The sequence below is a fragment of the Cupressus sempervirens genome, chromosome 7, assembly GCF_028749045.1.
Source record: "Cupressus sempervirens isolate cs-2001-9-10 chromosome 7, ASM2874904v1, whole genome shotgun sequence".
Lineage (NCBI taxonomy): Eukaryota > Viridiplantae > Streptophyta > Pinopsida > Cupressales > Cupressaceae > Cupressus > Cupressus sempervirens.
Window position 1 is genome coordinate 160462328 of NC_143124.1, and position 72089 is coordinate 160534416.

Here is a 72089-nt window from a genome sequence, read left to right on the forward strand (position 1 = left end):
TTATGGATTAAAGCAAGCACCTAGAGCATGGTATGAGAGACTGTACAAATATCTTGTGAAGATAGGATTTGAGAGAACGGATGACAACAACAACTTGTACATCAAAGTTGAAAAAGCTAAAGACATTTTGATATCATAAATATTTGTTGATGATATAATATTTGGAAGAAAAGATGTTCTATGCAAAGATTTTGCTGATCAAATGAAACATGAGTTTGAGATGTCAATGTTTGGAGAAATCAAATTCTCTGTTGGATTAGAAGTACATCAATTGAAGCATGGCATATTTGTGACCCAATCCAAATACATCAAAGAGATACTCAAGACATTTGGGTTAGAAGAGTCAAAACCAATTAGCACACCAATGACAACAGGACATAAGCTATCTAATAATGATGAGTTTGTTGAAGTAAATCTGACATTGTATAGATCAATGATTGGAAAGCTACAATATGTTGTACATAGTAGACCAGACATTGCATTAGTTGTTGGAATAATGGCAAGATTTTTTACAAATCTAAGAGAAAATCACTTAATGGAATTAAAGAGAATATTGAGATACCTGAAAGGGACTGCTGACTTTGGTTTGTGCTACAAGAGGAGTGAAAAATTTGAACTAAAAGCCTACATTGATGCAGATTGGGAGGTAACATTGATGATAGGAAAAGCACCAGTGGAGGAGCACTTATCTTGGGAAAAAGGTTGATTACATGGAATAGCAAAAAGCAAAGTTGTACCTCAAAATCCATTGCTGAAGCTAAATATGTTGTAACTGCTATAAATTGCACCAATATTGTATGGATCAAACATTTGCTGCAAGGTATGAAGGAAGAGGTAGATGTGCTAAAGTTCAAAATTAGTCACAAGCAAGGTGACAAAGGGAGAAATAGAATGAACTTGCATAAGATACACTTGCATATTAAGATGCTAATATGTCTTTGGCATTGTTGACAAAGAGGGAGAAGTTGTGAGAAATTGATCACATGCTGATGATCTAGTAATCAAAAGTATGAGGGAGATACTAATAAAATGAAGATAGAGGGAGAAGTTGAAAAAAATAATCAAAGGTTGATCAAAACAATAGAAGATGAGCAATACAGAGGGAGAAAAAAATAACAAGGTTACAACAACAAAAAGGGAGAAGCATAAATGAAGCAATCAAAATAATAAAGGGAGATGTGAAGTCACATTTTACTTTTTGGCATTTGACTTATTGTTCTAGCCTAGTTAGTCTATGGCTGAATAGTTTAGTCTGATGGTTGATTAGTTTGGTTTTCCATCAATGTCAAAGAGGGAGATTAATGGAAATCTGATTGAAAAGCTCATTGTTGAAGATCAAAAAGAGGAGATCATTGCAAAGAAGGAAGATTGTTGTTAAAAGAATGTTTTCAATCATTGTTTTGTCATTGATGTCAAACTTTCTATTTGTAGGAATGACATTTTCTTATAAGATCCAAGTACTATCACTTATTTGATTGATGAAGAGGATTTGATCAATAAGATGTAACAAGAGCACCTAAGGGAAAGGTTGAGTTATGATGTTGTAATAAAGTGCAAGGATCAGTTAAGACAATGGTTAAATGATGTATTGATAACATACTTAAAGATACAGAGGTTGGTCGTACTTAGAAACATTGGATGAAGAAGTTGTAACAAGGTTGATTGCAAAGCTTAAACTAAGATCATTAGTGGGTGTCGAGCAAGTTAGTTGAAGCCAAGAAAATTCTCAGTTGGAGCTGAGTAACATGAAATTCTAGTGTGTGCCGAGTGATCTTTAGGTGCCGAGTGAAGTTCAAATGTCGAGCATAAGAAAATCTTAGTTGGTGCCAAGTAATCTTCAGGTGCAAAGCATCAGGAAAAACACAGTTGATGCCAAGTAACATAGTATGTGCCGAGCACCAGTATTTCAATAGTGTCGAGCTGTTGCATTATTTCAAATGATGAAGATTCACCAAATTTGAGCTGACAAAATGGTTACCTTGAATTTTGTGAATGAGTTGGAAGATAAGGATGATGAATTGGTGGCACAGAATTCTATGTAAACCATTTTTAGGTGAATTCAAGAGGATTATTCAAGAAGTTTCTAGAGGAAACAAAATATAGGTTAGATGCAATGAATCCTACATAATCCATACAAATTGAAATTAAAAGAAAGCAAGAATCAAGCAGGAAAAGAACTCCAAAACTTCTATTTAAGGAGTCATAGACTAAGAAGAAAATGTTGCTGTTGATGTTGCTGCTGCAAAGAGCCAAATTGGGAAGTGGTTAAGGGTGTCAAGGAGAAGACATCTAGAAGAAGAAAGAGCATAGAGGCTCTACTTCTACAAGTGGTCATGAAGAGATGATTGCACTAGTACAGTGAGCATGGAGACTCAGGGAGATTAAGCTTGAAAGGAGGGCAAGCTGCCAGAGTTATAGAGATTGAAGGCCATGAAATGGTATGAGTTGAGAAGTGATATGAGATTTGCAAGTTAAGTTGTATTCTCCAATCAGGTCAAAATCCCTAATTGTTACTCTCTAGCAATTGTATTATTTAGGATAGAAGGAAAATCCTATGGACTTAGGTTAGTGTAACAACCATTTGTAAATCCTTTAATAGGGTGGCATTCCAAGTGAATTTTCTAAAGTCCTCTAACTAGGTCCACTTCTAATAGGGTGGTTAAATCCTCTAACAAGGTCAAATTTAACAGTGTGTTGTAAGCCTTTAACATGGCAGGCCTTTCACAAGGCATCACTTTAGAAGAGTGAGAATTGAGTAGCATGTTACTGGTGGTTTTTCCCAAATTGGGTTTCCACGTAAATCACTGTGTTATGTGTTATTCTTGCATGTTGATTTACAGTAACTTGTTAGTTATAAAAGTTAAAGCTTGGATGAATGAATGAATGAATGGGTTCACTATACTCAGTGAAAAGTTTGAATAGGACATTTGGACCTTGAATAACTGATTCACCCCCCTCTAAGATATTCTAAATAATTTCTAACAGAGCATTGGATCATAAACTAAAATTTGATTTTATAACTGTAATAATATTCTAATTTGCATTGGAATCATTACATAAGTGTATCTGTTATGACTTATTAGTTATTTCAATTTTAATATTTGCGATCTATCAATTGACATTTAAAATTTATTTTGATCAATGATGAAGAATCATATTATCAAATGATTTATTTTTGTATGTAGTACATCTCATGTTTGCATTCTGTACCTTGTTATTTTGGTTTTGAGAGATAGTTGATACTCATGTTCGAGGACATTCGAGATGACATGATGGCTAGATACTTTATTTTGATTTACCAATATCATAGATGTTAGATGCTACGTTGTTTAGTTTAATCATATCTGTGTGGTGATGCTTATTGATGTCACGTGATGCTTTATGATGATATTTGTTATTTTGTATTCAGACATATACTCTATTTATAATTATATGATGGACTTATTGGATTCTGGATACTTCAATTTTTTGCTACGACCATTTACTTCATTCTTGCTTTAAGATGTTTAAAAAAAAAAAAAAAATTGTTAAATGACCAAGGCCTTGATTAATTTTATTAATTTAATAAATAAGATACAATAGTTTCACTCCGTTCAGACAGGCACTGGTAGGAAAGAACGAAGAAGAAAACCTCCAGTCTAGCTTGGGATAGACGTCCTATATTATTACATTTTTAAAGGGGCATACCCTAGTCAAATGCTGCTAAGCAATACAAATTTAAGTTTACAACATATACAGGGGCATTCCCCTAATGATCACATAAGATTTGATTACATTTTACATCGCAAATATCTTTGTCCATCTGAACAAGAATCAAAAGCCAATTTAATGCTGGCATATTCCTGCCTTGAACAATCATGCCTCCTCCTAAGCTTAGTCAAATACCAAGGTTAGAAAACATAATAAACGTGAAATTGCAAAAGGTAGCCATAAAGAAATTCCATGAAGTTTGATTTCCAGTCTTTGTTAATATAGTGCTCAACCTCATAAAATTGAAAAAAAACTACTTTCAAATTAAATAACCAAGAAAGGCCACCCTTTACTTAACCTATAAAGTAGAAAAGAAAACATATTAAAATAGTCACAGATACACTTTGAGATGTTTTATGATGTAGTGAGTAATTTAAATAAATGGTTTTTTAATTTGATTTAATGCATTTATTTCTTTAACTAAGTTATTAAATGTAATTGCACTTGATCGTGTTGTTCAATGTGAATGATTTATTTCCTTGATAGTGGCACATGGAGTTAGTGATTCAGTTGTACTTACCCTAGCCAATGTTGTCCTTATATGGTCAACATATCTTATTTGATTGATTAATTAAATCCTATGGTGATTTAATTAATTCAAACTCGTTTGCATTATGTGATTAGACCAGTAAGCGTGTTTGTGCATTTAGAGGCTCACAATTGTCACAAAAGTTATTTTGGAATATTATGATTTATAGGTTAAAGAGAATTTTGGGCTTTATCTTACTTTATTTAATTCCTAACAAATTTTTCGTAGTTGAATTCCAATTACTTGGAATAGCATATTTTTTTTTGGGTTGATTAAGGGTTTAACTAGGTGGTCTAGTTAATTACCCTAATCCTTTTATTTGCTTCAAAGAATTTGATTACTCACTTCTCACTTTTTGAAATAGAAAATTGAGAGAAAATTCCAAATCCCCTTCAAGAGTAAATATTATTATGTTCATTGTAGGAGCTACGTGCATGGGATTGTTACAAGGTGGGTCTTGTTGGATCCATCTCGAGGAGACCTTGGATTGTCGTGACTTTAGGCAGTTTTTCCAAGGTTCTTATTTTATTGCTCAAGTTCCCATATTTTCCCTTTTGGTTGTCAGGTAGGGCTCTCCTATTTTATTGTTTCAAATCCATTTTAGCCTCTATTTTTGGTAGTTGTTTGTTAGTAAGTTGAGAACTAGTGTTCCCCTCCATTTTTGGTTGATAGCTCTACCTAGTTTAGCGGGTATGAGCATTTCCCTAATTTTTGGATGGGGTTTGGGATTTTTCATCATTATGCTAGTCATTTTTACATACAGACTCCAAACCAAAATTTTATTTGATATTCATGGTTTTGTACCCAAAGACAAAATGGGATTTAATTTCAAAGTTTTTGACACTATGGATTTTTGCCTTGATTTGTGTCAACCTGATCTCAGGTTTTCTTGGCACTGTAGTTGGTCATGGATCTAGATTATCCATAGGCATATCTTTCCAACCCTTGATGTATTGTCTTATTGCATTGAGATTCGTGTCAAATTCATACTCCTAGATATAGGTAAGTTGAGTGATTAGTTACTTGTGCCTTTTGTTTGTCATCCAACCCTTGTTATTTATGATCACTGTGTAGTTGGCATACCCACACATGAGCATGTGAGTGTGCACTTATTGGGTTCTTGTGAGACTTGATCTCCTGGGTGGTTGTCAGTTGAGTTATGTTCATTGGGGTTGGGTTGGGAAATTGTATTGCCTATGGGCACTCATCATGTGATGAGGATGGGTATGTAGGGTAAGGTCGGTGGAGGGGCTTCCCTTGTATACCCTAGCTATCCCGATAATGTATACACGAGGAAGTTTCTAATAAGTGATAGCTAAATAAATTCATTGGTAATTAACTAAGATAATAAAATGCATTGCGCACATGGCTTAGCCAGGGATGCAACATGTTGGCCTCCCAATGGAGTACCAAGGGAACAATCCATAATGATGTTGAGCTTGGGAGTACCAAGAAACATACTCTCCACTAGATTCCATACACAATAGACCCATAGAGTGTCTCACTAGGACTTGTTGTGTTACATTGTCTCATGATCTTGGTTTTAGTCATATGTACTCTTTGGTGTGAGTGTTAGTTATGGATGATTGTCTTATGTGTGTTTGAGATCAGATCACTATCTCCATCAACATGATAGAAGTGGGTCTATAGGTTCCACATGGTTGGAAGGCATAGCTACCTTTACTAGTATTGGGGACTGACGTACAGAGTTGGCCTTTCTCCATGTTCAGTCTAGAGCTGGATACTCACATGGTTCTCTATTTCTTCCAGAGTATGTTTCCATGTGATTTAAGTTACTTAAGTTCCAAATATTGTTGATTTATTCTCATGTATGTTATTGTGATGTTACTTTTTCACATTGTTACTAGATGCTATAGATTAGGTGATTAGATGTTGATTTCATTCCTTCTAGCATAATTAATTGTTTTGCATTCATTCAAGTGGTCAAGCCTTGATTATTATGGATCTGATACTCCCAGTGTGGAGGTTCTAACTCTTTTCCCCTTCTAATTGTTTGTCAAGTTGTTTCTTTGCAATTTTGGGTGACAAAAGTTCAACATTGGATGATACTAGAAAAGTATCTCATGTCTTAAGGAGAAATATTGTGCAATACTAGAAAGTATTGTATGTCACTAGTGAGTTCTATCGTACGACATTGGTAAAGTATCATACGGTAGTAATAAGGTTTATCGGATGCCCCTTGAAAGTGTTTCCTGGTAGGAGTAAGTAGTATCGCATGATACTGGAAAAGTATCACTCGACAGTACTATGAAATGTTGTAGGATAATAGAAATGTATCGCATGTTTTCTTTGCAAAAACTTGCTTAGGAAAACAATAGGAAACTCAGACTTGTTGGTCAAGAGTCAAAGGGTGTTTTGGGTACCCTCTTGGGATGTGCCCCTTCATAGGTCCTGACACGTTAGAGATCATTGGTTTATAGTTTGCATAAACTTTCATAGCTAGTTTTGGTTGCATTAGTAAGTAGTGATGCTTGGAGATTCGTTGGTTGCCTGGATTACATGGTGAAGTCTTTCATTGTAATCTTTTGAATGATTACATGTTGATGTGTTTGATTCCATGCTTTAAAAATAAAAATATTGGCTTTTATTTATCTTTGTTCCAAGGATCTTTAGGTGGGGCATTACATCTGGTATTAGAGCCTATGTTGCAATACTAGGATCTTTGTGTTATGCTCCCACTAATATATTATATTTATTGCATACATTGGTATCCTATTTTAGCTTATGTTTATGACACTTATGATTGTTATGTATGAATCTTACCCTTATCTTGTTGCTCCTTTAGTGATGCCTCCTGCACGTAGACCTGGTGGTTGGGGTAACAACCAAAAGAATAACAATGAAGGTGAACACCATGAGGAATAATGTCAGGAAGCTTGGGGAGGACAAAGTGATAACAATCAGGGTGATGTCAGAGAACCATTTCCTTTTTTATATGAATTATAGCTCAGTTGGGACCTCAAGTAGAGGAAAATTGATAGAACTATGGTAAGGAAGAAGGATCTCACCATGGAGACTCTTACATGTCAAAGCATGGAGGTGAGGAAGAATGTGGGAATGAATGTGAGTGTTCTCACACACCACCTGGTGGTAGAGGTCATTGTATGAGAGGTCGTGGTTAAGACAATGGAGATTCCATCCAAATGGACATGATGAGAGGCCTTTAGATGTCTAAGTCACCATAGTTTGATGGCCTAGGAGGAGGTCTCAAGGCTGAGACATGGTTACTGGATATGAGGCATTGCTTTTCCTTTCATCTGTATGAAAGCAACGTGAAGGCTCATTGTGTCATTACTCAGTTGAGAGAACATGGGTCCATGTGGTGGGATGTGGAGAGTGATAAATTCTAGATCTCACTTGGGAGATCTTTGAGGAGAGGTTCAGGGAGAAATTTCTATCTCCATAGTATTGTGAGGCTTGTGTTGATGAGTTCTATGATCTTAAATAGGGGAATATAATAGTGGATCAATATGAGAGGTGGTTCTTTGGGCTGAGACACTACTTCAATTATCATTATGATGAGGTACTCCTCACACAACATTTTGTTAGGGATCTTAAAGACTCTATCATTGGAGATGTTTGTCTTTATCAACCTAGGACACTTGCTCTTGCCACCAAGAAGGCAAGAATTGCCAAGAGCAATGTGGCTAGTGGGTTTAGTGTTAGATCAGGCTTTCAAGGCCATAGTACATGATCCACAAGATAGATTATACCACCCCCTCAGACATAGTTCAGAAGGTAGGGTCAAGCCTAGTCAACACCCTTATAGAGTGGTTGCAGTCATTAGGAGTGATGATGGTAATGATATCTATAGAAAGGTGGACAGAGTTCAGGTACCACAGAGGGAAAGGGGTGTGACCAAAGTCAAGGTCAGCAGTCCTAGCAAAGTCATCCATCCCAAGGTAATCAACATAACTCTAGCAAAGGGAGTGCACCATATTCTAGTGCCCCCCCAAGGTGGGCACAGATCTGGTTCTAGCTTTGGAGGAACATGTTTTTCATGCGGTTATATTGACCATAGATTAGCTGAGTATCCTATTCAGGACCTAGCAAAGGTGCAGCCATGTCTAAACCTATCATGGATGACTCAGGAAGATCCCACATGGTATTTGCAATGGTTGAAAATTGTCAAGCTAAGCACCGGGTTACCGTAGTCTAGGCTACAGGTACATTCTATGGTAATTCTTTTGTTTTTTTAATAGATTATGGTGCATAAGATTATTTTATTTCAACGTCCCTTGTTCAGTGATGTGGGCTAGTGGCTTCATGACAATTTGATAGGTGGTAGGTTGAGTTAGCTATAGGTTCCAAGGTGACTACAAATTCCATATTTAGTGGTTGTGTGTTGGACTTGGGCACCTTCACCACCATGGTTGATCTTCATATACTATCCTTAGGGTGTTATGACATTTTGTTTGGTATGGATTGGTTAGCCACCCATTAGGTGAATATAGACTATCAACATAAGTTGGTATAGTGTGTGGATGACATAGCTGGGTAGGTGGAACTTCTAGGGGTCCAAAGGCCAGTCTCACTTTGGATGATCTTAGCTAAGTAGTTGAAGTGGAGTGTGTGACATGAACGTTAGATGTTTGTGGTCTCTGTTAGTGACATTGAAGAGGCTGAGAGCTATGAGGTGACGTTAGATGATCACCCACTCCTTCATGAGTACACAAACGTATTCCTTGATGAGATACCAAGAATACCATCGAAACACAACATTTATTTTCATATAGATCTCATACTAGGAGCATAGCCTATTTTACGAGCTCCTTATTGGATGACTAATCAAGAGTTGAGTGAGCTCAAATTGTAGTTGGAGGAATTTTTGGCCAAGGGCCGTATTCTTCCTAGTGTATCACCATGGGGTGCACCAGTCATCTTTGTGAAGAAGAAAGATGGATCATTGCAGTTGTGCATTGACTATCGACAATTAAATAAGGTGACGGTGAAGAACCGATATCCTTTATTGGGGATAGATGACTTGTTTGATCAGATGAAGGGAGCCAGAGTGTTCTCAAAGATTTATTTGATGTCATGATACCTTTAACTTCAGATTCATAAGGCTAACACTCATCGGACAACTTTTTGTACACACTATGGGCATTATGAGTTTACAAGTGTACCCTTTGGGTTAACCAATGCATTATTATTGTTTATGAGTTTGATGAATGGAGTATTTTGTATGTACCTTAATTGGCATGTCCTTGTTTTCTTGGACAACATATTGATTTATTCTAATACTATTGAGGAGCAAGAGGTCCATTTACACTAGGTGTTGTAGTGCTTGCAAGACCATTAGTTGTATGGTAACCTGGGTAAATGCAGATTCTTCTAGTCTAAGGTAAAGTATTTGGGGCATATTATCACAAGTGATGGTATTGCAATGGACCTGGAGAAAATCTGAGCTATTATGGATTGGTCAGTGCCCACTACTATTTTTGAGGTTCATAGCTTCATGAGATTAACATGTTACTACCGTCGATTTGTGAAGGACTTCTCATGAGTGGCTCATTCTATCACTTCTCTACACAGGACAAGGAAGATGTATGTTTGGTCAAACTAGTGTGATTTAACATTTGACGCTCTAAAGGAGTGTTTGACTAGTGCACCAATCCTTATAGTGCCTAATCCTATGGGCAATTTTATGGTTTGCACAATTGCTTCATTAGAGGGTGTGGGTGTAGTATTGATGCAGGATGGTGGTGTGATTGCATATGAGTCTAGAAAACTCAAGGACCATGAGATTAACTACCCCACTCATGATTTGGAACTTGCAACAGTTGTGCATGCACTTGTGCACTGGAGACACTTCCTTTTGGGACACGGGTTTGAGCTGCATACTGATAATCATAGCTTGTAGTATATTTTTACTTAGCCAAACCTGAATGCACGATAGCATCGCTAGATGGAGTTCTTATGTGAATATGATTTTGATGTTCACTACATCAAAGGGAAAGAAATTTTTGTCCCAGATGCCTTAAGTAGGAGGCGGCATGAGATATCAGTTTTGTCATTGTGAGTAGATTTGGGAGATCGTATCTTGGAGGCCTTGCTTAGTGACACATGGTATCAAGAGGTGGATGCAAAGATTGATTCTGGGCATACCCTTAAGGGAGGGTGTACCAATTATTTGCTAGAGTATGATGGACTTCTGTGACAATCGGGGCACATTTATGTGCTAACGTTTGGTGATCTTCGTACCTCAATTTTGTCGAAAGCACATTGTGCACCATATTTCATACATCTTGACATCAAGAAGATGCATGCAAACCTTAGATAATTGTACTTTTGAATAGGGATGAGGCTGGATGTTGTTGATTTTGTTGCTCAATGTCTTGAGTGCCAGAGATTGAAGGTAGAACATCAGCATTTGGTGGGCCTATTACAGCCACATACCATTCTAGAGTGGAAGTGAGATACTATATCTATTGATTTTATACTAGGATTTCCTATGTCATCACGATGACATGATTGTATCATGCTGACAATGGAGAAGTTGTCCAAGGTAGCACATTTTTCACCCATGAGAACATCCTACATAGCTTATTTCTATAGTGCATATTTTCTTGGAGGATATTATTCATTTGTATGGAATCCTTTGATCGATTATATCAGATAGAGATCCAGTGTTTACTTCATCACTGTAGACATCTCTTTAGCATTCTTTGGGTGCGTTGCTTAATTTTAATTCATCTTAGCACCCAGAGACCAATGATCAGACAGAGAGAGTGAACCATGTTCTAGAAGATATGCTTCACATGTATGTGATGGACATGTAGATGAAGTAGCAGGACTATTTGTACTTTGTTCAGTTTGCCTAAATAATGGGTATCATAGTTCTCTTGGCATGTCACCTTTTCAAGCCTTGTATAGTAGACCATGTTGTACCCCTTTGAGTTGGGATCATTTAGAGGACTAAGTGATTTTAGATTAAGAGATGCTTTAGGATATTGAGCAATAGGTTGTTCATATTAGAGAGCATTTGGTTACTACTCAGGACATGTAGAAGAAGTATGCAGATGCCCATAGGTTGGATTGTCACTTTTCAGTTGGTGACAAGGTATTTTTGAGAGTGCATCTGAGGAAGAGCCCCATCCATTATGGGAAAAGGCTCTAAGTCGGCACCATGTTTTGTTGGGCCATTTGAGATCCTCAAGAGGATTGGCCATGTTGCTTATCCACTAGCATTGTTACCTAGCCTATGATGTATCCATGATGTTTTCCATGTTTATGTTTTGAAGTATTATATTCCTAATGTGACCCATGTACTTGATTAGGATGCTTTATAGGTGGAGAATAGGAAAGTTTCTTTGGAGCCCATCAGTATCCGTTAGCATCAGAGGTTGACCCTAAGAGGTTGGGACATAGAGCAAGTAAGGGTCTAGTGGGACCCAAGCGATGAGACCTTTACAACTTGGGAAGATACTAAACAGTTGAGAGATTTGTACCTTTATCTTTTTGTAGGCTTCTAGGAGTAAGCCAATGCCTAGTGGGGGAGGATGTAGTGCCTCCCATGTTTGCATTTTGTACTTTGTTATTTTGGTTTTGAGAGATACTTGATACTCATATTTGAGGACATTTGAGATGCCCTGATGGTCAAAGACTTTATTTTGATTTACCAATATCATAGATGTCAGATTCTATGTTGTTCAGTTTGATCATATATGCATGATGATGCTTATTGATGTCACGTGATGCTTTATGATGATATATGGTTATTTTGTATTCAGACATATACTCTGTTTATGATTATATGATGGACTTATTGGATTCTGGATACTTTGATTTGTTGCTACAACAATTTACTTCATTCTTGCTTTGAGATGTTTTATGATGCAGTGAGTGATTTAAATAAATGGTTAATTAATGTGGTTAAATACATTTATTGCTTCCACTATATTATTATATGCAATTGCACTTGATCATGGTGTTCCTTGTGCATGATTTATATCCTTGGCAGTGGCACATGGAGTTAATGATTCAACTATATTTACCTAGCCAATGTCATCCCTGTATGGTTGATGTATCTTATTTGATTGATTAATTAAACCCTTTGGTGATTTAATAAATATGGACTCATTTGCATTATGTGATTAGACTAGTGAGTGTGTTTGTGCAATTAGAGGTTCACAATTGTCACAAAAGTTATTTTGGAATATTGTGATTTTATGGTTAAAGGGAATTTTGGACTTTATCTTATTTAATTTAATTCCTAACAACTTTGTCTTAGTTGAATTCCAATTACTTGGAATAACCTATTTTTGTTTGGGTCGATTAAGGGTTTAACTAGGTGGTTTGGGTAAATTACCCTAATCCTTTATTCACTTGAAAAGTGAATATATATCCAAAAAGGAATTTGATTACTCACTTCTCACTTTTTGAAATAGAAATTTGAGAGAAAATTCCAAATCCTCTTCAAGAGGACATATTGTTTTGTTTGTTGTAGGAGCTATGAGCATGGGATCATCATGAGTTTGGTCTCGTTGGATCCTGCTCGGGGAGACCTTGGATTGCTGTAATTTTTGGTTGTTAGGTAGAGCTCTCCTATTTTACTGTTTTAACTCTGTTTCAGCTTCTATTTTTGGTAGTTTTTTGTTAGGAGGTTGATAACTAGTGTTCCCCTCCATTTCTGGTTGCTAGCTCTACTCAGTTGGGTGATTTATGAGCATTTCCCTATTTTTTGGGGTGAGGGTTTGGGGTTTTGCACCATTATGTTGGCCATTTTTTAATACGATCTTTGAACCCATATTTTATTTGATATTTGTGGCCTTTGTACCCAAAGATAAAATGGGTTTTAACTTTGAAGTTTTTGACATTTTGGGTTTTCACCTCAATTTGTGTTTCGCCTTGATTTCTCAGGTTTTCTTAGAACTGTAGTTGGTTGTGGATCTAGATTATCTATAGGGATATCTTTCCAAAACTTGATGTATTTTCTTATTGCATTGAGATTCATGGTGAATCTGTACTCCTGGATATAGGCCGATTGAGTGATTTGTTACTTGTGTCTTTTGTTTCTCATCTAGACCTTGTTATATGTGAGTGTACACTTTTCGGGTTCTTACGAGACCCGAGCTCTTGGTTGGTTTTCGGTTGAGTTATGTTCATTGGGGTTGGGTTGGGAAAGTGCATTGCCTACTGGCACTCATTGTGTGATGAACATGGGTATGTAGGGTAAGGTTGGTGGAGGGGCTTCTGTCGTATAACCCGACTATCTTGATGAGGTATAAGTGAGGAAGTTTGTAATAAGTGATAATTTAATAAATTCATGGGTAATGAACTAAGATAAGAAAATACATTATTTGCACAACTCAGCCGGGGATGCAGCATGTTGTCTTCCTAAGGGAGTACCAAGGGGAACAGTTTGTAAGATGTTGAGCTTGGGAGTACTAAGCAACCTACTCTCGACGAGAGTCCCTACATAATAGACCTATAGAGTGTTTGACTAGGACTTGTTGTATTGCATTCTCTCATGATCTTCGTTTTAGTCCTCTATATTGTTTGACATGAGTGTTAGCCATGGATGATTGTCTTATGTGTGTTTGAGGTCAGATCACTATCTCCACCACCATGCCGGGAGTGGACCTACGGGTTCCACATGGTTGGGAGGCGTAGCTACTTTTACTACTGCTGGGGACCGATGTACAGAGTTGGCCTTTCTCCATGTTGAGTTTTGGAGCTGGATGCTCACATGGTTCTTTGTTTCTTCCAGAGTATGTTTCCATTTGATTTAAGTTATTTTAGTTTCCAGAGATAGTTGATTTATGCTTATGTATGTTATAACAATGTTACTTTTCTGCATTATTACTTGATGCTATGGATTAGGTGATTAGACATTGATTTCATCCCTTCTAGCATGATTAGTTGTGTTGCATTCATTAGAGTGTTCGAGCCTCGATTATTGTGGATTTGATACTCTTCGATGTGGAGGTTCTAACTCTTTTCCCCTTCTGATTGTTCGTTGGGATGTTTCTTTGCAATTCTGGGTGACGTAAGTTCAACATTGGGTGATACTGGAAAAGTATCGCATGCCTTAAGGAGAAATATTGTGAATACTGGAAAGTATCACACAATAGTAGTGAGTTCTATTGTATGATATTGGTAAAGTATTGCACGGTAGCAGTAAGGTCTATTGTGTGCTCCCTAAAAGTGTCACTTGGTAGTAGTATGTAGTATCACGCGATACTGGAAAAGTATTGCCTGATAGTACTATGAAATGTCATATGGTACTAAAAAAGTATCGCCTATTTTCTTTGCGAAAACCTGCTCAGGAAAATAGCAAGTATCTCCGAACTTGTTGGTCGAGAGTCAAAGGGTGTTTTGGGTACCCTCTTGGAATGCACCCCTTCCTAGGTCCCAATAGGTAAGAGATCATTGGCTTCTAGTTTGCATAAACTTTCATAGTTGGTTTTGGCTGCATTAGTAAGTAGTGACACTTGGAGATTCGTTGGTTGTCTAGATTGCGTGGTTAAGTCTTCCGTTGCGATCTTTTGATCGATTGGATGTTGATGTCTTTGATTCCATGCTTTCAAAAAAATATTGGCTTTTATATATCCTTGTTGCAAGGATCTCTGAGCGGCGCAATACATTGTATATTTCTTGCATTTCTTTGCACATGATTTATGTTTGTATATTGCTTGCATCTTAATCAATGATAGAGAATTGTATTAAAATGATTTAATTTTATATATTTCTTACATTTCTTTGCACGCATCCACACAAGTGCGCACACACACACATCAATGCATCCAAAACTCAAAAAATAAATTTGAGCGTCAACATCTTAATCACAACTTAGTTTAGGGGAAACGATCTAGTAGTCGCCCAGACTAACTTTGCGCACCTATAGTTTTTAATCCATATATCAAAATTTGTAAATTATCTCAGTGAACCTCCGTAGGTAAGTGAAGAGGTTAAAGCTAACCTTTTGACTTTCCCACATTTATGGAGGTCTCTATAGAGCTTTTAAATTGTGGAGTGGTCTAAAAGTGTCATTTTAAAATGTTCACCCGAAACCCATTATGTTCGCCCCCAATAGCCGCTCACAAAAATTACTTTTTACACAAATGGACCAATTAGCAACCAAGAAAACTACAAAATGAACAACTACTAGTGCATGTGCAATCAACTATTAGTACATGTGCTATTATTTTTTGGGGCTTCTTATGAACGATAATTGAACTTTTTGATGTGACGATAATGCAGACATGAACGACAACTAGATTATTTCCCCTGTATATTTAAACAATTGTTCTTTGTCTCATTGTTTTGTTCTAATTCTTATATAAAAATTGTTGAAACCAAACTTTCTACCAACTTAAGATTGAATCTAAATATTAAAATACAATACAAATTATGAATATAATCAATAAAACGATAAGGAAATTTTTAAAAAGATTTAATTATAGCAAGGTTTCAACTCCCTCTCTTCCAAACCTGCACAAAATTTCATGATTAAAAACGAAACCCCAGTTTTTCTATTAAATTTTCTTTAAAATCAATACTTTATTACACAAGCAAAATCACACTCTATATTTTTGTGTAAACACACCCACAAACATAAATGTAACGTGGAAGCAACGCTGAGTGTACTGAAGACAAACCATGAGTCGACACTTGGCCGCGTGTTGGAACCCACGCAGCTTCCTAAATATAAAAGAAAACAAATAGCGCGTTCAATTCCCACGTAGCTTTCTTAATAATAAAAAAAGTCCAAAGCATTCATGCACCGTGGGATTCGAACACGAGACCAAGTAAAACTCAGGAAGACCAACCCGTTTTGCAGGGCTTTCATCACTACCAAGGCATTGACCACAGCTGTAATGTCATCATGACAGCAAAATTTAAAGCCGGACAATGATCAAAGCAAAATTCATCCAAGAAATCTTTGGCCGTGACGATATAAAATTCAGTCCAAATTCTCTGGATTGAATCCGTATCTTTCAAGACAAGATAAAAAATTTCTTCACCTGTAATGACGCCATTACTTAAATCTTAAGTCAAAATCGAAGGAATGAGAATTACTGCAACGCATTAAATGGGTCCACCCCAAAAAGAGTTTTCAGATTGGACAGGTTCTGGAAATTCCTGCGTACGATCGCTTTTGGAGTTATAATAAAGGCGGTCGTTTGTGGGTCTTGATCATCACTTCTTTTATGTTTATGTTGAGATTGCAGACAAGAAACATGAATGGATTGAGCTGTTCCTCAATTGTGGTTGCAATGGAAGTTCATAATTGCGTACGTTGATTTGTTTTGTTAGTTGCAGTGGAACATCAAATACTTCCCCTTTGCAGTCGACATTAATTATTACTCTGCCCTTCAAGCCAGTTGGTTCAGAGGGATTTGTTGAACGATTTGAATTCATGGCGACAAATGGTCTTAGGTTCTGCAAAGTATAATAATTGACTTGTGCTGAAAAAAGGTTTTTTCCGTTCTGATTTCAAATTTTCTGAAAGAGTATGTCTTTCCACAATGATGGAAATTAAATAAATTTTTTATTTTTATTTTTGTTCTTTATTGCTTCTAGATTAGATTGTGTTGGAATTTTTACCATCAATGTTTCGAATCACACTATGTTATTCATCATCAGGATGAGAATAATGAATTCTTCAAAATTAATGGTATAGTATTGTATTGATAATTTGAGGATGATGTTGAAGTTCAAGGTTTTTATGTTAAATTGGATAGAAGTTTATTCAAGTGCGATACTTTGTTTAGATAGCTGAAGAATTCTAATTATTTGTAATTTTAAATATCAAATTTATGAAAATTGATATAGTTGTAGTTCAAGATTTTTATATTGATTTGGATAGCAAAAGTGTGGTACTTAGTTTAGATAGAAGAAAAATTGTAATTATTTGTATTGTGATGTGAATATCAGGGTTTAACTGTGTGATTTTGAGTCAAACTCATTGACCCATGTTTCATGAGTAGTGATTCAACATGAATCCATCTCTCATGAGAATAAATGGAACACTTAGCACTCATTGGATCTAGGTGATGCTCACAGGGGTGAAGCACCGAGACTTCCCGGGAGGTCACCCATCCCAGTGCTTCACCCCTGTGAGCATCACCTAGATCCAATGAGTGCTAAGTGTTCCATTTATTCTCATGAGAGATGGATTCATGTTGAATCACTACTCATGAAACATGGGTCAATGAGTTTGACTCAAAATCACACAGTTAAATCCTGATATTCACATCACAATTTGACTTGTTGTGGAAATTATCTCCTACTTATCAATTATTTGTATTATTAAATATCAAATCTTATCAATTATTTGTATTATTAAATATCAAATTTATGAAAATTGATGGTACAATTGAGGTTCAAAGGTTTTATATTAAATTAGATAACATGTCTATTAAAGTGCAGTTTTTAATTTAGATAAAAGAAAAATTGTAATAATTTTATAATATTAAATAATAAATTTATGAAAATTAATGGTATAGTACTGCGTTGATAATTTCAGGATGATGTTAAAGCTTAAATGTTTTATATTAAATTGGTTTCTATATATATAAAATTGTCATTTAATTTGTTAATTCAATATTTTGATTCTATGTACAATGTATTGTAAGAGTTGAAATGTTGTTATCAAAGTTGTTGGATTCTTGTTTTTGTTATCAAAAGAGACATTTGATCTTTATTTTCTTCATTCCATTTATTTTTGGAGTGATAAATTCAAATAATTTGAGAATAATAATTAATATTGTTGTCTCCACTGCACATGGGTGTTCAAGAACACTCCATCCTTTAATTAAGAAGAAATTAGATTAAATTATTGGTTACACGTTGAAAGTAAATATTTTAGATATGAGGATTTTAAGGTACATATTATGTAAACCTAACATTCATTTGTTGTGAAAAATACAATCTAAATTAGCAATTTTAATGTAATACAAGCTTAACATATTAGATGAATGACATATAGGTATCATTTGTGCACATTTAATTGAAACATATTTTGATTAAAATGTCCTTGAAGAGATGAGTTTCAACTAAAGATCATTCATGAGAAAATAACCTTCAATTGAATGTTCTTAATTAAAACACCACTTTTATTTTTTAATGTTGTTAACAAGAGATCTTTGATCAAAATATCTTCAATTGCAAAATTACTTTAAATTAAAAGACAGCAAAAATCAAAACCTAAAATAAAAGACCCTTCCTTTCAAAAATTTAATTTTTAAAAACATCTCCATCTATAAAGTAACTCTATCTAAAAATTAACCATACTGATTGAACCTTCTATAGAACTCGAATATTATTTTGATTATCAATAGAAAAGAACCAAAAATTAAACTAAAATTAAAATTTCACAAGACTAAATTAGTAGTGCTTTAGGGTAAACAGTGAGGTGGTATTGTTTGTACGTCAACGGAAATTCTGATAGCGTTGCTAAGTTTGAAATTTCCCCCTTATAAAATTGATTATTAAGTCGTACATGCTAAAATTTTACGTATAGGCCTATTAGCTCAGTTGGTTAGAGCGTCGTGCTAATAACGCGAAGGTCGCAGGTTCGAGACCTGCATAGGCCATTTTAATAAACACCAAGGTAATTGTATTTACTTGTTTCTCACATTTCAGACATTTTACGGTACTTTCTTATGCTCCCAACGCCTCAAAAAGTTGCTCTTTTGCATTCTGCTGTACCGGATATAAAGCTTGCATGGCTATTAGCAAAGCGTTGGAGCCTAAGGTTGGAAGCCAAATGTTACATATACAAAGTTTTTTAAGCAAGGAAACCACGGAACAACACAAGTAATACTATAAATATTTTTTTTTTGGTCAAAATATATATTTTAGAATGCTAAATGTGAAGTGTTGGGTATTTTGAATGATGTAAATGAGATTTAAATTTCTGTATTAGCAGCATGTTCTTGTTTGTTTTTTGTGTTGCACATGTTGGTTACATTTGATCTATAAATTTTATCAGACTTAATATTTTATTTTTAGTATTAATGTTTTGAATGTAAGAATAGAAATCGGATCACACTCTGTCCTTCATCAGGATGGGAGAATGCAAGAATAGAATTCAGAACACATCTGTGATCCACCATCAGGATGAAAGAATACAAGAATAGAAACGTTGATGTTAAAAATAACATACACAATCAAATTCAGAAACAAATCTTGCTACATTTGATCTTCTTATCATACACTAAGCACATTGTTATTCTACTTTGTTATATCTTAAAGCATAATGTCAATTCCCAAATAGAATCTAGAATACTTATACTATTATAGTACGATGCTCATCCATGCTCCTTCTTTACCTTCCATCTATTTAGAGTACACTAGTATTCTCAGAACCTTTACATCCTTTGAGGAACCATAACTACCTCCTCATCCTTCTTTATCCTTTTACTGATTGGGGTATTATGCAACTAGTAGTCATCCCGTCTTGTCCATTATTGTTGATTTTGCTTTCATACAATGTCACTTTTTATGGTTGTGCCATCAATATCAAACATGAGAAAATATACGCACCTACATTTGTCTATACCTGACCAACTTACTGTGCTCTATCCTTTCAATTTATTATATAAATATTCTGTTATTTATTTGATTAGTTCACCCATCACATTCTTCCCACCTTGTTCTAAGTTATCAATTAAATAAATAATGCAACTTTCACTTTTATACCGTACTATCAACTTATATTTATTTAATTAAGCTTACTTGCATCCACAAAATCTTCCAAAATTAATGAATTAAGTGTTATGAACCAGTCCCCTTCAATAAGTATAAGACATTTTTCTACAACACCTCAATGTTATGAATTCTATTTAATTATCTTATTTCATATCTCTTAGATCAAACTTCACGTTTAATGGATCTAATACCGAAAAGGACACTCTTAGGTACCCATATATGATCATAACTTTCATTAATTTATCTACGCTAATTGAAATCACTAGAACTAGATATTAAATGACTACTCTAAGATTCTAGGCACACAACTTTAGGGGTCAACATTTCAATGTAACTTTGTAGTTTATTAAAGACAAAATTATGTGTGGCTGGTATGAGAGACCAAGTACATAATTGCATAACCTTATCTCCCATTTATGACTAGGTGGTATAACATGCCAAGTATATGATTGCATAACCTTATCTCTTATTTAGATATATAATACCAGTGAGAAGTAAATATTCTATAAATATGTCCTTTAGTAATTTTTATTTATAATATATCTTGAAAGATTTAAGGAATTGTATAATATTCTAAAAATATTTTCTCCAAATAATATATATTTTGATATTTTGTACAAGATTCTATCTAAGTATATTGTATGAGATATATTTGAAATGGTTAAATTATATAAGTTTATCATGAATCTTGAAGAATTTTTTTCTAAAGATGCTTCTTCATGGTTAGATGTCTCTAAATGTGTAACTAGGGTGTTTAATTATTTTATTATTAATTTTGAAGCTACATTCTAGTTACTTATTGCTATTACTCTTTTATTGGTGTTGTAGACCATGAAAAAGAAGTTTGATAGTGTTTTAGGTAAGGCATTCCTAAGAGGTAATTGACATTTAAAATAGTTCAAGGTATACAATTGTATTTTTTTCCAATATATGATCCCTGACAATGGAGATACTCTCATATAAATATTAGATAAAAATGAGAACCTCATGGTTGATGGTTGGATTGAAGAGTAAGGAGGAGAAGAGTTAGTTCATCTTAAGAGTCTCACATTGTAGACATAAAAAATAATTTCTAATTGACAAAGATCTTTGATTTATTTCTTAGTAATCAAACATGCATATCACTTATTGAAAAATATTTAAAAAATTAGTCTTAATGTGTATGGATTGCTCAAACTCACATTCTATTACTCCTCTTTAGATAGATGATTCATATCTTGGATCAAATTAATGTTTTGCAAAACTTTAAATGAAAGGAGGCTCTTACTTCTATTAAATTCTCTTAGATACTTATATATCATAATGGTTGTTACTTATTTTTCTACTTTTACTTTGATATAGAATGATTTCTCTAGGATTTTGTGGCTTTGAGAGTCTACGTTTCAAACTTATAGCTCTTAAAAGTTTCTTTTTAATGCATAATAAGATCTAGTTAATTTGAGCTTTTACTTCTTTCTTCTAAATAAAGTTTTATCACTTATGGGGAAAAAAGGTTAAAATTTATTTTTTTCATTATTCTAGTTATTTTGATTTCTAGCATCAATAGAGAAATAGTAATATGAAATATTGAAATAAATACACTTATTTATCATTACTATGTGATTTTATAGATGACATTAAATAGTATATTCTATTTTTTAAGAAAACAAACAAAACATAATTAACATATTATATAACATCTCTTATTAAAAATTGTAAGAATTTGCCTAAGGCAAAGAATGTAAATGCCAACATCTAGTTTAGTTCAATTGATAGCACAAGAGAGACAAATGATATGATCCTCAAATGACTTGATTCATTACTAATCAAAATAATAATGGGTAATGGATTCTCATATTAGATAAATACATGTAGATGTGCCTGAATAAATAGGCAATGCAAGATAACTAGGAGGGATGCAAGTGATAAGCATAACAACTAAGCACCTATCCACCAAAGGTTGATTATCCTCTATTGTGCAACAATGAGATGATAAGAACACAAATGTGTATCACACAAAGTGCAAACTCCTATGTGTCTACATGACAACTAATTATATGAAAATGCATTATTCTAAGTAAACTTAAGTAAAGTGTAATTAGTAATATTTAATTACATTGACACTGCCCCATAAGTGCAACTTTAGGGAATGCACTCCAATTTACAAAAGCTAGATGAAAATGTACGATGGGTCCTAACTACTAGGACGTGTTAGGTTTGCAATATGCAAAAAAAATGCAATCTCTCATAAAGTAGAGAAAGGGGGAAAACCTCATGAGAAAAACCTTCCCCCAAAAAGAAAGATAAAAAATAAGGCAAAGTACATTCATGAATGGAGCAATTAAGACCTCCCCATTATGACATACATCATGCATATACAATATGGAATCACTATATAGGAAGGAAATAAGAAGATGTGATATCCCACCATAACGAGTAATCTCCTCCAAGGGTAGTGAGTAATCTCCTCCAAGGATAGTGAGTCTTTGAAGACAAAACATAGTCCAATGCCTGCAAACAACATTTCTCCCCTTCGGAAAAAAAAAGACCAAATACAAATGTAGGTATTTTTACCACTTTGGATAGGAAGAAGGAAGGGAAATCCAAATGAAGTATGATGCCTATGAAGTATGATGAGGTGTCACCATGTCCTTGGTTGATGAAGGTGCCTTGAACAAATTAGGATCAAGCCCAATAGAAGAAGGTGACAAACAAGAAACCAATGGTAACTTATCTACATGTAGGAATGTGGATCAAATTCCAAGGAGAAATATGTCTCCTCAAAATAAGAACTAGGAAAAGAAGCAAAGATTCCCTCCCCCCCCCCCCCTTAATGTAGAATGTACTACACCCATGATAGATGCTTTGGATCAATATAGAAGTTGCACCAAGAAAATTGAAGGATGTTCCTCCCTTTGAGATGAAACATTGTCATAAGTATATCAAGGAATCCTCCCCAGTTAGTAGGAAGAACCCTCAAAATGTATGATGTCTTAGGAAACTGGATTGGAATCTCCAACACATGAGTGTGATCAATTTGAACCAAACAATATGCCATCTCAAGTGAAGTTTGAGACTCAAGAATACTAATCTCTAAAGACTGAAATGTCTCCTTTGAAGTGAAGTAGACCTCCTCCAATTTTTGTATCAAAGGATCCATAATCATGTCAAACTCGAAAGAGTGATCAAGTGGAGAATGAAGATGAGGGTCAAAGTGTTCCTTCACAACAACTGAAGAAGGATCATCCTCAACAAAGAGAAGATGAATATCATCAATGATGTCTTCCAAATCCTTAATGTAAGACTCCACAAACAAACATGCAATGTCTATTAAGAAGTCATCCCAAGGAGTTGTAACTTGAAGACATGAAATGTCCTACTATCTAAATCACATGAATCCATGGTTGTGCGAATGCAAGCATAATTAAAAATGACAATGGATGTGATCTCAACTATAAAAGTAGAAGATGCAATTGAATGATTTGGAACATCAAGATTCTCAATATGTTCACAAATTGCCACAGTTGATAAGATATGCTCATCATATGGAATATTATCTTTATCACTAAGTAGAATGAGACAATTTACAACTGGATCTTTTGGTAATGGAGGAACATGAGGATCTCTAAAGTGTTCCCAAACAATAATCCAACGTGTGCATATGTAATCAATATCAACTTGAAGAGACATATTTTAGAAGAGTAAGGACCAATGGTGTGAGCAATTAATCCCTAGATATCCAAAGTCCTATGCTTCCAAAGAATTTTTTTATTCTTACTCTTTGGCTTAGGAGCAATTCCATAAAGATTAGGCAATATTTTTAGCCATCTACAATATGTGATGCCCTTTGCCCATGATGCATAACTTACCTAGTAAAGAATATAATTCCAGGAAGATTGGTAAATTCATTGATTTTACCCATGATGTACTTCTCTCCTAAAGAAAATTGAGATCACCAAATCATTACACCCACCAAAATGCAATAAAATAAAGACCTCCCGCACCCCTTGAATAGAATATTTTGGAACTTTATACTTAGTGCGTGTACAATTGCCACTTGTCAAAATAGGCCAATGTGGACTTTTGATTTTGATGATTACAATAGAAAATCTGAAGCTATAGTATGCTCAACAAAATAAGATACTAGATCACTCAAGGATCAATTCAATTACAAGTACGAAAATAGGCCAAAAATGACCAAATGTTAAGTACTATGTCCACTTACAATGACTCCAAACTTATACCAGATATGGAAAGTATACAAAAAATCATGCACTTTCAAAAAATATTGCACTTGAAAATGTGATTGCATGAGTTTGAATGAAGCCTATGAAGTTGTCATAATGAGGATGGGACATGTATAATACCCAAAATCTATCAATTATGCAAATTATGTCCATCAAAACTAGAAAATGGCTGCACCACTTAAATATTCTAAGAAATGTAGGGAAAAAAAAATGCATTCGATTTTGAAGCTTGAATTGTCAAGCTATGGCTTCTCAAAGTTAGACTATCAAATAAAAAATGCATATGGTGTTGTGAGGGTATGATATGCAAGAACCTATTGATATCGGCATACTTGTAAGCCTAAATTTGATATTTCAAAAATCAAGGCAAAACATTTTTTTTTTTTGGAGGTGGTGGTCTGAAATGCGTAAAATCTAACACATAGAACATATGATGCAAGCATATGACTAATTTTGACAGTCAGAAGCCCGTCGAAGGAGAAAAAGGAAACAGGCCCTGTGACACTTGTATGGGTGTCAAATTTAATTTCCAACAATAAGAAAAATACGGAATTTTTTTTTACCAAAAAATACACCAGAATCACGTGACAAATATACTGATGAGGCTTTCAGAGGAGGACGAATGCCAAAGAGGGATTGACTGGAAAGTCTGATGGTCCATTGTTATGAATTTGGCTGGGAACTGTGGCTTTTGGAATCGGATCCCAAGTCAAATGAGCAATCAAGGGGATTGGAACTGTGGAGATCCAATCAAGATGATATGTCAGATGTGCATCCGACTGGTTCCAATCACTACACTAGCTAGGCGCGTTTGACAATGCTGATGAGAAAATGTGCTTTGTATAATGAGATGAATCGTAGGAAGTGGATGATATGTGCCCCTCAAATGTCAATCAGATCGGTGAGAATGCTCGATGTCTCAGTTGAATCAGATGTCTCTGTGTAATTATTCTTAGAATATTTCTACAAGATCTATCCCATAAATCATTCTCTACTTCCATAGTAAAAATATTAGCTTGCTTTATTATGTTTAACCTTAATTTAATTGAATATCCATCTTTCTTAAACATAAAGGGGAAGATGATCTATTTTAAATCATGCAAAGATTAAAGCATAACACATCATGTTTCCTATTATGTTTTCATGATTAGTTTCACAACATTTTGAATCTCAATTACGTCATAGAAATAATCTATACTAATATATTTGTCGTTTCCTAGTGGAACATATAATTGTATTAGAGCTTATGAGCTATTTAAATAATAAAATGTCACCAAATTTCCAATGTACACCTTTTGTATTATTCATTTATAGGAAAGGACTCACAAAGTCTTAAATGGTCAAGTAACTAACTTTGAAAAAATCTATTTGGGAATAGCATAGATAGTGATTGGACTTCTAACAGTGTAATTAGCATAGCTCCATGTCAAGGACCCTGAAAGCAATGTGTTGGTAGCAATGGGTTCACCTTCAACTGTAACATTATATGTCAACTTTTGGTTTAGAGAAGAAAATGTCAATGTATCTGGTTCAACTGTCACATTAACACCAGAGGGTGCAAATACACTAGCCATGTAGTTGCTTTCTCCAATACCTACATTAGTAACTGTTCTAGGAAATATAGCTTGAATAGGCTCTCCTGGGATGGCAACAACCATTATTGAAGGGTAGTTAAGTTGTCTTCCTCCATTCTTAGATTTTTGTATGAAGTCACAACTACTAAAATCTCCTGTCACCAAACGTAATGTAGTATCATTGTAACCTTCCCTACAGAGAAAATTGACATAATCATCCATGCTTGCATCATACAAAAGCCCTGGATCAATGGCCATAATTGGATTTATTTGTCCAGCCCCATACCCAAATTCCGCATCTTCATTTCCAACCAATGTTGGATCCATTACAAATGCTACATCATAATGTTAAAATAAAAATATTACTTTTTGGTTATGATTAATAATTATAACTTCTCTATCTTTATTATAAACATTTGAGGTAATAAATAATAAAATTAATATATATTACCATTCTAAAATTGTAAAAGAAAGATTCAAAATATAATTTTCCACACTTGATTAAAAAAGTATAAAATATTCAAGAATGCATCTAATAAAAATATTTAATAAGAAGTCATGAACATGTTTTATGAGAAGTGAATGTAATGTTATACCTGTAGTCATTAGAGATGATTTTATAGCAGCAACAGACCAATCATTATGGTGTGACTTAACAAACCCTGCAGCTCCTGATACATGTGGGCACGACATAGATGTTCCAGATATTATATTAAAGTCAGGAAATCTTGTGTCTTCTTCATAACTAGTGAGTGGTGTATTTTTTGACCAAGATGCTAGAATGTTTACTCCCGGTGCAGTAATATCTGGCTGAACAAGTGTAAATACAATAACTAAATACTTAATACTAATTTAAATTTCTTAATTACTTTAAAAAAATAATAACAAATAAAAACAAAAAAATTCTAATGCAACTCTATGTATGAAAAGGTGTTATTGCATCATCATATTTTAAATAAATAACAATTCTTTCCTATTAATTACTGATAATTCTAAGTCTGCTTTAAAAAATCTTTTCTCTTATTTTTCCAAATTAATATTTAATATAATTTATGAGCTATCATATAAGGAATGTGATCATATCATTTTCTATTTTGTGGAATAACCTAATATTGAGCTACCCATCAATTTCTCATCGATATTTTTTTTATTATGTATAAGAAACTTTAATATTTGATTAGAACTAGTAAAATCTTAGTTTAGTCTAATTTTGAGAAAATAAATACCTTGAGAATGTCAAAAGTAATTGGATTGTATCCTCGAGATGAGAAGGAAGCCACAATGGGTGCTAGTACTTTGGGAGTCGTAGTTTTTTGAATTTTTGCAATAGGAGAACTAATGAAATGCGATCAATAGTAAGATATTATGGTCTATAATAATTATTAAAAAATATAAAATTACTTTAAATATCAATTTGAGAAAAATACCTAGTAGAGTTGATGTAAGACAATATGACTTCTGCTTGTTTAGTTGATATTACTGTCGTAGGAATCAAATATGGAAACGCCACGTCACTAAACGAATCTTGTATTAAAACAAGACCAGCTCCACCAGCAAGAAAAATAGAATAATCTAGTAGACCTAGAATGGGATTGCAAAGAAGTATGCTTCCTTTCACTTCGGTACAATTTAGAGAGTCACAAGCACTGAAAAAGTTCATAGAAACATTAAAATTTTGAGTTTTTAAACAAAAGCATAAATTACATAAATATTAATTCAATAGGATATAAACAACTCCAAAACTTAAATGTGTGTGTTTTAGTTTAGTATTTAAAAAAAAAAATTTCTTTGTTACCTTGAATAACTATGATTAAATCCAATTGAAGAATTGGTGAAATTTCTTCCATCTATTAAAGGATACCATGGTTGCTCCATTGTATATGTATTTATAGAAGTTCCCTATACAAGATGAAAATCACAAAATTAGTCAAGAAGAAGATTATGTTGTTTTATGAAAAATAAAAGGATATTTTTTGGTTGATGTTTGATAATTACCTCTATAGAGATGTTGTTTCCTAAAAGAAGTTTAGAATCCATCTTGCGATCAATGGTGCTTGCAGCCACCGTTAGAGACCAGGGAGAATAATTGATAACTGATGCCTTCCAAGGTCCAGCATTTCCAGCTGAATTTGATACCAAAATCCCCCTCATCATTGCATGAAATGATCCAATGGCAATGGAATCCTCAAAGTAGTTGATAAGTAAGTTTACACCAGTTGAGACAGAAATGATATCAACACCATCATAGATGGCATCATCAAATGCTGCTAGAATATCTACATCTGTGCATATTCCATCAAAGCTAGAAATCCAACAAACCTTATACATTGCAACCCTTGCACCAGGGATCCCACCTCTTCCCTCTCCTTGTGCAATTCCATAAAGACTAGTATTTGTTATAAAATTTCCAGCTACTGTAGAGGAGGTGTGCGTTCCATGACCTTCTCCATCTCTTGGGGATAAAAAATCACTTTTAAATATTGGATTTGATATAGTGCGATAAAATTTTGCACCCACTAGTTTCCTGATAATTTACCCATGCAAAAAAAACCCCTTTAAATATTGGATATGATAAATTATAATGGAAATACATCTCACAAATTTAGTGGCAATTTGTCTATATGAAAACCCATAATTACTGATTAATAAATGATTGCTCAAAAAAAGTCCCACTAGTTTCTTATGCATATTTTTAGCTACATTATTCATTTAACAATATGATGAAAAAATGCCTAAAAATGAAAATAAACAAATAAATAAGAAAATGTTAAAGCATATAAAAGGAATGCTAGAGAATAATAGAAGATACAATTACTCATATCAATAAATCATATTTAGAGTTGCTAAATGTCATGATTGGAATGGCTATCGACATTGACATTTTTCTATTATAGATAATGTAATAGATAATATCAATAGACAACAATAATATATTGAAAAGGGTACTTTAATTAAGTGCACATTATTTCAAGCATCTAAGTGGAAGTACCCATACATGCTCATACTAAAATGTATATTTCTCCTTGAGCAAATAAAATATCTTTGTAAAATAAATTACAAAAACATGTTTTTTAAATATGTATAATAGAAGTAATATAACTTTAAGTAAAATACAACAATTCTTATATAATTTAAACACATCAGTTTTCCACAATCCATCATGTATAGCAACAATTTCTAGAAGAGATTGTGTTAGAGCTTTTGTGTCAACTTTTTGGATCACACTCTGTGATCCATCATTAGGAAAAAAGAGAGCTAAAGGATGAGTAATAATATATTGTAGACCATGGTGAGGGTAATGGAGGTTAAAAAGAAGGGGAGGACCAAGGGCTTGAAGATCAAGGTCAAGGAGAGAGGAGAGGACTATTGGAGTTATTTCAATTTTCTATTATAGTATGAATTATGTGAATATCATATATAAGCTATTTGCTTTATTCTTCTTGAATTTCAAATATACAATAATTTAAGTTATATTAGAAAAATATAAACTTTTAATATAATCTTAATTTTTAATTTTTAATTTTTTTATAGGTAATCGGTTGAAGTATTGAGTATTATTTATTAAAATAATTTATTATTATGTATTAAGCTCAAGTAGACCCAAACCTAAGACCTCCTAGATGGTAGGCTCACAATTTACCATTATATTGTAGGTTCTTGCCTAATATGATATTATTTGTTATTCTATATTTATGAAAGATTATTTATAATAATAAAAAATAAATTTACAAAAATATAAATTTTGAAATTTAATATGAAAATGACTAATAAAAAGTATCCATATGAATCTAACATATATAAATAATTGGAAATCAATTTTTTTCATTTTGTAATCTTATATTTAACCTATAAAATTTATTATTAATTATTTCAATATTAATAATATTTACAAATAATCTAAATTTTAAAATAATAAGCTTTTATCATTGAAATGGCCAAAATTTTAGGATGCATTGTATTGTTCTATGATAATTTCTATAATATGGGTTTGTTATCTAATAACATTTTTAATGACTCATAAATGTAACATATGAAGTATGTTTATAAGAAAATGAATAAGAAAAAACTCTAACTTGTTGCAGGTGGGGAAATCCGATGTTGTTTGGCATCCACCTCTCCACTTAGATGGCACTGGACCAAATCCAACATCATTGAAACTCTCTGATTCTGGCCATACTCCTACAACAACACATCAATATGACAGTTACTAACTATGACATTGTAACATGATACATTTCAAGTCAAAATAGCACAACTTGTTGAAATATTATATAAAAAATTAAATTAGGGGACTAACTAATTTGATTCAGATAGTTTCACCTGTGTCTAGAACACCAATGATGATATCGCTTTGATAGTCCAAATTACTATTTTGTGCAGATAAAGGAAAGCCAATAAAATCCCATGACCTAGTTGTTAAAAGCTTCAATTCCTTGCTCTCAAACACAGAAACCACTCCATCCATATCTATACAATAAAACTACGGATATAAAATTCCATGGTCCAACATTGCAATAATGACTAAAATGAAAAAGAAAAAAGGTAAATATTTTCTATTATTGTTTTAATTATGACCATGACATCAAGGAGGAAAATTCTTAAATGGAATTCTTAGAGAGTGTAAAGTGTTTTCATCCTTCTCTTTCTTTTGTGAACAATTTGATGCAATGGTGCAAAGGATATTTATATTTCTCTTTTCTTGATGAGTAAGTGCATCAATTTGCATTAGTTAAAAAAAATTCAAAAATAGAAAAGGTTTGTAGATTATAGATCACACCCTCTTTTTCACTTTTCTAAAGTAACATAGACTTTGTTGTGCTTAAATTTGTTTGTTGTTGTTTTTACCATGTTCTACTCTTGCTCTTGCTAAACTTTTTGGGCGTGCTCAAAAAACACCTTTCTTTATTTTTGATATCATATACTTATCCTTTATCAATAAATGTGTACAAGAAAATATGCATAAAGAAAAGAAGTTTTAATTTCTGCTCTTACTTGAGAGTTGCTGGACATGGGAAGGAGAAATCATAGCCGCAAATCCACCAAAGCTCTTCCAATAACTATATTTCAATGATTCCTTTGCCATCTCTCGACTTCAGCAACACCAATAGAATTATGTGCAATCATTTTAGTATGTTAATTGTACACAAGTTTACACAAAAAAATTCTAAGATTCAACTTGTATAGATAACTCATCAATTCAATCTAACACTCGTAACCCTAAAAAAGGACAATAGATTATAGATAATAGGCAAGGTGCAATAACCTTCCATGAAGAGATTCAAGCATATCAAGGTGCAGTGTAGAAGCTGTTGTGTAAGAATGTCCACTATCTTGTGACGGCGCACTGCCCATGTAAACAACATACAGCTAATTTCACAGAACCATTGGACAATCAGAATGGTGAAAGTTTAGCTCAACATAATCCTTGGGCTAATAAATATTCTATAGTAGTGTAAGTAGGAGAATAAATCATACATACCTTTGTATCTTCTTCTGAAGACGCTGCCATGCAGAACATTTGAGATTGCAACATTATCAGAATGAAAAGCATGGAGAAAAGAACACGATTTGTGCTTGGGGCAGCCATTGCAATTGCAGTGCTTATCATTACCACCCAAAAAATAACTCCACAGAAAACTAAGATGAAAATGAGTCCATGTTTATAGAGGCATTTGATGCCTAAAACGATTTGAACTCGCGACCAAATTTCTTTGGAGAGAATGAGATAACATCGAGCATATAAATGCAATTGAGAGAAATCCATTGTATGTCGATGATCTTAAGAGAAGTTTTCATTGTATGTGTAAAAATAAAATAAATGCCAGAGATTTGAAGATTGGAGGAAACATAGTATGGCATGTCGGCATATTTCTAAAAGACAACGGAGAAAGTCGAGATCAAATCGATGACAATAAGAATAGAAGAAACAAACCTACATTTTTCTACGCCATCTCGTTTTCCTATATGAAAATTCAAACAATGGGCATTGTTTTTTCAGTCTATCTTGTATTTAGTTAATGAGGAACTTGATTCTATTCCGATTTGTGTCTTTTCTATCGTCTCTCACATTCTCTATACTATTTCATGTCTTTAGGGTTCGTTTGGTTGCTGGAATAGAAATAGAAAAGTTGGAATACGTTTTCCATTTTCTGTTTGGTTCGTCATTTAGAATAGGGAATAGGAATATGTTTTCCAATTTGCCCTCTAAAATGAGCTTATACCCATTCCAAAAAATACCTGTTATTGGAATAGCCATTCCTATTCCCAATATTACATGCCTATTCTCCATTCCTATGTCCGCGACCAAACGGACCCTTAAATCTTTCACATTATTATGATTTTAGCCACTTTTTAATGATTTCAACTTAATGATTTGTGTTGGTATTGATTGTTTGGTGGTTTTGTCTAACAAGTCTTTTGAATAAATGGTCTTTAAAGTGCTTTCTAATGTTTTTGATAAGGTACACTTTTCAAATTCCAAGCACAAGTGGTTTTTATTTTCATTTTTTTACAATGCTTGTAAATAACTAGAGCAATAGATTTACATTGTTAGGTATTATCTCCTAAAAAACATGCTTTCAAAATAGGCCAACAAATGTTAGGCTTTGCATTGGATTCGGTTTGATGGTTCACAAAACCTTACTAAAGGTCTTTTATTTTTTGTTTCAATTGGACTAAGGCTATCATCTTCAAACATGGTCCATACTACATGTCCATGCAATTGCTCTTATATCCTTGACACCAGATCTCACTATCTCAATTGAGAAGAAATTTTATGTGTAGATCATCTCAAGTTTCCCTATACATCTCTCTTATGTTAAAACTTTCTAACTGTCATTGTTGCTTCCATAGGGAAGGTCATTTACTTAGGTGTCGAAGATCATATCAATATAATGTAGTTACACATGAAGAGTCAAGGGAAAGGGCTATTTGAATGTGTGACATACAATAAAAAAGGTTGAATTAACCCAAAATCCAAATAACTTGCAATTGATCATCAAATTCTTAAAATGGGTTCATGGACTTCCCACATGCAAATTACAAATATTAATTCGTTGATAGGCAACAATGAGTTTATTAGAAGCTAATTAAATTGAAAGATATAACTATGAAAAATCTACTATATGAACTAAAGAAGTTGGATAAAAGTATATGCTTATATCTACTTCACTAAACTAACTAAATTCAAATAAATTATAAGATGTTTATATATTATTTGCAATCTATAGAAGTGATCTTTATTAGCTACAAGGTGTTTTGAACCTCGACTATTTAATGTAGGTCACAAGAAAAATATGTTTATGAAGTATTGGCTGTTGGGAAAACTTAATGTTGTTCTAGCTAAATGTGTCTCTACTCTTTTTCTACCTTGAATATTTTGTGTTGTACATCATAGGGCTCCACTAAATTTAATCAATGAACTATATCTTGACTACTCCAAATGGTGATCATTTAATAGCCATTACTCTTTTCACTTTAATCCAAAAATATAAAAAATATTGACATTATGTTTGAGCTATTGTAGAACCTTTTTTTATGACCCACAATAAGACTATTCAATAAGATTTTGTGAGGTTCTTTTGGATTCTCTTGAACATGAAACACTTAAAGTTATTTGAAAAGTGAATTATATACTTTTCTAGTTTTTAATGAAATTCAATAGCTTCAACCCCTACCCATAACATCTATTTTGTACATTAAAATGATGTTAGAATGATTAGAATAACTGAGAGGGGGAGTGAATTAGTTATCCTCAAGTCCAGATGTACCAATTCAACTTTTAACAGATTCAAACAACTTAAACAATCTCATAAAACAACTCAGTCTAGACATATTATATCATCAACAAATTAATATTCATTAACTCTATGTTTTGTGTATGTGCCGCCTAACATTAAAATAAAAAATTGTAAAATAACATCCATAACATAACATTGACACAAGTAAATAACACTTTGACACTGGGATTTAATGCAGATACACAATTTGGAAAAAACCACCAAGTAACATACTACCACTTTTCACTCTTCTAAAGTGAGCTCGGTTAAGAATCAACCTTGTTAAAGGTCACAAAATACACTATTAGGTGTGACCCTATTAAAGGATTTAATCATCCTGTTAGGAGTGACCTTCTTAGAGGACTTTAGATCATTGTATTAGTATGTCATCTTGATTAAAGGATTTACAAAATGGCAGTTAGGTCAACCTTGATTAAAGGATTTTGACCACCATAATGATTAGAATGTAATAGTAGATTTGTTTAGTAAAACAAAAATCACTTTGAAAATTTAGACCTCCATTCACTCATTTGGTTCATTGATGGGCCTCTACTATCATCTCCATCATTGATTTGCTTTGCATCCCTTCAAGAAATCGCAATTGACCAATCTCTTCTAGTTCTCCTCCACTAATCTATTCTTCATAGATTCTCCTTGTGATCATCAATAAAAAATGAACCAACCTTAGAAAATGTCTCTTATGCTCCCTTAAACAGGTAATTTTGATCTTTATCCGCTTAAACATCATCATAGATCTTATGGTTAGATCAAATTCATCAAATCCTTCAATCATTGTGTTCTCCTTCTCCCTTCTAGAAAATTCTCATCAAATCCTTGTCTTTGATTGATTAAAAAACTCTCTTCATGCATTAAATATGCCAATTCATCAATCCTTATCATACACACAATTTGACTAATCCAAAATTTCAACTATGTCAGCCTCAAATCTCAATTCTTTCACAAATTATAACTTTTGTTGACACTTGAAAATCACTAGGTTCTTCTTCTTAGTCATCATTATGTAGCTTAGCAATCACCATACTATCTTGCTTGACATTGACTATCTCGCTCGGTCATTACTGGTACTTGGTCAATACTAACATTTCCTTCATCAACTTGCTCAATCATAGCTATCACTTAGCTTATACTGTTTGTTCTACTTCTTCTTAAGTTCCTTAATCTTTTGCCTCATTTGCTTCATTGACCAACCAACACTGATACTTGGTCAAGGTTAGAGTTTTACTAAACTTCTTGTCATCTCACTCATACATCACTTCACACATCTTCTTAACTTTATGTACTGATCAAACAACACAATATCTTGTCAATGACTAAGTTACCATGTGCCTATTATAATTCCATGATACTTAACTTCTCAACAAATTGAATAGCTCACCTTGCTAACTCCTCTTTTCAAATCCTCTTCATTAATCAAATGATATAACACTCTACACTATTAGTAGATGTCTCACTAGTAGGTTTGATATCAATGACAATGTAACAATTATTCCAATTGTAGTTTCCAATAATATCCCTCTTTGGTTTTGATGGAAATACCTCTAGTTACCGTGTAATCCAAAATATTCATTATTGCTTCACTGGATTTTTACTACCAGCTCACTCAATGTTTATGTTGTCTCTTTCTTAGTTTCATCATGATTCTCATTTATGCAATCTTTGGATGCTCCCTCTGACATCAATTGTAGTAGTATTAACTAAATGTTTCAAATTCTCCAATGACATACTACTCTCTCTTTGCTAATAACATCTTCTTCTATTGACACCATCTTCCTCAACTCATGGTAACTGCATAAATTCTCCGTCTTTTACAAAAATGCCAAAGATACCATTCTCATGTTTTTGACTCTATACTCATCATCCTTATGTCACTTCTCTAATTGATATTATCAGGTCACTTCCTCTATCATTTGGGACTTGACAACTTTAGGCAGATCCTAAAGTGTGACCTCATGCATCAATTTGTAAGATATTATGATTATAACAATTGATGCAATAGTACATATATTCTTAGTTTTCTTTAGGTAGGGGAATGACCCCTAACTTACCTCTTAAATACTCAAAAGAATCCTTAGATAGCATATTTGTGAATATTTTAGCTATCTTCTCATTTGTGTTTACATATTCCAATCATAATTCTTTGTCTTGTACCATATCTCTCAAGTAATGATACTTGATATCAATATGTTTGGTCTTTGTATGCATCACAAGGTTCTTTGATAATTTTATAGCACTTGTGTTATCAAAATAATAACAACAGGTTCAATGATCTCTTCCTTCATTGATTTCAACAATAGTTTGATCTATACAATATTAGAATAATTGACTACTACAACATCATATTCAACCTCTGCCATGGATTGAGAAATATAGTTTTATTTCTTGCTTGTCCATGAAACCAATCTTCTTCCTAGAAATAAAGCACCTCCACTTGAAATCTTTTCATCATCAATGTTGCCTTCCCAGTCAACATCTATATAAAATTTCATCTAAAACTTATCATTTTTCATGTACTATAATCCATAGTCTTCTATTACTTTCAAATATCTCAATATCCTTTTCACTACCATCATGTGATTTTTCTAGGATTAGCAAAGAATCTAGAAATAATTCCAACTGCTAATACAATGCTAGGTCTACTATTTACAACATATTATAGTTTTCGAATCATTGGCTTGTATAATGTTTGATTCACCTCGGTTGAATCATCATCATTTGACAATTTATATCTAGTCACCATAGGTGTTCCACCTAGTCTTGAGTCTTCCATTCCAAAAGTTTTCATGGGTAAGTGCACCAAGTTATGGTGCCAAAAGGGGGGTATAAGTCGACACCTTTTTTCTGAAATCAGCAATTTTTGAACTTCAACAAGAATTTGAAGATAGTTACGCTCAAAATTTTAAGATATGACAAAAACAAAAGTAGTGGTCCTTTGATTCTAGTTTCTAAACTACTCATTTTTTTCAAAATGGTTTAGTTTTAGGTCCTCAAAAAAGGGGGCCATAGAAAGTGGTACTGTTTATTCCAAAAAAACATAACACAGTACAAAGTGTGGCCCCCTAAAATTTTAACTTTTTTTTTGAAATTCTTTAATCGCTCTAGTCAAAAGTTACTTAACACTATGTAGTTTATCCTAGTTTTTTAAGGTAATTTTATAATGTGTATTTTTTGTAATGAATTTGTTACTAGACACATCCCAAAAATGTGAAATATCTATGTGCTCCCCCTAGAAATGATTGAAAACAAATCTAAAATCAAAACTTCTTTTTTTCAAAGTGTGTAGAATGGAGTCTAGTTTCTAAAAAACTAAGTTGTTACAAAATTTGATGAATGAGCTAAAATCTATAGTCCAATTAGTACATGTTGGTTTTTGACAAAAAATGAACGTACATTCAAAAGAAACTATAAATGAAAGGCTTGAGATAGTTCAAATAAAAAATAAATTATATGGTTATATAGCTAACACAGAGACCTACAATGTCATGTAACCTGATCTTATCAATGCTCAAGCACGAGGAATCTTGAAGGAGAGCACACAAGAAACATCAATCATATTTTCTATGTTTGTAGCAAAACACATCTCAGACTAGTTTATAGACTCCAAACCTTTGGGTTGGATCCCCAAGGAAAAACCAAGCCTTAGGCTTGGTAGAATGCAAATGTTTGAATATCACATATGCCTTATAGCATGCACACACTATTTAAAGCTTTTTAAATTTGGGTCTTAATAGCACATGTACGCTATAGTGCACACACACTATTGAGACCTAAATAGTGCATAAAGAGGGAAGAAGAGAGGAAAATCAAGAGCAAGAGAGTGAGAGGGGGATGGGTGTGTGTTTGTGTGTGCATGAGAGAGAGAGAGAGTAGGAGATGGGAGAGAGATGAAGTGAGAGAGAGTAGGGGTGGAAGAGAGATTATAGGATAGGAGAGAGAAGAAGTGTGAGAGAGAGTAGGGGTGACAAAGAGAGAGTATGGGATGGGAGAGAGAGATTGAGAGTAGGGGATGGGAGAGAGAGGAAGTGTGAGAGAGTGAGTAGGGGTGGTAGAGAGAGTAGGGGATGGGAGAGAGAGATTGAGAGTAGCAGATGGAAGAGAGAGTAGGTAGTGGGAGAGGGAGCAAGAGAGGGAGAGAGAGAGGAGGATGGGATTGTGTGTGAGAAGGAATAGGGCATGGGAGAGAGTGTGAGAATGTGAGAGAGAGTAGGGGTGGCAGAGAGAGAAAGTAGGAAATGGGAGAGGGGGAGAGAGAGTAGGGGATGTGAGAGAGAGAGTAAGAGGGAGAGAGTGAGAGAGAGAGACAGTAGGCAGTGGGAGAGGGAGAGAGGGGGGGATGAGAGTGTGTGTGAGAGATCTAGAGAGTAGGGGATGGGAGAGGGGGGATGGGAGTGTGTGGGTGTGTGAAAGAGAGAGTAGGGGATGGGAGAGAGAGAGTAGGTAGTGGGACAGGGAGTGGGAGAGGGAGAGAGAGGGGGGGAATGGGAATGTGTGTAAGAGAGAGAGAGTAGGGGATGGGAGAGAGAGGAAGTGTGAGAGAGAGTAGGGGTGGTAGAGAGAGAGAGTACAAGATGGGAGAGAGAGATTGAGAGTAGGGAGGGGGAGAGAGAGAGTACAGGATGGGAGAGAGAGATTAAGAGTAGGGGATGGGGAGAGAGAGAGTATAGGATGGAAGAAAGAGATTGAGAGTAAGGGATTGGGAAGAGAGAGTAGGTGGTGGGAGAGGGAGAGCAAGAGAGAGAGGAGAACATGAGTGCATGTGTGTGAAAGAGAGAGTAGGGAATGGGAGAGGGGGGAGAGAGAGAGTAGCTTGAGAGAGAGTAGGGGATGGGAGAGAGAGAGTAGGTGGTGGGAGAGGGAGTGAAAGGGGGGATGGAAATGTGTGTAAGAGAGAGAGAGAGTAGGGGATGGGAGAGAGTGTGAAAATGTGAGAGAGAGTAGGGGTGGAAGAGAGAGAGTAGAGAGGGAGAGAGTGAGAGTGAGAGAGAGAGTAGGTGGTGGGAGAGGGAAAGTGAGTGAGAGACAAAGTAGGGGATGGGAGAGGAGAGAGAGAGAGAGGGGGGATGGGTGTGTGTGTGTGAAAGAGAGAGAGTAGGGGATGGGAGAGGGGAGAGAGCGATAGAGAGAGAGAGAGTAGGAAGTGGGAGAAGGCGTGGGAAAGGGAGACAGGGGGATGGGAGTGTGTGTAAGAGAGAGAGTAGGGGATGGGAGAGAGTGTAAGAGTGAGAAAGAGTAGGGGTGGCAGAGAGAGAGTAGAGGATGGGAGAGAGAGTAGGGGATGGGAGAGAGAGAGAGTAGGGGATGGGAGAGAGAGTAGAGAGGGAGAGAGTGAGAGAGAGACAATAGGCAGTGGGAGAGGGAGTGGGAGAGGGAGAGTGGGGGGATGGGAGTGTTTGTGAGAGATCTAGAGAGTAGGGGATGGGAGAGGAGAGAGAGAGGGGGATGAGAGTGTGTGGGTGTGTGAAAGAGAGAGAGTAGGGGATGGGAGAGGGGAGAGAGAGAGAGAGAGAGTAGGGGATGGGGGAGATAGAGTAGATGGTGGGAGAGGGAGTGGGAGAGGGAGAGAGAGGGGGAATGAGAATGTGTGTAAGAGAGAGAGAGAGAGAGAGAGAGTAGGGGATGGGAGAGAGAAAGTGAGAGTAGGGGATTGAAAAGAGAGAAGAGAGGGATAGAGAGAGTGAGAGAGAGAGAGTAGGCAGTGGGAGAGGGAGTGGGAGAGGGAGAGAGAGGGGGGATGGGAGTATGTGTGTGAGATCTAGAGAGTAGGGGATGGGGAAGAGAGAGTAGGCAGTGGGAGGAGAGGGAGAGGGAGAGAGAGAGGGGGAATGGGAATGATTGTAAGAAGAGAGAGTAGGTGATGGGAGAGAGTGAGAGAGAGAGTAGGGGTGGCAAAGAGAGTATGAGATGGGAGAGAGAGAGTGAGAGTAGGGGATGGGAGAGAGTGTGAGAGAGAGTAGGGAATGGGAGAGAGAGTTAGAGTAGGAGATGGGAGAGAGAGAGTAGAGAGGTAGAGAGAGAGTGAGAGAGAGATAGTGGGTAGTGGGAGAGGGAGTGGGAGAGGGAGTATGTGTGATAAATCTAGAGAGTAGGGGATGGGAGAGGAGAGAGAGGGGGGATGGGAGTGTGTGTCTATGAAAGAGAGAGTAGGGGATGGGAGAGGGGAGAGAGAGTAGCTTGAGATATAGAGAGAGTAGTGGATGGGAGAGAGAGTAGGTGGTGGGAGAGGGAGTGGGAGAGGGAGAGAGAGGGGGGATGAGAGTGTGTGTAAGATAGAAAGTAGGGGATGGGAGAGAGTGTGAGAGAGTGAGAGAGAGTAGGGGGTTGGGAGAGAGAGAGAGTGAGAGTAGGGGATGGGAGAGAGAGAGTAGAGAAGGAGAGAGAGAGAGTGAGAGAGAGAGAGATAGTAGGTGGTGGGAGAGGGAGTGGGAGAGGGAGAGGGAGAGAGAGGGGGGATAGCCCGAGTGTGTGTGAGAGATTTAGAGAGTAGGGGATGGGAGAGGAGAGAGAGAGAGAGAGTAGGTGGTGGGAGAGGGAGTAGGAGAGGGAGAGTGAGAGAGAGTAGGGGATGGGAGAGAGAGAGTAGGTGGTGCAATAGGGAGAGAGAGAGAGGGGGGATGGGAGTAAGAGAGATAGAGTAGGGGATGGGAGAGAAGAGAAGGTGAGAGAGAGTAGGGGATGGGAGAAGGGAGAGAGAGTAGGGGATGGGAGATGGGAGAGAGAGAGAGTTGGGGATGTGAGAGGGGAGAGAGAGTAGCCCAAGAGAGAGAGAGGGGGGATGGGAGTGTGTGAGACAAAGAGAGAGGGGGGATGGGGGAGGAGAGAGAGTGAGAGAGAGTAGGCAGTGGGAGAGGGAGAGCAAGAGAGAGTAGGGGATGGAAGAGGAGAGAGATAGAGAGAGTAGGGGATGGGAGAGGAGAGAGATCGAGAGAGAGTAGAGTGAGAGAGTAGGGGATGAGAGAGAGAGAGTGAGAGAGAGTAGGTGATGGGAGAGGGAGTAGGAGAGGGAGAGTGAGAGAGAGAGTAGGAGATGGGAGAGGAGAGAGACACTAAGAGAGAGTAGGGGATAGGAGAGGAGAGAGAGTAGGGAGAGAGAGAATAGGGGATGGGAGATGGTGGGATAGGGAGAGATGTGTTTTGACATAGTGTATACACACTATAGTGCATACGCACTATGTGAAATCACCAAAAAATGGTCATAAAGAAAGTTTGGGTCCCTTTTGATCCATATTCTACTTTTTCTCTATTGTGCATTTCGTTGTTCTGACAGAAAACATGGGTTTCAAGCTGTTAAAAGTTAGCAAATACTATTTGAAGACTTTTTGAAGCTAGCAAACACCAAATTCAATCATTGGACACGCTATTTGAAGGGTTTTTGAATATTCTTTTTATAGAAAAGGTTAGTGCAGTCCTTTTTAAATATTGTTTGTTGATATATAGAGACAAATTTGATTATAATTTGACTTGTTATTTAATATATAATGAATTCATTGAAATTTGTATATTTGAATGAATTGTTATTTCAAAATGGTTAAAAATTTGGCAAGTTGTTTGATATATATTATGTATTCATTGAAATAATTGTAATTTTTATATGTATTTGAATGATTTGTAATTTACAAATTGTAAGTAATTCAGATGTTTGAGCTATTTGACATGTAGAAATCATCATCATGCCAAGAAAGAAACCAAAAACTTAAACAAATGAAGATAGGGAGAGAGATTTGGCAATGAAAAGAGATAAAATGAAACTACTACATGAACAAAAAAAATTGCAAAGCAATAATGAAGAATTGAATTTCAAAGAGGATCAAGAACCACTAATACAAAGAAACAAAGAGGAAGAATTGGAAAGACAAAGAGTACAAATGAGATTGTTATGCCCAAGAAGACAATTGAATTGTGAAGCTACACCATCTTCCAATGTTGGAGTCATATTGTCCTCTCATGTTGAAGAGACATTAATTTGTAGATCTGATGATGTACACACTCCATCATGTCATGTAGAAGGCACAACATAAATATATCAAGTAGGTGATATTTCATCTTTTGCATCTTATTGCCAAGGCACATCATCTTCAGTTCAAGGTATGTAAAACACTCAACCTTATGTTGATGTTGAAAATGTTGTGGGAATGGAAGAGATTATAACACCTTCTAGAATTCATTTTAGAAGACCAAAATATTTGATTTATATTGATACTAATATTTTGAAATCAATGCCTGGCAAGATTATCAAACGTACTTGTCAAAGAAAATTTAATCATATGTGAAGATTATTCTTTGAAGAATTAAATATTACAGGTCAATGCCAATTATTTTTTGAAATGATCAAGAATTTAAAATTTAGGCCTATCATGAAGATTCTTGGGCTAAGAAAGATGGACAATTTAAGTGAAAAAAGAATTGTAAAGAATCTAATGAGTGCTTATGAAAAAGTGGGTTCTAAATCACACACTAAAGATAGTAATATCACAAGATGAGTACTTACATCGAAAATAGTAAGTACCCAAATGAGGAAAGCTCAACTCATGAGAAATATAAGAAAAACATTGAAAATTGGTAGAAGTACTCTAAGGAGAGCTATGCTAAGGCATGAGAGATTGGAAGATCCAACAAAAAATGAGTTATGGACATTTAGCGGTAGAATAATAAGAAAGGATAAAGAAATTAGTGAAGCTTTGAAATCATTGATCAAAGATATTTGAAAAAATAATACACGTGTTTCCCCTAATCAAAAAGATGTTGTAAGAATGAGGATTGGTAGCCAAAATCGTGACCCACATGCAAAACATTTTTTGGACTCAACTCAGACACAATTTTTTGCAAAATCTATTGGTATGTATCCTCAAATTCGAATAAGTCAAAGATTTTTTGAGATGGGTAAACCTTTTTATGTGAAGATAAATCACACACGCACAACTTGTTGTTGTAGGATACATATTGAATTTTTTAACCATTTTGATGTTTTTAGGCATATATGTGTGTTTTGTATTTTAAATTTGTTTTGTAGGATTGTGACATGAATGAGCCACCAAGATCTTCAAGGGAATTCATATTTAACACTTTATATTTAATAGGGGATGACCAACAATTTTACAAGATATCATGCTTGGATAGCACATGCTTATTTTGTGGTTCTTTGCAACTTTTATCAACTTGTGAACATATGGAACACATGTAATTGGAAATGAAATAGTAGAATACGAAAAATTTAAGATAGTGACATATGCTCTAAAAGATGGGAAATAGGGTAAAAGATGTGATTTAGTCATTGAAAAGATTCTAGTGTATGAGTTCATAAATATTTTTTGTGAAAAGATTATTTACGAGTATGCAAGGCATACACATAGAGATCGATGGCTCGATTTGCAATTCAAGTTGTGCAAGGATATGTTTCTATTGGATACCATTGTTTCGGTTGTAGACTTCATAGAGAACTACACACTACAACCACAAAATAAGGTGTAAGAAAAGTATTATATTTCTCAACAAGTTTTCATATTTGTTCACATAACATTCATGCATTCACCTACAAGTACAGAGGATGATAGGAAGATTTTGAGGGAGTACCATTTTTACATAAGCGATGATCAATCACATTCTATGGAGTTTGTACATGGTTGTTTTCAACTATTTTATGGAGATTTGGTTAATAGGATCATAACATATCATTAGCACATTATTTGGTTAGAAAATTGCGCATCTCAATTCAAGAATGCACAGATGTTCTATTGGTTGAGCAGGATGCATAGGTTGTGTAGAATTTAATATATGTGGAATTTCACATAGGCTAGTCATAGAAAGGGAGACCACGATGGTGCAGGCACATACATCAAAAGAGCCTTAGCTCATAAAGAACTAAAGTACAAAGATGGAGCAATATTGACAGATGCAAAATCCATCATCTAGTGGTGTAACCCTAAAATGGGTCTAGGTAAGGAAGGTGAGTCTATAGTTCATAGATTTTTTTGGTTGATATATAATACTAACATTGCACCATATGAGGATTGTTGCACACTAATAGGATCTAGTGAGTTGCACTCTTTTAGAAGCTTTGATGTAGGTTCATGGAGTATCCACACTCAAAAAATGGCATTCTATTGTCCATCATGTGTAGAGGAAAATTGGGATGACTGTGAGTCAACTAAATGGGTGGATAAATAGGATATACGGATTTTGGACCCAATTGACACCTATCGTCCCCACAAGCACTGGAAATAGTAGAGATGGATTCATCTATTGACTTTGACTGCTTGTCTAATCTAGTGAAACTTGGTAATATATATATTTATATATCTTTTTAGTTTCAATATGTAGCTTTATAACTTTTATCTAAGTATTTTCTGAATTAATGACCGCATTTTTTACATTTGTCACTACAGGCCATGTTTTTGTTGTTATTGCACTTGAAGATAATGAAGAAGGTACATATTATTATTTGTGTCATTTGGTCCAAGCCAAACAAAAATTGGATCACTTGGTTATAGATGGTGAAGGTTTAGAGTACCATATCAGTGCGGTGGTTATAACCGACACATGGCTTAGATGATATTCATGAAGAACCCTAACTTGTGGTTATTCGATAATTGGCAAATAGAGAGGAAGATTCTTCATTATTCAAACCTTGTTGTTGCATCAAATGTCCACTTGATAAAATATGGTAGAAAACCACATAATTAGATTCTTTAGAAAGTTCATGAGTTAGATTACGAGGCATTACTTGAGACATTAAAATATAAAGTAGATCCAGTTGGTTCATTAGATTGAATAGGGAGAGAGGGAGAGAGAAAGAGTGATCAATTGGATCCAAATAAAATGTTGCAACCTCTCCCCCATGACTGTCCACATGATAAGGTGGGTATATTTATTCTGTGTAAGTGATGAGATAAGTTTAAATCACAAATTTTATGTTTTGATTTGTTTAGAATCTAGATACATTATTTGAATTTATGATAGATTCTTTAATAGGACCCATTTTTCAGATTAGTCATTTGAATTAGTGAAAGTTTAGAATATGTTGTTTAGATCAAAATGTAATGAAAGAACATGAAAATTGTTAGAATGTGAATTTTTTGTGATGTAAAGTCATGATTGTGTGCATGTAACCAGAAACTTGAAACTGGTGAAAGCAAAGATATAATAGGAGAAGTTTCCAAGACTCATCAAACCATTTAGTAAGCTACTTGATCATTGCTAGAAGCTCAAAAAATTAATTCTTTGCATTTGGAACATTGTGACCAATTATAATATTATGACTAACATTCTTTTATGTTTTTTTTTTTTTTTGTCATCTATAATTATTTTAGATAAACTCCAAAACAAATTTATTTTCGAATCATAAACTTATAAAACCCATCTTATGAATTTTTCAGATGTTGTCTATTTGGAAGCATTAAGACCAAAGTGTATGATCTTTGGTTCAATCCTAGTCACAAGATTCAAGTTTTTAGCATATGTATGGGTTCGGGGGTCAAATACTTTAAGGATGACCATAGGTTGTTATGTTTGTTCACTCTTGGTCTCAAGATTGTAAAGTTGTGATTGTGTGGAAGAATCCACACCCTTAAGGATAATAATAGGTGGTTCATCAATGTTTGATTTATAGCCTTCCTTTTTCCCTTTAGACCTAATCATGTTTATGTTCTCACAAGTTGGATCAATCATATGTAGTTGATCTTTGCATCCTATTTTTCTTCCTAGAACTTTCTTCTTGTTCATGGTTGGGTAGGGGTTCATTGAAAACCTTATGGTAAATATTAGTCATGAGTCCATCCATCCCAACTTTCTTATCATCAATGAGATCTTGAATGAGGTATTTAAGTTTCATATAATTTAATGCAAAGTGCAACAATGGAAGCACAACCTTAAGACCCAACCCCAAAACCAACACTCAAGATGTTCAAAGGATTGAAAAATTGGTTTGTTTCATTTCAACAAGTGTACACCTCTGTAAGGAGCCACTATGAGTGTTTTAAGAATCAACACACACAAGTATGACACAAAGTAGTTTGACCCAAATCAAGCCTTTAAGGACAAGTTCCCTTAATTTGGGTAAAATAAGGATTTTATGGTTCTAAGCCTCACAAATTCCAACAAAGGCTAGAAACTACTTAGTCACAACCCAACTAAGACAAATCCACCACTAGTTGCACTCCCAACAACCCACAACACAAATTGCAAGGAAGGACCTAGAATCCTATTAGGGCTCCAATCCCTAATTTTTGCCACTAACTTCAAAAATTCCCAAAAGAATTAAGGAACAAATCACACTTTTATATACCCTTTTTCAAGTTCTCTCAAACCCCATAGTTGCAGAGATTGATTCCACTCCAACATATCATAACCTTGACTAAGTCCACAGGCCTAATTAGCTAGGTTAGGCTTGGGTTTCAATGCAAGAGGTTAGGAATGGGTGCATAGAACCAAAACTCCACTTCCAGGGTATTTTACGAACTTAAAAAAGGACAATTTATTGGATCACCAAGTCCTCAAAGTCTCTCCATCTCTTTATCTAATCTGGTCTCCTTAAAACTGGTCAAATACATGGTGATATTTGACCTAGGGCTTGCTCCCAAAATTAAATGCCTTCAATTCCTATTCTAAAACTAAAATTTTTTTATAGTAAACATCCCTAACTTGCTTCATACAAGTAAATAAGAAGTTCCATCGGTGGGTCAACAAGTTAGAGCCATTTGAATGCCAAAACCCTAAAATTGAGGATTTTTCAGACCAACAAGCTTATAAATTCGATTACTTTTGAAAGAAAAAATGATAAAAAATTCAAACCACTACCAACTTTAGATCAGAAAGGTCATCATCCACCCCTTATTCTTCCATACTATACTTACAAAATGTCAAGAAAATGCAGTGAAACAGGTATATTTTATTTATTTGAAAGCAAGTTTACAATTGGATCTTCCCTCTTTATCCATTTTCAAATGTCTCAAGCCTAAATAGGCTATTTCAAACCATTCCACTCAACAATCAAATGGTTTGAGCCATTGGGACTCCTAAACCAAAAAGTTGCTAACAATTTTTAAGCAACTTTTGCCACTATAGCAAGAAATATTGCATTTAAACTTGATTAACACTTAGAAACCTTGTTAGGCTTCCAAAACCCTAAGCCACACCTAGAAAAACATGAAATGACTAACATATCATCCATTAGGACCAAATGATGCCTAGGGTTTTTAAACACACCAAGGGGTCTTGTGTCCTTAACAAAATGGATGGGTCATTAGGAGATCATGAGATCTATCCCTTGACATTATTACAAACATATTGATGAATAAAAGTTAGGTGCTCTGCACCATAATTTTTAGTCTTATGACCCTTATTCCTATCATAGATGCAATAGTGATTCTTGTTCCAAAAAATAGGCTTAACCTTGGGTTCATAAGGTTTATAGTTATATGGTAGTGTAATGATCTTATTCAATATCACAGTATTCAACACTAGTTCAAGTGAGTCTCCTAGAGGTGTACAGGTGTGCTTAGATTTGGAAACCCATTATAGTTTACCTCTATTAGAGTCATTAGATTTGTTTGAGTCAATATTCTTGGAGAAGCATATTGTTTTGTAGTTTGAATGCCATTGGTCAAGTTGATCACATTAGGCTCCTTAGGTTTGGGTGTGTCCACTATACCATCATTTACCACATTCTTTTTCTTGTTCCATGAGTACAATTTACCCTTTACATTATTGTTGTTTTGATCGTTGTTGTTTTAGTTTTGTCCTTTATCAATTGAGTTCACCATTTTTAACCGAAACATCCTCAATTTTTAAGGAATTGGAAAATAGTTGTTTCCTAAGTTCATGCTACAATTAAGGCACAAGGTTGTTGACAAATATATCAATCTTTTCAGCTTTAGGGATTTGCCTTGGATATCATGAATAAAGCTTCCTCCATCACTAAAGAAAGGAAATAGAATATTTTCCTTGATGTTGTTTGATGTTTCATAAGTCTAGGATAGTGATTGCATTTTGAATACTATAGGAATAATGTTGGAAATTCCATTTTATCAAATGACATAATGGAGGATAGAATTTTGTGAACCATTCCATACCTTGCCAACTAAGATTTCTAGAAAAAAAGGCTTATGAGATAAGTGAGTTCAAGTAAGAATTTCATAATTAGTGCACAAAAATTCCTAATGTGATCATGAGGATCTCCAATCATATTTTTCATACTTAAAAAATTTAACCTCACAAGTAAAAGGATACATTTATAAGTATTTGTCAAAAGGAAATAGACATATAGACTCAAGTGAAAAAGATGGCTTAGGTTTCTCTTGCTCATTTTTCATGTATAACATATCCTTCCTCATTTCTTCCATTTGTTTCATACAACTTCTAAAGATGAAAGTTCCTCCTTTTGAATCAAGTTGTCAACATTGAGGTTGTGTGGAAATTTTACTCCTTGAGAGAATAAGTGTATGAAGCATTTATTTTTTTCTTGATCCAAGTTCAATTTCATGAGCTTTTGTTAATATTTATCTTGTTGAAATTGTAAGATCTCTTCCTTAGTGATTTTTGGACCAAGATCATTATCTTGTGAAACATGTCTAGTATGTTTTGACCTTTGGGGTGAAACTGAACAATGTCTAGAAATTTAATTGGTAAATCCTTGGGAAAATTGTTATGCTTATTCCATATAGGCTTGTTTTCCTCATTCTGTATGCTGTAACCATTTGTCTACCATCCTAGATAATTCAATAGGATAACTATAATAGACTTGATTTTCAAACTAGGTTTGTAATATTTTTACTTTTCCAAAGTGATGATGTAAAAAGAGAAATTTTTTTTTGTCCAAAGTCATGGGTAAATTCCCTATGTACAAAACTTGTGAAGTAAGCAAAAATAAGATAAAAAGTGCAATAAAAGTTATGCTAAGAAAGATGGACAAGTGAACATCACAAGCTTACTAGTATAGACCAAAATTAGAAACACAAAGTATAAGTTTCTCTAACTAACCAAGAACAAGTTTGAAGTTTTAGAGACTTGAAACAATTGTCATTCAAAGATAGTTACACTATGGGCCACTTTTTAGGCATAAAATGTTGTCATCTTGCATTTTTCTCCACATTTTCCATAACATTAAGCAAATAAATTGAAGATTAGGATACCCATTTGGCTTCTCTATAACATATCAAAAGATGAGGTAATGTTATTTTAGACCAAGTCTCTGCTGTTACACTATGGGCCAATTTTTAGGCATAAAAACTCCTCCATTTACAAAGGAATTATATGAAATAATTATCTCCCAACAATAAAACTTGGTAAATTAATATCATCTTAAAGTGAATATTCTTCAATTGGATTGAACCCATCAATTCTCTATATATGCTTTTTATGAATCCCTCATTAAACAAAGTCAAAAACTAGGGCCTCTTCAAATCTGACCAAGAAATCACTTCTAGGACTTGTTAGTTGATCTTATACCATGTTTATGATGATTAATTTGACTATTTTACATAAAACCATGGCCTCCTTTAGGCAGATCTCCTGCTGCTATACCTATGACATCAAATTTAATGCATTTTCATGCATCCAAGCACTCCAAACTTGTCCAATTGGATGATCATTAGTGCATGGAACTAAGAAAAATAGACAGGTGTCATCCTAGTTATGATTTAGGAACAAGGTTGCAAAATTATGTAATAAGACCCAAGATGTAAGGTCAATTGGACTTTAGGTGCCATTATAAGCCAAAGTACCAAATTGAACCAAGGGGTAAAAAAATGAGCAATATAGGTATTTTTCAAGGAAAAAATATTTTTATATTTCTTATAAGGTTATAAAGGTCCTTAGGGTCATTGGGTTAAGTTTTAGGCATCTAAGAGTTAAGATGTCAAAAATTGCAAAAAATTGCAAAAGTTGTCAAAGCAAAATTACAAATATGCTGACAACTTTTCAATTTTGTTGAAAAACCAAGTGTATGTTACAACTTCCATTTGAAATGCTGTTATAACCATCTACATGGAAGCACATATTTATGAGATGACCATACAGGCCTCAGTGGGTGATGGTTGTATGGATTTGATGTCTTTTGAGGCAATAAAAACCCATTTTTCTGCCATTTTTTATGTGTTTTTCTGTTGTATAGACATGTATGAATTGGAACATATTAAAATTTGATATTTTTGGATAGGTATTTGACATATCTTTTATTTTCATTTGGTTTGAGGTTTTGATCTATTCATTTGTGTAAGATATTTCCATTTTATTGAGGTCTGCCTGGGTAAGCATGTAAATTGACTAGATTGCACTTATGGCCCTCTAACTTGCAATCCAACAGTGGGATCTTGATTCCATTTGGTGGGAAGCAAGTTAGGGGTGTATTATTACATATGGAAGAGTTTCAAGGGAAGAAAAGTTGGTTTACTATTTTTTCTTGCAGGCCCTAGGCTGAACATCATCATGTGTTCAGCCTAGTTTTGAAGAGAAATTGGTGTAAAACTCTCAAACCTGCTATAATGACTTAGGTAAAGGGTGGAATGGATTATTGGCATGGTGAGGAATAGTTTTAAGTTATTGTTCTAATTTTGGAGGGCATTAATAAATAGATTGGAAGAAGTTACAAAGAAATAAATTTAGTTTTCGAGTCATCTTGACTATTGTTTGCATGCTACAAAAAATGCAAGAACTTTAAGACTAGATATGATAGATTTTTGAGATAGAGCTTTGAATTAGCTTTCATTTTATTCTAGTCTCATCATTCTACATTTTTTCTAACTCAAGTTATTGCATTTTTAGTGAAATTAGGTTTTTAGGACAACATTTTGGTGCACACAGCAAAAATGGGCCTCTAACTACAATTTCCTTGGTTGAAATTTTATGCCCACTTGGGAAATGGTAGTTAGTAGGGTCCTTTTTAAGATTCTATGGTTTTAAGATTGGAGGATCTTATTTTTGATTTTTCCAATCAAGCCTTAGGTCAAGTACCATGAAGGATTTGACCTCTTGTAGTGTGTTGATTTGTGAATGGTAGGAGATTGGGAATTGGTGAAGGGATAAGCATTTGAAAATAAGCTATTTTAGTGTTTCCAAATATTTTTCAAGTTGTAGAAGTAGAATCAGGTGAAAAATTTTAAAATTGAATTTTTTGTGCAAAGTTGCATTGTTGAAAGTTGTAAAAGTTGCTGAAATTTGCAACTTAGTGGAAAAAGGGTCGTGGGATCGAACTATCTATTTTGTTAGCTCTGGGTAGTCAGGTAAACCCTAGACCTAAGCTCATCCCATCCCATTGAGCACTCAAACATTCTTAGGCACACTAGATCGAAACATCCCTAAGGGTCACTAAATGCCATAGGGCAGTGATCTTTGATAGGGCATATCTCAGAGCTTGTGAGAGATATTGATATGATTCTAGGTCCTATAGGACCATGTTGTGGAGACCTACAATAACCTCTCTCTCTTTTTGGAGATCTTACTCCATTTTGATTTTGCAATGCCATCTCGAGTGATGTTGAAACTTGTAGTGTTGGCCACTACAAAGTTTCCAACTACAAAATCTCCCTCACCATTCATTGTGGGATTGAACTATTTGTTTCATTAGCTCTAGGTGGTCGATTAAACCCTAGCCCCAAGCTCATCCCATCCCATTGAGTGCTCAAACGTTCGTGGGCATGCCGAACTGTCCCTAAGGGTCACTAAATGCCAAAGGTTAATAATCTTTGATGGGGCATATCTCGAAGCTCGTGTGAGATATGGAGGTGATTCTAGGTCCTATAAGACCATATTTTCGAGACCTACATTAACCTTTCTCACTTTTTGGAGATCTTACTCCATTTTGATTTTGTGATGCCATCTTGAGTGATGCTAAAATTTGTAGTGTTGGCTAGTACAAAGTTGTCAACTACTAAATCTCTGTTACCATTCATCATGAGGCCAAATTGTCTATTTTGTTAGCTCCAAGTGGCTAGGTAAACCCTAGCCCCAAGCTTGTTCCATCTCGTTGAGAACTTGAACATTCTCGGGCACACCAAACCAAAATGTTCCTAAGAGTCACTAAATGCCATAGGGCAAAAATCTTTGATGGGGTATATCTCAGAGCTCATGGGAGATATAGATGAAATTATAGGTCCTATAAGACCATGTTGCAGATACCTACAATAACCTCTCTCACTTTTCGAAGATCTTACTCCATTTTGATTTTGCAATGCCATCTCAAGTGATGCTGAAACTTGTAGTGTTGGCCAGTACAAAGTTGCAACTGCCAAATCTCTCTCACCTTTCATTATGAGATATAACTATTTATTTCATTAGCTCTAAGTGGCCAAGTAAACCCTATCCCCAAGCTCATCCCATCCCATTGAGCACTTGAACGTTCTCGGGCACGCTGAACCAAAATGTTCTTAAGGGTCACTAAATGCCATAGGGCAACGATCTTTGACGGGGCATATCTTAGAGCTCATGAAAGGTGTGGATGCAATTCTAGGTCCTATAGGACCATGTTGCAGAGCCTATAATAACCTTTCTCACTTTTTGGAGATCTTACTCCTTTTTGATTTTGCGATGCCATCTCGGGTGATTCTAAAACTTGTTGTGTTGGCTAGTACAAAGTTGCCACTGCCAAATCTCTCTCACCTTTCATCATGGGATGGAATTGTCTATTCTGTTAGCTCTAGATGGCTAGGTGACCCTATCCCCAAGCTTATCTTGTCCCATTGAGTGCTCGAACGTTCTCAGGCATGCCAAACTGAAACGTCCCTAAGGGTCACTAAATGCCATAGGGTAGTAATCTTTAAGGTGGCATATCTTAGAGCTTGTGCAAGGTATGGATGTGATTCTAGGTTTATAGAACCATGTTGTAGAGACCTACAATAACCTATCTCACTTTTTGGAGATCTTATTCCATTTTGATTTTGCAATGCCATCTTGGGTGATGCTGGAACTCATAGTGTTGGCCTATACAAAGTTGTAAATTGCCAAATCTCTCTCACCTTCCACCAGGGGATCAAACTGTTTGTTCTGTTAGCTCTAGGTGGCTAGGTAAACCCTATCCCCAAGCTTGTCCCATCCTATTGAGCACTCAAAAATTCTTGGGCACACCGAACTGAAACATCCCCAAGGGTCACCAAATGCCATAGGAAAATGATATTTGATGGGGTATATATTGAAGCTCATGCAAGGTATGGATGTAATTCTAGGTCATGTTGTGGAGACCTACAATAACCTCTCTCATTTTTTGGGGATCTTACTCCATTTTGATTTTGCGACGCCATCTCGGGTGATGCTGAAACTTGTAGTGTTGGCTAGTACAAAGTTGCTAATTGCCAAATCTCTCTCACCTTTCATCATGGGATCAAACTATCTATTCCATTAGCACCAGGTGGCTAGGTAGACCCTATCCCCAAGCTCATCTCATCCTGTTGAGTGCTCAAATGTTCTCAGGCATGCCAAACCGAAACATCTGTAAGGGTCACTAAATGCCATAGGGCAGTGATCTTTGATGGGGTATATCTTAGAGCTCGTGCAAGGTATGGATGTAATTCTTGGTCCTATAGAACTATGTTGTGGAGACCTACGATAACCTCTCTCTCTTTTTGGAAATCTTACTCCATTTTGATTTTGTGATGCCATCTTGGGTGATGCTGAAACTCATAGTGTTGGCTAGTACAAAGTTGCCAACTACCAAATCTCCTTCACCATTCATCGTGGGATCAAACTATCTATTCTGTTAGCTCTAGGTGGCTGGGTAAACCCTAGCCCCAAGCTCATCCAATCTCATTGAGCACCTAAATGTTCTCGGGCACACCAAACTGAAACATCTCTAAGGGTCACTAAATGCCATAGGGAAGCAATCTTTGACAGGGCATATCTTAGAGCTCGTACAAGGTGTGTATGCAATTCTAGGTCCTATAGAACCATGTTGCGGGGACCTACAATAACCTCTCTCAATTTTTGAAGATCTTACCCTATTTTGATTTTCTGATGCCATCTTGGGTGATGCTGAAGCTCGTAGTGTTGGCCAGTACAAAGTTAAAAAATATTTTGTAAATCATTTGCCTCTCTATTTCATTATTCAAATCAATTCACACCTCCTTTGAAGGTTATGGAAACTTTCAAAGATTTGTAATTCATTTTTTTTCAATAGTGATTATTTTTTAGTACCTTCTAACAAATGCATGAATTTATAGGTTCAAAATTTTGAAATGTGAGAAGAGCAGGCAAGAAAATTGTTATTATCAATGGCATGTGAATAGTGCATGCACAATTGTTTGTGTTTGCATTTATCTTTGATTTTGAAATCTGATAGAGCCTCATTTTTCAAGGTTATGACAGGAAGCTTCTCCACTCAACTGGTAAGTAAAAATATTGTATGAATGGCTTCCTTGTTTACACTTGTAAATAAATAATTTTGTAAACATGATATAAAAAATCTTCTAGGTCTTCAAATCTTGGAGATATAGAAATCGCAGACAAAAAACATCTTAAATTCTGGTTGCTATTGTGTTTGTAAGATTTAGTGTTTTTCATCTTTCCATTACTATTGCCGAGATTTGAAAAGCTTTGCTTCTCTTGTGCTTGAATATTTTTTACTGTGTATGCTCTATTTCTAGAGTTTACAATTTGATTGCATCTCGTTATGATTATTCACTTATTTTACAAAGAAATCTAAAAAAGGAACAAATTTGAGAAATTATTTTTTTTTAAAATTTTGCAAAGAAAAATTTCTTTTTAGTAGTTCTATTATAGCAATTAGAGTTGAGCTAGTGACTTTAGTGGGAAGATTTTTCCCATGTAAAGTTTAAGTTTTCCAAATAGTAGGGTGGGAGGTGACTGGTTTTCCTTCAAAGGAGATGAAGGTCTACCTTTTGCTTTTCTCCTAGACCTTGTAAGGTTTGGTGAGAAGTTAAGGTCTTGTAATTATTGAAATATAGAATTAGGGATACCTTCCCTTTTTTGAGATCTACTATATTGTCTAGAGAATACAAACTCCAATTCTCCCAACAATGGTTCACAAACTAAGATACTTGGGATTCTTGGTTTCTAGAGGTTATTCAGTTTTGTCTTTGTCTTTGTTGTTGTAGTTGTCTAAGAACATCATCTATATATTCTTCCTCCCTGAGAACTCTACTAGCTGTATGCTAATCTTCTCGAGTTCTCCTAGACTGCCTAGCAAGAATATTTAATTGACTAAGAATATCTTCTTTCTTGTCATGAAAACCTATATTGGGTTCCAACATAGGTATAATATTTTCATGTACTTATGTACTTTTTAAAGAAGCTTTGAAAAATCCCTATGACCTATCTCTAACCTAAGGAGCAACCTATTTATGCTTGGAGGAACCCTAATCAAGGGTTGGCAACTCATTTCTTGTACAAATTTGTACTGTTGGAATGTATGCAGTAGACTATGACTGTTTTAGCATAGATTTTACTAGTTTTTAATCTTGTTTGGAGGAAAATCACATGGCTATTATCATTTTTTTGCATGTTGTAGTTGTCTTATTGTTCGTTTTAAATTTTCCATGCATTAGTTATAGTTTGTGACCAAGTTTTGAAAGGTTTTGTAAATTTCTTCAAAGATACCTATCTGCTACTAGTTTTGGAGTTGTTTATCATGAAAGGGTTGTAAGTCTTGTCTCCACCATGGAAATTCCATTTTTTTTTGGATTTCAAGGCTACAAACCCTAATGTATTATATTATGCAAGAAAGGGTTTTGAAAGTGAGTGCAAATAATTCTTTGACCAAGCCCTAGGCGAGCGAGATAATGCCTGGCTAGGGACTATCAACAAAGAAAGATCTCTCAAGAGAAAAAATTGAAGAATGAAGAATTTCCCTTCTGAGGGATTGAATAGGGGTATGAGGAGGTTCTAACTTGTGGAGGAGGAATCTTGATGAAGTTTGGAAGGTGTCTTAAAAGTGGGGACAACAAGTAGCCAAGAAACCCTACCAAACCCTCAATTTTGCTATTTTTTTTGTACGACCTGTATGCACCTTGAGACCCTAAAAATCCTTGAGCATGGGTCCTATGTATCAATTTTTTTTAAGGCTAGAGGTGTTGAAACTCTAAGAAAAAGGAGCTATTGGCCCTAGAAATCTGAGTGGAGGCCTAATTAGGGGCTCTCCTTGTAGCCCTTTTGTGAAGAAATCTTGAAATGAGGTACAAACCCATTGTTGTTATCCATTAAAACATAGTGCAAGTGTTCCAATAATACCTTAGGACATCATGGAAACCTTGGTTGTATTGGGGAGTGCTATGGTACCCTAGTAGACCTATAAAACCTTTGGAGGGATACTCTTCCTAGAAGAGTAAGGAAGTGATGCTGCAAGTTTGGATCAGTTAACCTAGTGAGAAGGTGGACAAGGTCAAGGGATGTTCTAAGTAGCAAGAGATCCTATAGACCACATAGGTGTACATAAAACATCAAGATCCACATATAATATACAAGGTTGCACGGGGACGGGGGTACTTGGGGTACTTAGGGTACGGGTATGGGTACAACTATTTTTTATAATAGGGGATGGGGGTACTTGGGTATGTCAAACATTATTTTTAATTATACTTTTATATTTATAGAAAACCTAAATTTGAGTCATGACAATGATTTTTCAAATCAAGAACAATGATAAATTTTGCAAATGTAATGTATTGTTTTTAGTTTCATATTTGTTATATGTTTGTAATAATAATTTATGATAAATGTTTAGATGCATAACATAGAAGGTAGGTTTAACCATGAACAAGAAGATCATAAATCATATGACAATGACATATTGAAAATGATAAATTTCTCGCTTTAACACTGATAAAGTTTGTTGTTGATCAATATTGTATCAAAGTTTCAAACTGATTAGGTATTGAATTAAGTTTGATAAACAAATAATAGAGAAGGAAAAGTTTAAACATGAACAAGATCATAAATCATATAACGATGACATACTAGAAATGATAAACTTATGCTTAAATAGTGATAAAGTTTATTGTTAATCAATATTCTATCAAAGTTTCAAACTGATTAGGTATTGAATTAAGCTTGATAAACAATGAGCTGATAAACAAATAAAAAATCGATAAAAAAATCTAAAATTTGAATCAAGGTCTTTAGCTATGGGGATACCTATACTCGGTACTTGGGTACGTGGGTACGAGTACTAGGGGTGTGGGTACAAGTACCCATGCAACCTCATAATATGTTATGATAATCAATAATGTCATACATAAATGAACACATAATATATTATGATAACCAATAATATCATACATGAACAAACATATAATATATTAGGTTAACCAATAATGTCATACATGAACGAATATATAACATATTATGATAACCAATAATGTCATATATGAAAAAACATATAATATAAAATGATAACCAATAATGTCATACATTAACAAACACATAATATATTATGATAACCAATAATGTCATACATGAAAAAACATATCATATATTAACCAATAATGTCATAAGTCTAATAATTTCATGCATCAAATAAATGTCATACATCAAATATAAAATGTCATATATACATCAAATGTATATCGAATATGTCCACTGACATAAAGTCCAACATATATGTCCATTGATGCCTATACATGTATGTCTATCAAATATATCTTCTCCTTCCCATGAAGGGAAGGAAACAAGTCTCTAGAGGTCTTCAGTCATCATGTGGAGGGAGATGATGGGGTGTTCCTCACACGCTCGCTCGTCCTCTTGTTGAGGCTCTTCTCTAACTCGAGCTGATACAAACAAAGTAGATATGAATCAATAATTATTATACATTGAAATCAAATATATGTACAAAAAAAATTAATTATTTTCTGATCTCCATCAAATAGTCACTCTGCAAGTCCACCTCGAAGGTTGGTGGATGATTGGGTGTAACAAGACCCTACAATAATTCAATCAATATAATCACTTATAAATAACATCAAAATTTTTGATACTAACTATTATAAACAACAACTAAAACTAAGAATATTCTTTCATACCTCAGTCAATGGTTGTGAACTAGCAATAGCTGCAGCCACTCCACGATAAACAAACTACTGAAGATGAAGAGGAGTCTCAAATGTCAAGAGCTACATGTCATACAATACACGTTACATGTAACATGAAACATGAAACAAATATAATCAAATAAACTAAATTAACTTGAAAAAAATGTACCTCTACAAAGCTTGTATCATGTCTAGGCTTAGAGTCCATAGTGAATGTCCACAATCCGGTAGAGAACTGATGCACATGCATAATTTTTTTTGTCAATCCTTCATATGATTACTTAATAAATATATGTATTAATTTAAATGATTAAATTGATACCTCAAGAATCATTAACAGGATGAAAAATGGGGCTTGGGAATTGCTATTAGGGCTGCCAACACTTTGACCTTGAATTATAAACAATGCCAATACATGCTAATTAATTATTCATTCACTATACATATGAAATGTGATCAAACTAGTTTATTATAATTGCAACTTACCTGTGTGTCAATGCCAAATGTCTCATTCAGGAACTGATTAGTGACTAGCCCATCATTGACACTATCTCTACCATGACTGCCAAATGTGCATAAGGATCTACATGATGTGCACATGTGACTGCGACATGCAGAAGGCTCCCCCTAAACTAATGGAATCGTTTAATGAATGAGGTTCTATGTCAAAGAATTAATAGTCCCTAGAGTGCTGACCTCTACATGTTCCTTCACAACTGAAGGAATAGTCACATGCTCACCCAGTGGCTTGACCATAGGTGCCCTAACTACATTAGGGTCACGACATGCCCTCGACCTCTCAGATGATGACCCCCCACCTCTACCCTGAGATTCTAATATATCAAACTAATTGGGATCTCCCCAAGGAAAAACTCACAATATAATTTCCTTAAGAAATACATTGGGACCTTGTGATTATTGCAGGGAGGGGCATCAAAAACCATCCACCATCTATCCCAAAAATCATTTCTAAAACCATCATGTGTGCACCAATGGATGGGGAACCATTTAGTTGTTTCTCTAATAGTATTTTGTTCACCAGGCTTTCTAAATAATGCACAAATGCTACCTTTTAGTATATCTTTTTTTTTTTTTACATCTTGATATGATAATTTGTTTGCATAATATCTTTTTTCTTCATCCCTCTTAACCTGCCAGATATCTAACTGACCACTAATAGAAGCTACGTGGGTCATAATGGACTTGAGGGAGGATGCCAATTGAGCTCTCATTGGATTGGTTTTTCCACAAGCTTTCAACCTACCAATGAGTGCTTCTAATTCTTTTTTGCCTCTTTCTATTTCATTTATTATGTTTTCTTGTGTGCTAGGAGGAGGTCTTCCAATCGGTGTAGGTTGTGAAATTTCTTGTTCTTGTTATGGAGGGTTTTGATTCTCATCTTTTTGAGGGTTTTGGTTTGGATCTTGTTGAGGGTTTTGGTTTTGATCTTGGTGGGGAATTGCTAGTTTATTATTTACATTTCCAGATAAGAAATCAATTGCAATCTAAATAAATAAACAAATTTAAAGAAAAATTGAAAAAACCTACAAAATAATACAAAAAACATATAAAACAATGTAAAAAGAAGGTTAGACAACATATGACATGATCGTGATCTCAAAATTTGACGAGGAGGAGGCATATTGGTGAGGCGGGTGGCAAAAATCTTCAATTTTCTCAATTCGTGTATGCGCTGTGAGGAGAGGAAGTTGAAAAATGAGGAAAAAATGAATGGGCTTCGGGTTTGCAATTCATTTATAATAATTTAGGGTTTCAAAAAGTGCGTACGTGATATAGTGCATGCAGAATATTGAAAATTAGAAAAAAAAAGATTGTCATCTTTTTGACACCACAACTTGGTGCACTTACCCTCAATATCTCCTTGATATACCTAGATTGTGTAATGTAGATACCTCTCTTCATCTGATAAACTTGCAATACAACAAAGAACTTGATCTCTCCAAACATTGACATCTAAAATTCCTTCTTCATTTGATTAGAAAATGACTTACACAACAAATCTTGTCCTCCAAATATGATATCATCAACCAAAATTTCAGCTATCAATATCTTACTTTAAGGCTCACTTTTCAAGTACAGATTGCTATTGTCATTAGTTCTTTCAAAACCAATTTTCACCAAATAACTATGTAACCTTTCATTCCATGTTCTAGGGGCTCACTTCAAACCATATAGAGCCTTGTGTAACTTACATACCATATTTCTTTTGCTAGGATCAACAAATCCTTCAAGTTGTTCAATCTAGACTTTTTGCAAGATTCCATTCAAAAATGTGAATTTGACATCCATTTGGTATACTTTTTATCCTTTGTAAGTAGCATATGCAAGAAAAGTTCTCACTCCTTTCAAACTTGCAACTAGGAAAAATGTCTCACCATAGTCGATTCCTTCTTGTGCATATCCCTTGTAAACTAGTCTTTCCTTGTTTCTTGTGACTTCACCTTTCTCATTTAGCTTATCTATGAAAACCCACTTGATTCTAATCAAATTCTTATCCTTTTGTTTTGGTACCAATGTTCATGTCTTGTTTTTATCGAATTTCTCAATCTCTTCATTCTTTACTCTTTTCCAATCTTCATTTTCCAAAGCATCTTTGACTAATTTGGGCTCAAACTCACATAATAAGCATGTATCATTCTTCACTCTTCTTCTTGTCATGAATCCCAAACTTTTTTTTCCAATGATTTGATTTGGTATATGATGTCTTCTCACATACTTTTCTAGGATAGGTTTAGGTCTTCTTTCTTTTTGTTGTGGTTCACTTGGTTCTTCTTGTTCATTTGCATATGGTGTACTCTCCTACAACTCAACTTCCTCTATCTGATGCTCAACAGTCTCTATCTATGACTTGACTCCTATAACCTAATGCTCAATGTTCTCTTGATGCTCAAAAAAAAATTCTATTAAACCTTGACAATGCCTAGCTATTGATGCTCAGTAGCCTCTTTCTATGGTTCAGGTAAAGTGCTAGGTTCACCTTCATAAATATAGACAAAAATTCTATAGTCTTGAGGTTCTTTCTTGCATTCTTCTTCATTCTTTTATGCAAATTCATCAACTCTAACATTTTCACTTTCCACAATTTTATTAGTTTTAGAATTCAAACACTTATAAGTCTTTCTTTTAGTGGAATATCCTAGAAATATACCTTCATCACTCTTTGCATCAAGTTTTCCTTTTCTTGCATGTTTCAATATGTAACATTTTCTTCCAAAAAGTTTGAAATAATTCACATCAGGTTCATAGCCATATCAAAGTTCTAAAGGTGTTTTTTTTGTACCTTTCTTCACTTAAACTCAATTCAAAGTTTAGATTGCAATACTTATAGCTTCTCTTCAGTAGCTCTATGAAACATTCTTCTCCATCATCAATGTCCTTGCATAGTCCATGATTGATCTATTCCATCTTTCAACTATTCTATTTTGTGATGGAGTCCTTGGTGCACTCATTTGTCTCTTGATTTCTTTGTCATTGTTGAATATGTTGAACTCATCTAATATGAATTCACCTCCTATAATATCTAATCTCAAGCACTTTAGGCTATTCCTTGTTTCCTTTTCAACTCTAGCCAAATACCACAAAAACATTTAAAATGCATCCAAATTTTCTTTTAGAAACATCATAGTCATCATTCTAGAAAAGTTATCAACAAACATAATGAAATATTTTTCATGATAATAGCTTTGCACCTCAATAGCACCCTGTGAATTAGTATGAACCAACTCCAAAATATCTTAAGAATAATAGGTCTTACTCTTGAAACTAGATTTTTTCATTTTACCCATTTGATATTGTTTGCACATCACATTATGTGGTTTCATCAATCTTGGTAACCCTATAACTCTTTTCATCTTACTAATGCTTACCAAATTATCAAAGCTCACATGACATATCCTCTTATGCCATAACCAAATATTTCAAATTGTGCAAATAGAAAAGTATCTTGAGATAGGTCTAATTAGAACAAGTTACATCTAATTTTCTCCCCACTTCCAATTAGTTTACTAATAGCATAATAGATCTTTTCCTTCTTTTTTTGGAATTCAAGTTGGTAGCATGGAATGAATAGCTATGTCACAATTAACATGTTATATTTCAAACCATATGCTGGAAATGTAGTAATAGATAGGTGACTAAGAGGGGGGGCGGGGGGTGGGGGGAGTGGTGGGGTGAATCATGAGCCATTTAAATCTTTTCACTTAGGTTGCTTTTGCCTTTCTTTATTAGATTGTCTAATCTATTGTTATGCATGAACATAAAGCAATAAAGAAATCAGCACCATAACACTTTGACACAATATGTGGTAACCTAGAAACCCTTCAAGGTGAAGGTGAAACTAGGGTGGGGATGACACCCACAATGCTTCACTACTATAGCAATAAAGTTGGCCTATTAGGGATTACAATTGATCACTTTTTGTGATCTACTCTATTAGGAGTACAAATGAATACTAGGTCCACCTTGTGAAAGAATTTTACAATACAATGAAGTATGTACTCTATTAGGGGATATTACAAAGGACTGCTAGGTCCACCTTGTTAGAGGATCTACATGATGCAACTATTAAGATGCAATCAATAGGATGATCTTTTTTTTCAACTTGGTTTTCTGATATAGATCCTTTGAAGATTGTAATCACTTGACTATGATAGATGTATTTCTTCTCTGCCCTTTATACTTCTTGGTAGCTTGCTAGTCAATCTTCTCTACATTCCTCTTATAGTCCACATTTTCATATTCCACTTCCTTACATCATTGACAACACATTAGATCTTTCTTATATATCTATCCAATCAATATTTTCATTTCAAGTTACTTTCAAAAGAAAAGGTGCCTTTTCAATAATCAAATTACATCTTCAAGTCCATTGATGTTGATGCTCAGGTCAAACTGTGTATTATGCTAATGTTCAAGAAATTTAGTGAAATCGGGTGATACTCTAGTACTTGAGTAACACTGGATGCTGAGGTGATACTATACACTTAGGTGACACTATGATCCCTTACTTGTACTGGAAGCTCAATTCATGTTGAACACTCAGCGATCACTACTTACTTGGTTTACACTGCTGACTCAGTTTACACTATTAGCTTGGTTTATACTGTGATTCTTGTCTCATATGATGGTGCTCGGTTAATACTGGGGACTACAATACTTGATTACTCAGGCTATATTGAAACATGTTGACTGAAGGAAAGCTTGGTTGTAGCATTAATCAACCTTCCTAAATGACTAAATATTTTTTCACTAATTGACAATATGTCTTGCCATAGGGTCAACAATCTCCAATCTCCCCCTTTGGCATTAGTGACAAAAACACTTATCATGTACAATTCTATCATTAATCCAAAATCTCTTAATAAAATTTTTTAGTGAAACTCTTCCTTTCCATATGCATGGGTTTAGAACTCAATTTGAACTAAAAATCTATGGCTCAGTCACAACTGATTTATTTATTTATTTTTCATTATTGTTTTTGTTCAGCTGTACATCTTCTTTATATAATTCCTCTTTCTATATTCATATCCATATACATAAATTTTTCCCCTATATATTTTCCTCTGCATTTTCCCCCTTATTTTTGTTACAAATGCCAAAGACATATCTTTACAAGGTTATACAAAAATGATTGAGGAAATCATGATGTACCTTCAAAATTAGAGACATAATTTTGTCCCAATTTTCTTGCAATATCTTCAAAATGTGCTATTCAATATGAAGTTCTATTGATAATTCCATCATGAGATTTGTAGCTGAGAAATTTGTATCATGTACCACTATCTTTGCATGTGCAAGATGTTTCTACATTACATCCATGTGGGAATGCATCATACTCTGAATATCTATTAGTTATACCTTAATCCTAGCTTCTTCCCTTAGTTGTTCATCCTGTAAATCTTTCAAAAATTTGACCTACACAAAATGATAGGAGCTGGTACTCAGGTCAAGTGCTAACTGATTAACACTCTTCTTCAAATCCTCATCAATCTTGGTCACTTTATCCTTTATTTCCTTTATGAAATTAGGTGTATCACACAATTTTATAAATAAGGATAGACAATTATTTACAACTCCTTCTTATGTAGCAATAAGAGTGGACATTTCCACTTGATCAATAACAATCTTGTTGGCTACATTTTCCAAAAATTTATTCTCAAATTTCCTTTATGCTCTCTATAGAATTTTTTCCTGACCATCTATGTCTTTATTAAACTTATGTGCAATATCAATTAACTAATCTATAATAGGATCTTTATTGTTTACCTGTATTTGCATTACAACCAAGAGTATGTCCTTGATGTCTTCAAGAACCTTTCCTTTGTCTCTTTTTACCTTGATTTTTTGTTGTTGAGCCCTTTTTCTCTAGAGTTCACTCAATATCTCCATTTATTTAGAAGATAGATTAGGTTGATCCCAATTTGGAATCTCAATCTCCTTGTCAAGATCAATTTCTATTATTTCCTTTCCTTCTTCCTTTATCTTGGTACTCGGTGAAAGTATGATTGCTTTTCCTTTTCCTTCACCATTCTTCTCCTCACTCAGTTGACTCTTGTCTTCTTCAATATTTCCTTTGTCAACCGTGTTCTCATTCTTATTTGATTTATGATTGGCTATGCTTGGCTCAGAGGTAGTCAGAGTCTACTGCTCAGTTTCTACTTGGGTGGATGTAGAAATTTCTTTCTCCTTCCTTTTAATCTCTACCTTCTCTACACTTGACGGGACAATGACTTGGTCTGTAGGGATAGGTATTGAAGCTATTACTTCAATAGCCTAATTCTTAGAGTTAGATTCTTCTATTATTTTCATATTGGGTGTTGTAGTCTCATCTTCTTTATTATCTACCTCAAAAATAGTTTTCCACATATTTTTTATGGACTGCACATGATGTAGGAGCATCTTGGGGGCATAATTTTAAAATAAAAAAATAAAAAATGGAAAAATATTATATATATATAGTGGAGGAGAGATAAAGTGACAAAAAATAGAAGTTAAAAAAAAAAAAAAAAAAAAAAAGAGAAAAGAGGAAAAAAAAGGCATTTAATAGGTGGCATTATTAAATGTAACTTGTGGCTTGAGGGTTTATTTAATGTAACTTGCTAGGCTGACTTTTGGCTTATGCATATAGTTAATGTAAGGGTTTTTTTTGATTTGTAATGGGCTAGGTCAACTTGTGGCTTAGTTGTGTGTAAATAGGGGCTCTTGTGGAGTCTTTTAAGCATTCATACAGTGGAGTGAGTCATAGAGAGTGTGGAATCTAGCTTAAAGAAGCACATGGAAGATGGAGTAGCTGATTGAGAAAATGTTTCTAGAGTGTATGGATAGAGCATCGAATGTGAGGTAGTTTACACTTGGATCTTGTATAAATTTTTAGAAAGGCTAGTCATTGGGGCTTGGGAAACAAGGAGATTGTATAGTGGTCTTATGAGCATAAGTTTAGATCTTCCTTGGAGGTTTCTACTAGAGTTTGGATCTAGACTAGCTAGTGTTTGGGTTGGATCTTGAGGGATCTTGTAGAATTGCTATTATAATTGATTTTGTATTTTGGTCATAACTGGGAAGGTCTTATAGCCTGACACATTGTATGTAAACAATTAATTTGTGAATAAAGTGTTGTGAATTGGTATCAGATCTTGCATTGTTGTTGTGTTTCCAGTGTGTGGTTATTGGCTGGGGGCTAGGACATCTCCTTTGGGGATCCTTCTACCTTATACTACATGAGTACAACTTATATTTTATTTGGTAAAATTTGGAAGGATTTAAGTATAGGATTTTTTTTGTTATCATTGTTGATCATAACCTCATTGATTTCTTCTTTAGAAAAGTGTGGCATAACACTTCTCAACATTTTTTACCTAACATCTCTTTATATTTTTACAACATTTTTTCATCTATTTGAAACTACCTTAAGTAAGACATATGGAGCTTGTCTTTTTAATTCATTTGGATCATATTTCCATTTGGCCATCTTCTCAACCAAAGCATCTTCTATTTGCTCCTACTCCTCCTTTCTCTTGGATTCATATTTGAAGTATTTGAATCCAACCATGCCACTTCCTTACCTTATTGTTTGAAATTTTTTCTCAAAGGATGGTTTGGGCTTCTTCAGTTTGATGTTTTGTGCTTCTTCTTTCTCATCATTGTCGTCCTAAAGCTTTAGTTTCCTCCTAAGCCTTGTAGGCTTGGTAGAGGTAATCATAGGAGTATCCTTCTTAGGTGTAGCTTTCTTTGGTCCTACCTTGATCATAACTTTCCCTTTCTTCTTTGGACATTCTTCTTCCTCTTCAGTAGGCTTTCTCTCTTCATCTTCTCCTTGTCTTTTTGTAAGCATAAGTGGGTAATCCTTCTTGTCATATTTCTTCTAAATATTTTTTATTCTCTTCTTCCATCTATTTAGTATTTGAGGAATCTCTATTTCTAGAGATATTATGGTTTTGGTCTCTTCATAGGTGCCAAAGTAAGTGACATTAGGATAAGGTGGCTCATTTAATAGAACCTCAATGATGTCCCTATTATCATGGATATTTACTTCATAGCCCAATGATTTTACCCATGCAATCCTAGGTATGACTACTTGAATATGAGTTTTATCATAGTCAACTAGGAAGAAAATATCTTGTTCATATTGATCAAGAAGCTATTGAGGGATCCTAAATTTTTTTTGTATTGTATCCTTAAATTTATCAAAATATGAATGCACAATTCCATCAAAAGATTCTCCTAAATCTTAGATTAACTCATTTATCTAATAGATAACTAGTTTTTCCATGTTCCAAACCATATTACCCTTGGAAGGATATAACTTTTGCACATAGAAAAATAAATATACCAACTAAGAACCAAACTTACAAACATTCTTATTTGATACCCTGATTCTCTCCATGTTCTTTCTTGATTGACTTAGTTGTAACTCAGCTAGGTCAAAAGATAGAATGTTCTTCACAATCTTGAATGCTAGGTTGACTACCTCATAGGGTACATTGTCAGGTTTTCTCAAAGTGTAGATTTTGTGGGCAATGACATGGGTGCCAAACTTGATTTCCATGTTTGTAACATTGTTCAATTTCACACCTCTTCTATCCCACTCTACTAGGGTTTTCTTTGGAATCTTGCCTCAAGCTAGGGTTTTGGTGGTTCTTGGTCTACTCAACATAGGGTAACCCATGACTCGATGGATCATATTAGTCATTATCTTTATTTGGTTTCTCAAGCCGAAAAGACATATCATGAACCCTACTCAATATTTATTTGATCCACTTAATTTGGAAGTTCCTTGGCATATGTAGTGCATATATGCTCAAGTTTCAATAGTCCATTCTCACAAAGTGCACCAGATGCTTCATTCATCTCAAATGTACCCAATGCTTGAATTGTGCAATTGAAAAATGACTTAATATCATGAATTAGTAGTACCTTTGGAGGGATGATTGAGTGCGATCCTATGGGGTCTTTCTCCATACCTACTATAGGATATAGCTTGAATTTGGTTGCTAATGGCCTAAATTTTTACCTACTTAAAGTTTTGTGAAATCTTGTGAAAATCAGGTAGAATTTCATTCTCATTTGCTTATGGTTTCTGAATATTTGGTTTTCCCTCATAAAAAACCTAAGGAATTTTTTTTTTGTCTTTTGTTTCAATGGATTTCTTTTGAAATTGACTTACAAATAATTAAATAGGGATATATGAAAAAATCTGATTATATATTTTATATACCTAAGTATTTTGAGTCCATTGTTTTGTTATATCTCATGTCTCCGTATTTTAAGTTGCAATGTTGCAACAAACCTTTAATAACAACATTTCTGACTTTTTGTCCCTAACCATGTTAGATGATGCAAAGGAGTGAAAAGGTTTCTAAGTAGTTTATCATGGTGTCAGAGTGGTTAGTGCTAGCATGCAAGTTCATGGTGTGAAGGGGCAAAATAGTGGAAAGCACATGGTTTCAAGTTAGTGAAGGCTTAGAATATTATAAATTGTGATCTAGCGATGAAATGAAAACACAATATAATTTTGAATCATTGTATGATTGCAAGCTTCAAATTAACCCTAAAGCCTAAGTTGTGATGATGTGAATAAAGGGGAGCAGTTAGTTTGAAAGCTTATTGCATGCTTGTTGCTAGTTAAGGAAAGGTTAAGATTAAGGTGGTGAGGCTGTGAAAGCTTGTAATCACACCTTCACAAGGTTAGATGTTGAGTTAAAGATTCAAGTTGTGAAGCAAAGAAAAAAGAGAAGAAATTCAACTTAGCAGTTGGTCACAATATCACATAGGTAAGATGAAGATTGATGTTAAAAGTTGTGAAGCAGTGATGGGTAAAGAAAAAAACCGAAGAAAACCATTTTGCATGGTTGCATGGTTGAGCTATGGAGAGAGATTGATAGCTGTGAAACCATGAAAGACATCTAATAGTTAGAGGGAGTGCCCATCACATTGTTGCAAAGGTTTGAATTAAGATGAAGAATTAAGTTGTGATGGTGCATAGAGTAATCAAGTAGTTAGGTTTCTGATAGTCACAACATCAAAAGAATTTGAAACCAACTCAAGTATACAGTGGTAAAGTAGTGAAGACTTGAAATTGCACTATCACTAGATTTAGCTTCAGTTAATATTTTATTGTTGCAAAGTTGCAACTATGAAGTTGTAGTTAATATAATTAATGATCACAACATCACATGATTGAGAAAAGTATTGTATCTGATAGTTGTGAGTGGTTGAATAGTAACCTGATAGTTAAGATCAAAGTTGCATGCAATATTGCAAGGGGTTTGTATTAAATCAAGGTCAAAGTTGCGAAGGAGTGAAATACTCATGCATGCATCTTCATAGGTCAAGAGTTGTAGTTAAGGATTGAAGTTGTGAGCTTAGGAAAAAAGAAAGTGTTAAGGCTAAAAGAGTTAAGCACAATATCACATGGATTAAAAGAAACATAGCATGTTGAGTTACAAAGTTGTGAAATGGAGTAATAGTTAGCCAAAAATGCTCAATGCAATATTGCACAATTAAAAGATGTTAAGTTGCAAACCATGTTAAAGATGCAAAAATTGAATAAAGAGGTCATTTCTAGGTTGTAATAGTCAGAAAGATAAAGTGGTGAATGGTTGTGAAGCAATGAAAAAGCATAAACAAAGTGATCATAGTTTCACAAGCCTACATGGTCAATGAAGAAATAAAGTTGCGAAGGAGTGAACAAAGGGAATTGCAATGTCGATAGACATACTTAAAGGAAAGAAGCGTGAGGTTGTGAAATAGTAAAGATAGCCCTATTCACATGGTCACAATAAAAAAAAAGAAAATTGTTTCAAAGAGGTGACAAAGAGGTCACTGCACCATTGCAACTTTAAGTTTTAAAGGGTATAACATAGTTTAAAATTGCCATGTCTGAGTTGGATAAAGAAAGATGAGCTGGAAGTATGAAATATTTAAAAGTGAAGATTTTTCCAGCATTTCAAGGATTGATAGGATTTGAAGTGTGCCAATTTTAAATGCCATCATTGCCACACTCTTGTTGGAGGGAGATAAATTTTGAAAGACACAAAGATTTTCATTACCAGTTATAGAATTGTTTGAGTTTTCAAAGCAAAATTTGAGTTGCAAAGTGATTTTCAGTGATTATCTAGCATATAGGATTCAAAATTAATTAAATATTTTGAAGAGATGGCTCATAAAGAAGGAGAATTGATTGTATAGGTCATGATTGAAGAATTTAGTCTAAAAACTAAAAGCCCTAGTTTGTTTGTATTATGTAGAAGAGTGGATGCACATTCTACCTAGTTCAACTAATGCACAATCTACAAATGACCATAATTTATGAGATCCATATGTATTCTGTAGATATGAAAAGGTTCCAAATAGAAATGGATATGAATTGTTCTAGTTCTTCTACAAGAATAGAATGGAGAAGATTCTACTTTGCAACTCTTGGGTTAGAAATTTGGGCAGATTGGTCATTCTAAAGGTATTTGTAGATGTGGACTTGGTGAAGGCATTAATCAAGTGTTACAATTCCATCAAAAATTCCTTTCACTGGAGAGATAGAAGCATTTTCCTATCCCTAGACAAAGAAACATTCATAGAGGCATTCAAAATGGGAGGTCCAATGTCATTGCTTATTGACATCAATGACATGACTAAGAATTTTAAGAGCCAAAAGAGTTTTTAAATGGGTTGAGAAATGACAAGGCACATCCCTATGTCCCATAAAGAGAAGAGAAAAATTCCAACAAAGAAGGAAGTAGAGAAAACAATGCCTCTTGAATTCTTTTAGAGTTATTTTCAAAATACCGTCTTCGGCCTCAACAAAATCTTAGGTTCAGATGGAACCATGAATACTCTAGGAGGATACTATGTCATGGCCCTGAATATTCAAGACCCCAACATCAATGTTGGGTATGATTATGTGACATACATAATTAACAAAATCCATGAGGAGATTGTTGTTACACAATAGGGACAAATGGAAAATTTTAGGTTCCCTCACTACTCCTTGACCATGCATTTGATCCTATTTAAAAATGGTGATTCATTTGACCAAAGCTTCTTCGAATCCACACAAGAATGGGGAGAAAGCTACTAGTGCAAAGATTGACAAGGGTATAGCAAAGGTTCTACCCATATTCAAATGTTATTTCCTTCTACAATGATTTTGTTCATCCTATTTAAAAAATGATAGGATTGGCTAATGAAAGAATCCTTAGGAGTGTTAGGAAGGTTGTTAAGCGTAATGTATTGCTAGAAAACAATTGACACATGACCGGGGGAGTATTTTTCTATTTGAGGAATATACTGTTATCAGAATATATGGATGTCCTCATCCACTTCAAATTCTACCCAAGTATGTCCCAAAGAGATGTGTAGATGCACCAAGGTAGGAGATTTTGAGATAGGCAAGAATGCTACTAGGGAGACTAGTGCCTACCTGAGAGCCAATTAATTGCTAACTGGGCCAGCTAGGACATATGACCCTTCCAGTGTAGCCAAGAATGCCCTAAAAATAATGATTGGATATAATTTATGTCCTACAAAACCTATGTGGGAAGAGGATGCCATTTTTAACAGATTGGATGAGAGTGTGTGTAGAGAAAGAATGATCAAGTTTTTGGATGTTGTTAGTTTTGAACAAGAAATGAGGAAAGTTAATCCATCATTCAAAGGATTTTATCTTGAGATGGACTATTGGGTTAGATTAGAAAAATGTGTTGAAAATTTTGATGAGATATCAGCCCAAGTGCTTGAGGAGATAAGGAAGAAGGTTGATCTTGATTACTCCGATGATGACATTGTCTTTGAGGTTAGTGATGGCGAAGAGGACCAACCCGAATGCTTAGAATGGGAGAACATAGGAAAAAAAACCAAAAGATGGTGGAGATTCCACATAAGGCTTAGCAAAAGGCCTTGATAATTTTTCTAAGAGGAAGCCAGTACTTTGATGAGGTTAGAAGAAGATATTTGATATCTTAGGCATCTGAGGATGAACAAAGGGAAAACAAACTACAATTATAGGCTCAAATGATTGATGATAGAATTATTGAAGCCAATGAATTTATAAGAGATGGAAACTTCATCAAAACTGAAGAGTTCAAGAACTTTCTATTTAAATTGAAACATAATGAATTATCCTTGCAAATGAAGCTAGGCGAATCTGATGAGGTAGTGGATGAGATGGTTCAAAAATTGCAAGAGTATGATCTTGCCAATGAAACACTCATTATGGAAGAAGTAAGAGATTTAGTGAGAAGAAGTGGAATGATTTTTTTCCTAGGATGGGATATTAGTTCTTCTTTCTTGTTAGACCAGATGAGAAAACAAGACAAGTCTATTTCATTTGAAGATGAAAATCAACTTGGGGAACTGAGAAGGTCAGCATACAATATTGATGCACAAATAGTGGCAATAAGGAGTTTAGATATAGAGGATCATATGCCTACTCTAATGGAAATCAAAGAATCCCCAAGGGGGAATGTGATATTTTGGAATGTGCACTCCACCTGCAGTAGCCAAATATATGGGATGTAAACATTTGTGGCATTGTTAGGTAAGAACAAGATGGATATCCTTCAAGCATAGTTGGAGGGAGCCTATGAGTGGTACATCAAGACCAAGAGGCATTATGAGGAAGAAATGAATAAGACTTATGTCTTGGAGTAGAAAACTCTCAAGTTGGAAAATGAGGTAGAAACATTAAGGAATACTGTTAGATTAACCACAACGGTGAAAGACCAAGACATCTAGATAGGGAGCCAAGCATTAGAGATAGAAGGAACATTAGGTCAAGCCATATAAGTAGATGAAGAAGATTTGGAATTAGGCAAGGAGATTGAAATAAAAACAATCAAGAACTTGCTGGTTCATTAAAAAAAATGCATTGAAATTGGTCTCCTAGAATGTGCATGGCAACCATCTTGTGTTGTAGGGAGAAAAGTACAGATGGTTAGAGGTAGTTGCCTTATTACATCCTCACTTTACCACATGGGGTCCTTATACTCCATTTTTTGATAGCCTTGTACCTTTTTTGGCATAGAAGAAAGATCTTCCCAAGGTAATTATTATAAAAACCA

At 34.6% G+C, this 72089-nt stretch overlaps 1 protein-coding gene and 1 non-coding gene across 2 annotated transcripts; one reads left to right on the plus strand and one right to left on the minus strand.

Annotated features, from left to right (window-relative positions):
* The first annotated feature begins 18769 nt into the window (after positions 1-18769).
* TRNAI-AAU (transfer RNA isoleucine (anticodon AAU)) lies at positions 18770-18843 on the plus strand. Its single transcript has one exon. It is a non-coding gene; the product is annotated as a tRNA-Ile (tRNA).
* A 6707-nt stretch (positions 18844-25550) lies between these two features.
* Positions 25551-31118, minus strand: LOC149546008 (subtilisin-like protease SBT4.14). The gene is made up of 10 exons (XM_089793878.1): positions 31024-31118; positions 30753-30850; positions 30081-30227; positions 29834-29939; positions 27756-28284; positions 27556-27659; positions 27188-27406; positions 26987-27095; positions 26357-26570; positions 25551-26095 (listed from the first exon to the last, which is right to left on the minus strand). Exons 1-10 carry the CDS (start codon positions 31110-31112, stop codon positions 25551-25553), a joined length of 2160 nt encoding a protein of 719 aa, XP_089650004.1. The 5' UTR covers positions 31113-31118.
* Positions 31119-72089: the final 40971 nt, after the last annotated feature.

Coding starts and splice junctions, on each gene's coding strand:
- LOC149546008 (XM_089793878.1), bottom strand. CDS start 31,112: ATGGGCAGTGCGCCGTCACAAGATAGTGGACATTCTTACACAACAGCT. Junction 27,660..27,755: donor GAAACAACATCTCTATAGAG/GTAATTATCAAA, acceptor CATCTTGTATAG/GGAACTTCTATAAATACATA. Junction 26,571..26,986: donor TTACTTTTGACATTCTCAAG/GTATTTATTTTC, acceptor ACACTTGTTCAG/CCAGATATTACTGCACCGGG.